The sequence below is a fragment of the Pygocentrus nattereri genome, chromosome 1, assembly GCF_015220715.1.
Source record: "Pygocentrus nattereri isolate fPygNat1 chromosome 1, fPygNat1.pri, whole genome shotgun sequence".
Lineage (NCBI taxonomy): Eukaryota > Metazoa > Chordata > Actinopteri > Characiformes > Serrasalmidae > Pygocentrus > Pygocentrus nattereri.
Genome location: NC_051211.1, coordinates 23,235,344 through 23,307,109, shown reverse-complemented (window position 1 = coordinate 23,307,109; position 71,766 = coordinate 23,235,344). Strand labels below are relative to the sequence as shown.

The 71,766-nt window shown below is 41.5% G+C and overlaps 4 protein-coding genes across 5 annotated transcripts in view; 1 reads left to right on the top strand and 3 right to left on the bottom strand.

The window, feature by feature from the left end:
- The window catches only part of rprd2a (regulation of nuclear pre-mRNA domain containing 2a), a 25,586-nt gene extending 3,117 nt beyond the window's left edge, over positions 1–22,469 (bottom strand). The window contains exons 1-9 of the mRNA XM_017715348.2: positions 22,229–22,469; positions 6,216–6,345; positions 5,060–5,190; positions 4,733–4,785; positions 4,282–4,408; positions 3,946–4,121; positions 3,434–3,758; positions 3,064–3,294; positions 1,717–1,929 (exon numbers count right to left, since the gene is read on the bottom strand). Of these exons, the coding sequence (XP_017570837.1) occupies positions 1,717–1,929; positions 3,064–3,294; positions 3,434–3,758; positions 3,946–4,121; positions 4,282–4,408; positions 4,733–4,785; positions 5,060–5,190; positions 6,216–6,345; positions 22,229–22,421 (1,579 nt within the window). The 5' untranslated portion in view covers positions 22,422–22,469. The remainder of the gene's footprint in view (positions 1–1,716; positions 1,930–3,063; positions 3,295–3,433; positions 3,759–3,945; positions 4,122–4,281; positions 4,409–4,732; positions 4,786–5,059; positions 5,191–6,215; positions 6,346–22,228) is intronic.
- A 6,472-nt stretch (positions 22,470–28,941) lies between these two features.
- ciarta (circadian associated repressor of transcription a) lies at positions 28,942–46,395 on the bottom strand. Of its 2 annotated transcripts, none has more exons than XM_017715353.2 (8): positions 46,015–46,394; positions 43,852–44,195; positions 40,935–41,010; positions 39,915–39,993; positions 39,639–39,792; positions 33,743–33,911; positions 33,466–33,621; positions 28,942–28,964 (listed from the first exon to the last, which is right to left on the bottom strand). In XM_017715353.2, the coding sequence occupies exons 2-8, from the start codon at positions 44,191–44,193 to the stop codon at positions 28,957–28,959; spliced, it is 984 nt and encodes a 327-aa protein (XP_017570842.1). In that variant the 5' UTR covers positions 44,194–44,195; positions 46,015–46,394; the 3' UTR covers positions 28,942–28,956. The 2 variants fall into 2 exon arrangements, with proteins under 2 accessions (XP_017570842.1, XP_017570841.2); XM_017715352.2 differs by lacking the exon at positions 28,942–28,964 and adding an exon at positions 30,415–33,189 and having other exon boundaries at positions 46,015–46,395.
- A 5,852-nt stretch (positions 46,396–52,247) lies between these two features.
- Positions 52,248–56,873, bottom strand: mrps21 (mitochondrial ribosomal protein S21). Its single transcript, XM_017715374.2, has 2 exons — positions 56,717–56,873; positions 52,248–52,751 (listed from the first exon to the last, which is right to left on the bottom strand). The coding sequence occupies exons 1-2, from the start codon at positions 56,797–56,799 to the stop codon at positions 52,571–52,573; spliced, it is 264 nt and encodes an 87-aa protein (XP_017570863.1). The 5' UTR covers positions 56,800–56,873; the 3' UTR covers positions 52,248–52,570.
- A 5,635-nt stretch (positions 56,874–62,508) lies between these two features.
- Positions 62,509–67,724, top strand: crabp2b (cellular retinoic acid binding protein 2, b). The gene is made up of 4 exons (XM_017715375.2): positions 62,509–62,775; positions 64,209–64,387; positions 65,945–66,061; positions 67,348–67,724. Exons 1-4 carry the CDS (start codon positions 62,691–62,693, stop codon positions 67,396–67,398), a joined length of 432 nt encoding a protein of 143 aa, XP_017570864.1. The 5' UTR covers positions 62,509–62,690; the 3' UTR covers positions 67,399–67,724.
- Positions 67,725–71,766: the final 4,042 nt, after the last annotated feature.

Sequence of the window (71,766 nt, the reverse complement as noted above, 5' to 3'; positions counted from 1 at the left end):
TTGTGCTGTGCTTATATTTTATTTTATTGTATTGCACTGTGTATTGTAGTTTACTGGTATTGTATTGTATTGTATTGTATGGCACAGAGTTCTGTGTTCAACTCTGTTCCTTTTTACTTTGTTTCTAGCAGTATCTGAGCTCAGGACTGTCTTTCTCTCTTTTCTTTTCTAACCTATTGGTAACTAGCAAAGATACTTTCTCTACATAGACAAAGCACTTCTTGTAAGTCACTCTGGATAAGAGCGTCTGCTAAATGCTGTAAATGTAAACATGAAGAAGAAAAAAAAAGCTAACTATAACATTCGCAAGGTGGTTGTCTTGGATGGTTGCACTGATACGGTTATTGGTGTGGTGCTTATACTGGGACCCATATAATATCAGGGCATTTTCACACTCGAGTCTGCAACCAGGACATATCCTGGGCTCTGTTTGGGGGAATTGGTGCCCACTGGTGGTTTTCACACAAGAATTTCTTACAAACCATGAATTAATTGCATAATTCCATACATCACTTTTGTGTACACATTTTCTGCAAAATAGTAGACAACTGGTAAATCCTTTAGGTGCTTCTGACAACTAAGGGATGGGAACTGCCAACAGACTCCTACTTTTATTAGCGTCACATTCCTTTGATAGGCAATTGACATTCAAACAGTGTTGAAAAGCGATTATCGGATGGGTGGCACATACTTGTGTGGGAACCCGTAAATGCACAGCTACACCCTCAGCCACAAGACATGCTCCTTCTTGCTATGAGCACAAACTAAATCTCTGGTCTTCTCCAGGCTTCAGGAATGCAGTCTTAAACGTGTGCATTACCAGAAAAGTCAACTGGGCCATAGGACCAATTCAGTCAGTCATTCTTTTTAGCCATAAGAAGGATAATGTGGACTTTCAATGAACTTTAAGAGATTCTGCTTGAGACTCAACTTCAGCAGCATATGCAGTACCTAGTATTCATAGCCAAACACGTGAGATGATGGGAGGAGTTTCCAAAAAACTAAAATGAGATATTTTAGACAAACAAAGAACCATGGAAGTGAGTCGATCTGAAGTGCCCTGTCAACAGCGAAAAGAGGTCAGTTCTCTGGACCGACAAATGTCCTTGAACGTACCAAACTGAACAAACTGCTCCCAGTCTGGAAAGAAACTGAAGTGTGAAAACACCCCTAAAGCAAACAGATGTATAGATTAAAATGAACTATTAGCTATTCAGATTGAATTGAAGTGATCAAGTAACACAATCACTAATTATTTTGTCCTTTGGGCTGGCTGAACACTACTGTATATTTATCTCATTTTAGCATGTAAAAATAGGTGTCTTGAGTACATAAGAAGCCAAAAAACTTAAAACTTAACTTAAGAGATCTAATATCTCAAAGCCAGGTATGATTTAACCATTTGTTGGACTAAGCAAGCTATCAAAACAAGTATTATTCCAGAACCTGCGTTAAAGTCAAGGTTTCAGTGTTGAAACATTTTAAACTATATCAATCCCTGGCTCAGACACACTATTTAGTCTGCATTCTTCCACATTTATTTCTTCCAATTAAAATGTACTATGCTAGCACAGCTACTAAGCTAACAGCACACAGCTGTTTATGTTCTGATTATCTTTTGATAATGCACTAGGGAATACGTCACACCAAACAGAAACCTTGCTTACTAATCCCATAACTCTTTTCCAGTAAACTTTTGAAGTTCTCCCTTCTCACCCTGAAGGCCAGTTCCTTGTGCCTGGGTTTTAGACAAGGCGTTGAGCAGGGTGCTGGGCTTGAGGTCCACCCTGGAGAGCATGCTGGCCAGTGGGCTGGGTGCAGGAGCTGCTGCTGGGGTGGAGGTGGGTGGGGTTGGGGTTTTCAGACATGAACTTGCTGTGGTAGAGGTGCTTGAAGTACTAGCAGATGAGCGGGATGCTGGGCTTACTCCTACAGGAGTGAAAAAGCAGTGAGAAGTAAAGCTGATGATCTTGCTGCAGCGTTCAAAGTCCTTATTTTATTTTCAAATTCTGTAAAACATACAGCATCTCACAAAAGTGATTACATCCCTCACATTTCTGCAAACATTTTATTATATCGTTTCATGGGACAACACTACAGAAATGAAACTTGTATAGCAGTACAGATTTACTGTTCTCTGAAAAGAACTCAACACACAGCCATTAATGTCTAAATAGCTGGCAACACAAGTGAGTCCACCTCACAGTGAACATGGGCAAACTGTGCCCAATTCTGGTGTTGTCCCTCCCTGGTGTCATATGACTCATTAGAGTTACAAGGTTCCAGGTGTGAATGGGGAGCATATCCAGAGCCCTGGTGAAGAGTACCAAGACAACTGTCTCTTGCCTACAGGCAAGCATGGTGGTGGTAGTATCATGGTCTGGAGCTGCACGGGTGCTGCTGGCACTGTGAAGCTGTGGTTCATTGAGGGAAACATGAATTCCAATATGTACTGTGACATTTTGAAGCAGAGAATGATCCCCTTCCTTTGGAAACTGCGCCACATGGCAGTTTTCCAACTCTATAATGACCCCAAACACACCTCCAATATGACAACTGCCTTGCTGAAGGTAAAAGTGATGGGCTGGCCAAGGATGTCTCCAGACCTAAACCCAATTGAGCACCTGTGGGGCATCCACAAGCGGAAGGAGGAGGAGCGCTAGGTGTCCAACATCTACCAGCACAGTGATGTCATCATGGAGAAGTGGAAGAGGATTCCAGTAGCAACCTGTGCAGCTCTGGTGAATTCCATGCCCAAGAGGGTTAAGGCAGTGGTAGATAATAGTGATGGTCACACAAAATACTGACATTTTGAGCACAGTTTGGACATGTTCACTGTGAGGTGTACTCGCTTGTGTTGTCAGCTATTTAGACATTAAGTGTTTAATTATTTCAGAGGACAGTAAATCTGCACTGCTATACAAGCTGGACAATGACTACTTAAGTTATATCCAAGCTTCATTTCTATAGTGTTGTCTCATGAAAAGATTTGCAGAAATGTGAGGAGTGTACTCACTTTTGTGAGATACTGCATGTACATGTGTGAGGGATATATGATCTTACCAGAGTTCTTCATAACATTTGAGAGTGTGCTAAGGATGGAGCTGATTTTGCCTAGATCCACACCAGCAAGGTTAATGGGAAGTGACGTGGTTGTTGGAGTCACTGATGCAGTTGGGGTTGTGACCTGTTTCGCTAGTTCAGCCTGACCTGACTGAGACTGTTCAGCGACACTAAGCCCAGGACTTTCACTGCATTCACTCACAGGATCAGGCTGCTCCACTCGCTCTTCCACTGTAGAGCGGATAAATGAGTAAAAAGAAAGGAAACGTTATAGCAATCCAACAGTGTAACACTTTTCACATACAAGACTCAGCTTTTGTAGTGATTAAGGATGAGAATTTATTATATATGTAACATTTAAGTGACTTACCTATAATGGCCGGCCCTTCCATCTCCTCCACGTCAGAGAGCTCCATGTCCTCTACCTCACGGTTGTCTTTGTCCCCGGGAGATGAGAGGGGACTAGGGGCGTCGCCCAAGGCAATTAGGTCTTCCTCCATAGCTTGGCCATCCAGCTCTGGGTCTGGGGTACCAATACGTGGCAGGTTGTGGAAGGGTGACTCGGAGCCCGTGGGTGAAGGGGCATCTTCAACGGGAGAGGGGACTGGCGAGTCATTGGGGTCAGGTAAAGAGGCTTTGATTGCGTCCAGCTTGCGCTTGAGATGCAATACTCGGTTGGCAAAAGTTTGATAGGCCTGAAAAATGAGAGACAGTTATTAGTAATACGTTATGTAATACAATACTATGCCTAATTCTATACATTCTGAATCATCATTAGTCTAACCCAGCTCATAGATGCCTCATACTTGTATCCTGTAATTACTCAGTTAGGATCTACATGAGTAGAACTACACTAACTCATAGAACTACATTATGACTTACTTTTGTAACAATTTTGACCTCTTTGTACTGCATTTCATAGAAGATGTCTGCATTCTCTAGAGTCTCCATCAAGGAAGGTCCTTTTTTGACCTGTCCATCCAGAAAAGCCACAAAGTCCTGCAGCTTTGTGCTGCCATCTTCAAAATCTTTAGAAAATCGCTTGCCCCCTGCCTTATCTAGGAGATGGCAGAAAGAAAGAATTCAAACATTTAAAAAAATGCTGGCACCAACAGCTATCGAGCATTAGTTTTTCATGAGGTAATTCTAAAATGTAGCAAGGAAAATCTTCACATGTAACAAACAAACAACTAAGCAGTGTGTTTATACGGTGTTCACCTTTGAGTTTCTTTAAAGCTGTTGTGCTGCACACATCCACTCTCATAGCAGTTAGCTGCTTCTCTCTTAGTTCAATCTCATCCATGGAGCTCCTGTACTTAGTCAGTTGCTCAATGAATGCAGAGGGCTGCCCAAAAACAGATTCAGAGAAAAGTAATTAGACATTTTGTAGAAACTGTTACATGAGGCATAATCTAAGGTTTAACATCTGTGAATCTCGTCTTCTTTTTATTCATTTTACTGTGTTTGTAACCCTACAGAAATACATGCTATTGCAGGTGGATTTGGTCAAAGTCTTCTATAATTTTATAAACGTTAATAAACTGGCATCAGCAGTTATGTTCAAGAAAAACATCAGTATCGTTGTCTCACTCTTTCTACATTGTTGTAACCCTAATTTTGAGGTAGGTCCACATAAAACTCATGTTTGCAAAAAAGTACTGCCACTCACCACAAACTCAGCTACTATCTTGGATCTTAGTGCTGCTTTTGGGTTGACAGGAGCTGAAATAAATACATGCAAATTACCCACTACACAAGGAAGAACAACATTCACGCACATACACAAATACATAGATACACACATAAATACAACCCCCCCCGACTCACTCCCACCCACCCTCAAACTCCCACCCCCACGTATCTGAAGGGAAAGAGTAATTTGCATACCATGTCCAAAATAATAAAGGATTGAAATCTTGAGTTAGTCTACATTGACTCTACCAAGACATTATCCAGTATAGCTGATGAGACTGAACAGTGTGGTGAGACTTTTCACCTGGTGGCTCTTCTCTCTGGATCAGACCACTCCTAAGCTGGATAATAAGCTCTTCTGAATAAACATTCCTCTCCTCCCAGATGGACAGGATCCTCTCCACAGATTTGCGCACCTGTGAGTCTTTCACATTACTGCAGAGAGACAGAAAATGCCATTTTTAATAACATATACCACTAAGGGGGAGAGGGAGATTAAAGTTCATAGAATATAGAATACAGGGATATCATGACAGGGGACAAACAGTGAAGATTTCAGGACAAGAAGTATTCTCATTCCAAAATGCTGTACTTCTTTTTGTAACAGTTTTGGATATAACAAGTTTTTCAAAAGTATAACAGCTGACATAATTGAAAACACTTTTCAATTCAAAATATTTCTTTAATAAAGACGGTATTAATCAGAAAATAGCATTAATATTTCTTGTATATCGTTGCTGTCGGAAGAAAACCTTGTATCTCCTTTTTTGGCATTTTTCAGTTTTTGACATTTTTTGTTACTCTTTACATTGTTTGTAAATTTTATGATGAATGGCCTAAAAGAAAGTACCCAAAATACCATTATCCCCAGTTCACCAGAGAGAGCGCAAGAGAGAGAGCGAGAGCAAGAGAGCGAGAGAGAGCAAGAGAGCAAGAGAGCAAGAGAGCGAGAGAGCGAGAGAGCGAGAGAGCGAGAGAGCGAGAGAGAGCAAGAGAGCGAGAGACAGCGAGAGAGCAAGAGAGCGCGAGAGAGAGCAAGAGAGCGCAAGAGAGCGCAAGAGAGAGCAAGAGAGAGCAAGAGAGAGCAAGAGAGAGCAAGAGACAGCGAGAGACAGCGAGAGAGAGCGAGAGAGAGCGAGAGAGAGCGAGAGAGAGCGAGAGAGAGCGAGAGAGAGCGAGAGAGAGCGAGAGAGAGCGAGAGAGAGCGAGAGAGAGCGAGAGAGAGCAAGAGAGCGCGAGAGAGAGAGAGAGAGAGAGAGAGAGCGAGAGAGAGAGAGAGCGAGAGAGAGAGCGAGAGAGAGAGCGAGAGAGAGAGCGAGAGAGAGAGCGAGAGAGAGCGAGAGAGAGCGAGAGAGAGCGAGAGAGAGCGAGAGAGAGCAAGAGAGAGCAAGAGAGAGCAAGAGAGAGCCAGTTCAGGCTTATCAGTTTTAAGTGATGGACGTGGGCAAAAACTGTCTCACTTGACAAGCTTAATCGCCTCCGGAAGAACATCAGTGAAAGTGGTGCGGTAGACAATGGCGTTTTTCCTCTTGCAATTTTGAATGACATCATTAGCCAGGTAGAAGAGATTGAGTCTGTGAGATGCTTCCGCTGAAAAGGAAATAGAAATTCAGTTAATATTATATATTTTATATACATGTTACAGAGAAGTTAATATAATTCCATTAAAGTTGTATGAACATATTGGAAAAATGGTAGATATTTTCAGTATATTTATAGAAAAAAAACAAAACAAAAAAAACATGACTATGCTGTTTTTTTTTTGTCTATAAGATACTTATTGAGTAGTCTATATTCTATATCAAGCCTGAACAAGTTCTGACTTCAGAACTTTCTATAGCAGCAAAAGGCAGGTTGTGCTAACTAAACAAGTTAGTTTATAAGTTTCTAAACAAACACAAGCATTTTTACTCTCTCCAGCTGACGCAGACTTCTCTGTACACTCACTGCAATACATGCTGTGCTAATACTGATTATTAAGGAAACATGCCATGAATTATTCTCAGAACCAAACCAAATGGTTGTCCTTGGATGCAGCTGAATCTGAGCAGTCTTTTTAAATCAGCTACCTTCTCTAGCCTAACTAAATACAACATTTTTCACAGGCTACATCACAAGGTCAACATTTTTAGGCAAGAATATTCAAATGTACATTGCACATCTACACTTTGACAACTTTTTCATCAACCATTTTTGTTACACCAGGAGGACCTTTGGCTCTCTAGAACAGTGGTCCTGAAGGACCTGCTGTACATTTTAGTGTTTGCCCTGCTCCCAGTTCACCTGATCCAACTAACTCACTGATTAACAAACCCTTCCTGTACTGAAATGGGTGTGTTTCGGCAGAAGAACACAAAAAAAAATTCAGGGTAAGGACCTCCAGCACCAGGTTTGGGATCCACTGCTCTATGTCATGATATTGAGAGGATGAGGTTTAACCCCTTTTGCGCAGTCACCATTTCATAGCATAAATCATGAGCAATATTACAATAGCCAAAGCAAATAAGCAATAAAAATAAACCATCTATGGTTTCACTGTGTGCTGAGAATCTGTACCACAGCACTGCACTTCCCTACAGCCAAGAAAACTACACAATTAAAATATACAAATAAAAAAATAGCGTGCGCCCTGGTGCATTCTAGACAGTTCATAAAAATATTCTTTATAGAAATCACGCAGATCCACAACATTACTATATAACAGTGTTTAACGTAGAACCCTTGACTTTGTAAGTAGCCTTTGTTTGGTTACATTCACTTTCCCACAATTTTTTATTTCATGTGCTACAATTTTCCCGTGCTCCTTTAGGTAAATATTTCAACCCATCTCGGAATAATATTGGAGAAGCCCATCAGCTGTTTGCCAAGACGGATGTTAAACAAAAACAAGCAAACAAACAAGCCGAAGCATTTTTACTTTAAGACTCAGAGACCAAAACGGAGTGCACGATTCTCATTTCATCAGCAGCCCAACACAGCATTACCTTATGGCAGGGGTGTCGAACTGGGTTCATTCCAGACCAGAGCTCTGCAGACTTCAGCATTCTGCCTCAGTAAACACAGCAGATTCTGCTCATCAGCTAATGCACAAGGCCTTCTGGAGTTGAATTCAAAGAGTTTGAAAACACTAATGCGTGCAGAGCCATTGCCTGGAAGAAATACAGTTTGACACCTGTCCCTTAAAGAAAAATAGCCACTTACTACACCAGAGTGAGTACGTACTCACACCACAGCTATACTTTTCTCTTCTCCTAGCTGGGCAGCAAGGCGAGTCTAACCGGGCTGCCCAACTATTTAAGGAAACACTGCACTACGACCACCAACTAAACTACACTGGTGACAATGAGCTTGAGTACACAACCAGTTACACAGCAGCTGCCTAGCCAGGTAATCCTAGCTGAACAGGGCCTGAGTTTACCATCAACTTTTACTGTTTATCTACTTATTCAATTTAAAATCTATTGCGAATATTTTATGACAACTGCCTGTCAGCTACTTTAGTTAACAGGTGTCAACCCATAGCCTGCAGTTGATCTAGTTATATTATATTTAGTCACTGTTTTGAAGACTCATGGCCACATACGGCTGTGATGCAGGAAATCTTGTCCGATACTGTTCCTCATAAACTCTGCACAATCGTTTTGTGGCATTGTTTTTTTTAAGCTTACTGGCCTAATCTGATCAGACTGCAGGTGGTAGTTCTTTTGTCACATGCATGCTGTACACAGACTAAGCAGTGCTCACCTCCCATTAATAAAGAGCCGTCAGAGACACCAGGACATCAGATGGAGTTTGCCTAGAACACTGAGACGACTTTTCAGTCTGATTGTGAAAAAAACCTGCAGTTCTGGCTGTATATTTTTTCACTTGGTGATAAAACATCATCAGACTTGACCTCCTTACTCTTTCTCTCTGCCTTTGTGTTTGTATTTAACTGTTCAGCTGTTTAATTTTAACTGTCAAATAAAGGAAAAATCCACTTCTTATTCTATATGAAGCAATCAATATGGTTACCAGAGAAATCTCACAAAGAAAATCACCACTGGATAAACTGGTGTTATAACTAATGATCTGAAGGGTAGAAATGTGTTATATAGGTGTCAGTTAATTTATACAGTTTGAAGGCTGTGAATGTAATGTTTACTGTTTAAAGGGGACAATATAAGCCAACGTTTAAGGAGCTGATGTGCTACAGGGCTGTCAGTAAAACTACTTTAACTGTAATCTACTCATAATTTTGACTCAAACACACAACTTCTTTTAATGCATATGGAAATTAAATTTGAAAAAAGTCTTTCAGGGATTTGGAAACAGACAAGGAAGCCCCATATGATCAACTGACCATGACATGCATGCAGTTTAACATAAACCTTGTTCCTTGTACAGTTCACTAAATAAATGTGTAAATGTGCCCCACCAGGGCAGACCGTGATCAGTCCCAGGACTCAAAAGTGTTTCTCTCCCGAAACGTTTTGCCTTTGTCTGTATAGATTATTTCCGTTGATGTAGTTAAGTCAACTCTCAAACGACTTCAAAAAAGTCACAATTACTCAAGTGGTTTTCTACTTTTCTGCTACTTATTTACTCAAAGAAATTACTAATACCTTTACCTGCACTCAAGTAAATCATCACTACAACAACAGCACTTTTACTGAAGTAGCCATTTTCAGTACTCTTTCCACCCCTGCAGTCAGTTATTTACAGAGTAGATAGTGCTAAAGGCCCACCAGGCAGTACAGTCTCTGCATTCTCAGTCACGTCCTTAACAAACAAGTTTTTTCTCAGTTAAAAAAAATGATGAAAATCTTTGCATCATCTTAGCTGAACGTCATTTTAATGTATTATGGTCCTTTTCTTCATAACAAGCATAGAATTTCCCATTCTACGTTAAATAGTCCAGCTGTTCTGACGCCTAAAGTGCCAGAATGTAACTGCTGCTCCATTTAAGGTGGAATGGGAAAATTCTAACAAGAAGCTGGTGAACAGCTGACTTCAGTCGCATCACCAACGAATCAGCGGTGGGCGATAATGAATAATTGATTCAACCAATAAATGATTTCAACCACTACCCCTTGTAACTCCAAGGGGTTAAGGTGACACTAGAAACAGGGTAGGAGTAAAAAGAAGAAATGGGATTGGGCCTAAAACCCTGGTACATTACCACACTTTGAAAAACTCACATTAAATACTGCAGAACATCAACCAAAGTCAACAACAGCCTTCCTGACACAGGCCTGCATGTGCAGAATGTTTGGTGGAAGATCGCCACCCTGTCTGCAGAAGAAAACTGTTGGAACCTTTCATAGCGACACCTTTAATGTTACTGCACACTCTAACAGAACTGCAATAACACTCATAACCATGATCATCTCGCATACTATAATCATGTTATTACATTTTCATATCGTTTCCCCTCTACTCACCACATTTTACTAAACTGTTGGTCTGTATGTTTTCTTCGTATTTCCTTCATGAATAGTGGAAGCCATTTTAGTACCGACCCCTCGATTATTTGAGTACCTGTATGAATCCCTAATGCAAACGGCATCAGCAGACATAGAGTTCAGTGCACGTTCAGATACCAAGCAGTTTGAGTGTTTAAAAAAAACGTCATGAAACATGATCACCCTGTCGCTGATTTAAAGTTTATATGCCTTAACAGTTATTAAAGAGACTTCAGTGATGGCGCTCACACACACACACACACACACACACACACACACACACACACACACACACACACACACACACACACACACACACACACCCACACACACAGCAGGACATAAACTAGCTTTAATTGGTCATTAGTTTCTCCAGAGTGGGTGATGCAGAAAATCCCAGAGCGCCACGCCTTCTTCTCCAGTGCAATCCATCATGCAAATAACAAAAAAGGAAAACCTCTGACTAACAAAGCACAAACGGGCTATGAGTGTTTGGTAATGATGGAATACATGAAGTAACTATTCTGTTAATATTCTCATTTTTAACTTGATGTTCCAGACTTTACAGGTCAACGCTGAAATACACTGCTGTACTTGCTAGATATGGAGCCAATGCTACACCTACACGTGTTTTTTTGCTTTTTTGACTCGTGTTGCTTTGCTTGACTCTGCATGAATCTGTGTAACTGTAGACCTTTGTGCCAGTATCAGCTAATAATCAAACATAGCTAGGAAGGAAGATGGCTAATCAGCCAATCTGACCACTTTAGGCTTGTAATTGAAGCTGAAATCAATGAGAAAAAAAAAAGACAAAGGGTAACTTGCAATTATTTATATGCCACTTATTTGTGAGCTACAACTTCATGATCGCGATGGCCCTCGTTACAATTAACAGGTAATCAGTGATCCAAATCTGTACCAAAATACATTTTTAAAGTAACCCTCCCAGCCCTGCTTGCCATGTATGGTACGTTATAAATCTCACCCTCACCTTCATTCAAACCTGCCCTGCGTCATAGTGAACTTATCAACACAGTCATATATAGGCGTGACCAGTCATGACTTGATTCAGCTATAAACAATACTGTATTTTAACTTAAATGGCCAACAAAAATGTCATCACCATTCTCAACAACCTTATTTATTTATTTATTTACTTATTTATTCTTTAGTTTTTAAAACAAATTCTGAGCTAAACATTGACAGAGATGCATTATACACAAACCAGCTGACAGCACCCAGCCAAGTTTAGCCATGGTATATTGGCATATCAATATTTTGAACACTGATATACTCTGAAGAGGGTCAATACATTTAAAATAGCACAGTGCGCACATGACAGTTCCAGGTATTCCAGGCACTATAAGTGAGCATCACCAAAGCACTTGTAGGAGTCTGCTCAGCCGGTGGCCACTTCTGCAACAGCACAGGGCAGTTATTTCCAGCCATACAAGTCCAGGCTCCTATCTATTTGAATGGGGATAGACCTAAATACTTAAAACTGAAGGTCAGGTGACCATTTCAAAAACAACACCAAAAACTGGTAAAATCTGAAAAGAAAAGAGAATATATATATATATATATATATATATATATATATATATATATATATATATATATATATATATATATATATATATATATATATATATATAAAAAACGGTTTGTAGTTTTTGCTCAATAGCACAAAGTTTCTGGCCACTGTGCTTGTGCAGACCTTTAGACCAGTTACACTGTCTTGTGGCACCTTTGCTTTTTTTGAAGCACCAAAAGAAACAAACACAGGCTGAAAATACAGAGGAGGAAGCTCAATGGGTTTTGAGGACACAAGAGTAGAGACATCATTTCGCACTGACTTTCACCCCATCTTTAAAGAGCTGTAACACAAAGTACCAATTTATGTGAAGCCTTCTGAGACTCCGTGGACAGCTCCACTCCATTAGGCGGAAAACTGCTAATTTTGTCTGCTTCATGGCACGGCTGATCACACTCAGTTCACCATCACCTGATTAGAGGACAGTCGACCACATTTAGAGAGAAAGTCTCCATTTCTGCACTGCTTCCGAGGTTCCTGGTCATTCTGGCTCAACTTCATTACTGTGCTCTTTCCATAAAGATTAACCAAACATCTGCACCAAATCAAAATAATGAATGCAATTTTTCTAAATACACCAAATGAAGCAAAACCAACAACAGGATTTGAATATTTAAGTCATCATCAGCTAAACAGTTGATCAAAGAAAAACGCCACAATTGACTGTTTGCAAAATAATCAACACACTTTTCAGCCAGTCACGATCATCTCTAAAGGAAACTTCATCAAGCGAATAAAAAACTTAAACAAAACCCCTCAGAACAAATACACAGCATTTACATTGATTAGTCAGAATTAATGCTGTAAAAAAAAAAAAAAGCATTTGCCCCTTAATTTCTTCCAATTTTGCATGTTTGTCGCACTGGAATGTTTCAGATCATCAAACTTCTTTTAATATTAGACCGAAATAACCCAAGTAAACACAAAATGCTGTTTTTAAATGATTTCGTTTACTGAAGGAAAAATGCTGCCCAGGCCTGCCTGGCCCTATGTGAAAAAGTAACCGCCCTCTTAGGTACTAAATCAGCCAGAATTGACTGTTGGGGTCAATTTCACTGCCACACCCAGACATGATTACTGCCAGACCTGTTGAGTCTAAGCATGACTTCAGTAGACCCTGTCTGGCAGTGTGAAGCAGACTAGAAGGTCTCAAAAAGCAGCACGTTCCAAAGGGATTCGAATACAGATGCAAAACAAAGTCGCTGAAGTCTGCCAGTCTGGAAAGGGTTACAGACTCCACAGTGAGAGCCATTATCCACAAGTGGAGAAACCTGAAACAGTGGTAAACCTTCTCAGGGGTGGCTACCCTACCAAAATTTCACTAAAAGCACATCAACAACTCATCCAGGAGGTCACAGGAGGTCCTATTAAGATCCTGTGGCAAGACCTCAAACAGGCAGTTCATGCTTGAAAACCCTCCAAAGTAGGTGAACTAAAACAATTCAGCAAAAAAGAGACACACTGTGTCCTTCACTGTGATGTAAAAGACTCATCACAAGTTACTGCAAATGTTTGACTGCAGTTGTTACTGCCAAGAGTGGCACAACTAGTATTAGACTGGGGCAATTACTTTTTAACATGGGTGAGGTTTAATAAATATAAATGATCATTTAAAAGCAAAAAAATAATTAAAATGTGACAAAATAGCAATAGTTAGTTTTTTCATACTTATTTAATGTATGTGCTCCATGTTCAAAGTATATCAAGATATCATTTTTGCTCTTCCATGATATCCAAACAACAGTCTTGAACCAAAACACACTGCTCTATACTCTGTAGAATGGTCCAGGTTTTTCACCTGTTATTCACTCTAGAGTAGATAGTGTACATAAGTTTCTCCAAGTGTCCCTTTGAAGTCTCCAAAGGTCCACAACCTCTCCAAATTGAAAAAAACTAATTTTCTAACTATTTTTGCAGGAAAAAAAAAGTGTTTATGTATTACCTACTCTTGATGGCAACATCCTATGGTGTATTTCTTTACATTATTTGACAAAATTTTGTTATAACAACAATTTCAACTGTATTATAAAAGCCAAATAATTATGCTCAGCTGTGTTTACCGTGGCATTCTCTATGGCGTTCTCCGTGCCTGCTGCACTCTTGGCGTGCTATCCATGGCTAATCTTCCTGTTTATATCCCACCTCCCCTGTTGTGCGCCCGCCTAACGTGACACCTGGTTGGTCGACAGGTTTGATTGACGTGTCGTTGGAAAGGGGAGAATCTCAGCTTTACGAACATGTGTGTTTGAAAGTGATAGCCCAAGGAGAACATATTTTAATTTGGGTTTAAATTAGACATAAAAGATTTTTGCCTTCTGTTTTTTTCAAGCACTCTGTGCACAAAAAAGAGGATTACTACCGAATGCGTTATCGGAAGTACACGGGTGTGGTGTCATTTTGAAGCCAACAAGGAGAGGTAAGCGAAGCTGTGAGCTGTTTGCGTGTGACGCGTTTCGGCGAGCAGCAGGGGTCATTACGCACCAAGGCTGAGTTTTCGGGGGAAAAAATCTCCTGTTTGAAATGCCACACTCTTTTGGCTCTAATTTGGAAACCCTACGTCGTACAGTAAAACGGATCATCGCGTCGTAATCCGGAGAGCCAGCCGGGTTGAATGATGTATAACATGCCCACATTGGATCAAATATGGATTTATAAAAACCGCAAATATAAAAAATATTAAGCTTATTTTTAAATAAAACTTTTGCTAACAAGGTATATTTCTCCCAAAATGGTTATTTTCTGAAAGGAAATACAGCTAAACTGGCTAGATAGCTGGCAAGCAGAGGTTCTAAGCTTTCATATGACATATTGGGTGTCTATATTGACCCTATAATTATTCATAAACACTGGCAAACATTAATTATGACATTTCTAGCCCGCCGGCGGGCCAAGGCACGTAAAGAGGTTAAAGTAAGTAAGGGCACACTCTTCCATTCCTTCTGGTAAGAAAACAGGCGACACTATTCTCATCATGTAACGCACACAGGGCTGAGCTAAGAAGTGGCACATAGTCTTAGTCATATATCTTCACAATACCGGGTAAGAGCCTGAACCATACTGTGCAAAATATCATATTTCAGTTGCTGTTAAATGTGCTTGAGCCTTGGTACAGTATTCAAACTCAAATTTTATAACCAGCCCTTTGCACAACAAATTAAAGATGATCATAGTTCAATTTCTTCCCAGCTCCAAATGTTTTCCGTGGTTTATGTTAGTGTTATCATTAAAAGCATATTAAGGGTTTTCTTGTGTCCAACTTTGCTCATAACTATACAAAATATCTTGTGAACAGGTTATTCAAATACTATTTGTTGAGACAAGTTATTTAAATGCTTATAATAGTAATAAAACCTTGCAACTTGCACTCACATTGAAAACCTCTTTGTGCCCTCTTAAAACTGCTTTACTCACTTGTTTTACTTATGGGCTCATTTGCTAAGCTGATAAGAAAATTTTCACATTTCAACCGGCAGCTCAGGTTCAGCATGTTCAATCAGCCGAAACATTACTGACAGACATCCAACAGTGCAGAACACGCCACAGACATACAGTCGGCCACAGACGCTCAGCAATAGCCAAGTCAGCTATGATGGGGACGTTAAGTATAATATGAAGGACCTGATCCTGATGGTGCTTTGGCGGCATGTTAGACAAACAAGGACTTCGTTTTTTAATGATTTCTGTTTTAAACCTAAGAGCTGTAAACTGGTGGAGACGGCAGAGGTACAGCCCAGGGCTTGACAGAACCAATGAGTACAGCTAAGCAAGAAATCTCGACTATCTAGGCGTTAGACTGATGAGAACGTTTCCTTTCCACACCACCACAAAGCACGTTTGATTCCGTGCGGTCACTTCAACACGAGTCTCTGTTTCCTCTGAAATTCTTTATCTTCTGAATGGGTGCTATTTGAACATCAGTAACTTAAACTGAGCCTGTATTGCAGGGGGTTTCACCTGTAGCCGACTAACTACGCTAGCATTGGTGTCTCCCAGCAGAGTACAGCTTAAACCACCACAGAACAAGTCTACGTCATATTTTTGTCGCTTCAACACAAGTCATTCCAATTTGTGCTCTTAGTCTTTAACCTCTAAATGGCTGCTTTTTTAAGCATCAGTCAGCGGGACCTGAGTCTGTACAAGTGTGAGAGGCACCACACAGTGATTTTTTTCCCCCCCATCATCGACAGCAGAGCACCGGTAAGTCAAACTGAACTCATAGTGGGCTGTCTGGATCCCTTTAGCTAAGCTAAGGAGAGATGAGCCAGCCAACATTAGCACAGCTAGGACGCTACAGCTCCAAACACCACAGAAGAGGTTTAATCTCAGCTTTCTGTCCCTCCAACACCATCCACTCGACGTCCTTTCCCCAGATTTTAGTCATTATCATCTAAACCTGCTTCAGTAAAGCGTGTAAACTCATGCACTGCTTTCAGTCATTTTGCATCCATGTGAGTAAACTGAACTTACTTTATTATTTTCAGGTTTAAAATTGCACAGCTGGATCTGGGTGGCAGTACACAGACATAAATGTACAGCCAACCAGCAAATAGCTACGTTATTATGTCATCTCACCGCATGTTTCGGTCGCCTGAGTACAGTTAGGCTTTTATGCTCTGCATGTAAAACCATGTCTGTGTAAAAAGCCACTGGTTACCCTGCATGCTCAGAACCATCCAGCCCTGCAGTGGACATGAGGCCACAGTAGAGACTTGCTAAATTTGCCAAGTTAGCAGCCATCAGGTATTTGATGATAACCTTTTAAAACTCTGCTATATACTGCTCAAATATAATGCCTACCAGCATCACTGTTGAGGAAAAACATTTCAAACTTTGTATTTCCAAAAGAGCCACTTCACAGAAGAAGGAAAAAACATTAACGTGTAATGGACATTTCTGTTGGTCCATTCATCGTAACACACCATGCAAAAGGAAGCATACAGTTATCAACTTAAGCCAAATAGTAAAGAGCAACAAACCCAGAGAGGTTTCTGTGCAACAGCAACAACATGAGAGCAACTGCATTCCAGCACAAAGACAATGGTCGTACCATTTACCACCAGAGCTACATCTGCTTTTCACCATATCGGTCAAGTTGCAGTGCAGTCACAATATGCAACAAATACAAACATAAACGATTTACCAACAAACACAGAAGTGCTGTACCAATGCTTTCGGTTAAAATGTTTCAATAATTTCTGATAGCACATTTCTGAGAGCACACCTGCTGTGGCAACCCAACTTAAAGATGCACATCTGAGTGTTTTCTGGAGTTGATGCTGGCTCATCAACTTCATTTTAACTGGTAACACAAGTACCACTTACAAAAGGATATAGCAAGAGTTAAACTAAATCCTTAATGTAGTTCACAGAACTATCCCAACTAGACTATTTAGCCATAGTACTAAGTAGATTGATGTGTTGCAGAAGCAAATAAAACGACAGCATCAGAGTAATCTTTATGTTCCCTGTCTTCACAAAGCTCAGCTCATCAAAACTTGGTATTAACAGATAACCTCGCTTCATCTCTGCTCCTTTAGGATTAATCAGACTGCTGTTACTTTGTCCAACATTACACTTTGTATGCAAATTGCACAAAACTGTTTCCTCACACGCACGGCTTCACTGTTGTTCTGTCTACTGTTATTAGCAGCAGCTCAACAATACGAGCAGCTTTAAAAGGTTAGAAGGTTAGACTGTGCAGACAGTACACTACTGTCACTGCTGCTTGAAGGGGAGGAACACATGCGCTGATGTTGAATTACATTGCCTAATGTCCAGTCACCCAGTTATATCTGTTTACCCCTGCATGACCCCAGATTATATCAGTCCTATGCAAATTGGCATACTGGTATATAATGTTCTGTATAATGGTATATAATACACACACACACACACACACACACACACTTTTGTCGTTCCTCGACACTTGTTTGACCACCAAGCCTACGTATTATTTCTGGTTTGTAAAATAAAACAAATTCAATAATTTGTTGAAAGAAAATAAAAGAATCGAACGAGCTAAGAAATACAAGAAGACTCTTCAAGGTTCAGAAGCGCAGGTCCTTTATTCTTTCTTTAAGCATGGAGAATGTTCTTCCAACGGTCTTCGGACACACACTCATTCATACAGGGAATATTCACATATTTTATACTCTTAGTGCAGGTGGGGTGATCACGCCCCACCTCTTTTTTGATGTCTCCCATTGTCCTGACACTACCCTTATATCCAAATTGTCCTCCACATATCCATCATATGGGGTTTTTGTGGAAACCATTATTTCCAGGCCTAGCTTGATTTTTTTTTTTTTTTTTAAAAACCTTTGTGCCAGGTACCTCCTAACGCTCGCTAGTACTTTTCCACTCTGGCCGTTTGGCCTTGAGCAGTACACAAGTTCACTCACTCCCTACAAAAGGGCCTATCTTCTCTCTTACGCTCTACTAAGGAAGCCTGTTTTAGGGCACTTGCTCCAATGTGCTAGACCATACTGTGCTTTATTTATGATTTATCTACATAATACAAGAGATTTTAGTTTTGGGAATCTTTAATTTACATCACTTTCTAAGCCAGTGGTATATAATATATATAATGTTCTGTCATGTCCTGAGGAAATGAGTTTTCATGCTTTTCCTTAAGTATGGGGGGGGGGGAGAGCCCATAAGTGGCAGCCTAACTTAAGCGTACTACCTGTAGAATGACAGGAAAAAAGTTTGACTTCAGGTGATGAAATTAATAACTGGCTGTAAACAATTTAGGTAATGACACATTCACTAACGTTCCTTTGCAGACACAGGCCTGGGACTAGGGCTGCACCGACCACCACAGCAAACACCCATCACCATACAAGCTTCATATAATATGATGCAATTATAAAACACATTAGATATACAAAGCACATTTTTGGTCAATGTTTACCTTACAATGTGTTCTAAAAACAGAACAGAAATGATGAACAAACAAATAAGCACAGGAAGAATGAAAATTAAAACATTTTAATTAGGTTTACAGTTAACACAGAAAGATGAATTAACAGTGTTGGGGAGCATCTAAGAACAATATTAAAGGTGTGATTTGCTCAGACATGCTGGTCAGAAGACAGAAGCAGAGGAGTGATCTTTGCTCCTGTAATAACAGAAGCAGCCATCATTTCATGGGCACATATCAAAGTGAAACTAGCTCTCATATATGACCAACATCAAAGATGCCATAACAGTGAAAGATGCTCACTTCATTCACATACACACAAATGAACAACTAATGTCACTCCAAGCCTGGCGTCAGATGGTCATTTAGGAGGACACTGCCCAACCAACAACCCAAGTTCCACTGAACTCAGATTTTAACACAGACTTCTGTAGCAGTAGATAAAAAAAACAAAGTGAAACTAAACTTTGTGCATGCTGCTGCTGCCCTGTGCACGCCTTCAATATAAAAGGTTCACCCTAACAGTCAACACAGAAGGATTTATATGCATTACTTTGTACTGGCTTCATTGTAAGGACACGCTGTCTGGTGTGACAGTAAATCAGCAGACGGCTTTCCTATATTAGCAGACCTGTACTGATGCACTGTTTGTGTCTCGTCTGTTGGGTTTTTTTTTTTGGCTACTGGATACCGTACCAAGGGACTGGAGTGAACCATTTATAGCGTTATATACAAATAATAAAAGAGTTTAACCCCAGCACGTTTGCCCCAAGCTGGATGGAGTAAGCATCGCACTCTCAGACATGAACACAGTAGTGGTTTCAATCATTGATGCAGCAATGACTGAATTGCATCAGGCTTATCCCTGATATAGTGCCGTATCAACATTTTAACACAGCCTTAGTGGACTGGTACAAAGTCTCTGCCACAGCCGCAAATACTCCCTTTGTTTTCCAATGCCAGCACATTTAAGTGAAGCACATTTTAAACCAAATATGGAAACTACACATCCATACCACTGCCGCTTGCATTCCAGTCCTGTGTTATCAATGTGCCGTTTTATTCTGGGCATGCCCAGCAAGCAGCAGAAGCAGCCACAGGCACAAGTTTCAAAATTTCGTTCTGTTTTTGGTCACCTCTAAAAGTATGTGTAAAACACTTGCAAGGGTAAGGCACCAACTACATGAGCTAATGAACTAAACCCTAGTAAAAGTTTGCCGAACACTCCCACTTTCTGTTGAGGTGGATTCTTTTTCACTGGTTAAGCAACAGGCAACCCTTTCTGACCTGCCACTGCTTGATTTTTATAGGTTCTGTGAATGATGTACGTCACTGTGCAACAACATCTGTTCAACAATGACACATCAAACACAAGCAGGGTAGGAAAACAGCCCACTTATGATATATCAGACGATGTTCTCCAACCACTACCGAAGTCAGCCAAACATAACAGCTTTCTTGGCCTACTTTACAATAAGAGAGACACCAATGGACAGAAAAGTCGGTTGCCATTCACGGTCAAGATTAGCTACACTTATACCAACTCTGCAAAAGTTCACCACATACATAACGTTCTGTAAAAGGCCTGCGAATCACAAGAAAAAAGGCAAAATAAAGTTAGATGTTGTGGATAAAACTGGTAAAAGAAGACAATTTTCTGGACTTACTCATCCTAAATGCCAAGTTATCCTAAGTGCAGAAATGCCTAATAACCACTAACAAAAACTCAAAACCACCTTCAGAATGTTCAGCCCAGATTTAGTATTACCGCTCTTCCTGCTGCTTTCACAAGTAAAAAGCAGAACTAGTCTGATAAAGGCTACCTGTCCTGTAGTTCACAGGGACCAATTTTCCATGGAAACCCTTTGTGCCAATCACAAACTTGTCAACATCAAGCCTAAATATGGTTGTGTGCATGAGCAGTAATACAGACTATAACAAACCATCATCATTAAAATTTTCCTTCAACTCATTAACTGTAGGACATATATACATAAATACATCTGCACAACGCTCTCCAGGGCACTAAGACCCACATAACTACCCTGCAGTCCGTTGAACCTTCACGAAAGGGGAATTTATCTGGAAACAGCCAAATGACACACACCTGTACAACCGAAGCGCAACCAAAAGTTAATGATAAAATGCCCCGTAACTGAAAACTGCTGAAAACTAAATAGGTAGAGCTCAAAGATCTGTACCAACTTTTACACTGAAAGGTTTTGTGGGGAGTCCTCTGAACTGCGCCGTGCTTTAACTCTGGACTTGCCCATTTAGAGTCTGTGTAATTCAGCGGATGAGGTATAAGCAAAGTCAGTCAGAGCGGTTTGATGCGAAATGGTTAATTGGCAGATAAACGTATCGACTCGGACTTCTCTACAGTGGTGCTGATAGGAACCAGGAGTCACCATGCCTACAACACAAACTTAGCCGCCGTCCTAAACTACCAGTAAACCAACACGCGTGCTCTGAGGTTTTCAATGCAGTGTTAATGACGGTGCAATAGAGGAAAACCTAGGAAAAAACCTGCTTGTGGACCGATTTGCCGTAGAACACATTTCATGCGTACATTTAACGAACGGATTAGATTAAATTGATTAAAATACGTTTTAGGCCACAAACCAAAGCTTCAGACCCCAGGCTGAGCGATCATAAACCCCATGCAGTAACCATCTGTATGGGAGCTTTCAGTCGCCTTCAAGTTTCTCTAGAACGGAGCTTTCAACACCAAACAAACCAGAACGACTGTGTTTACGTCTTAGTCGTTTAATTATGCAGATTTTATTGTAAAAACTGTGGAGTTGCCCTTTAAGAAAAACTTCACCAAGCTTCAAATAATCAAAAGCAATGTCATATAATAACCAGAGCCGGTCTACAGCGTCCGCCTGCGTGTTCTCAATGCAGCCCGCAGCTTTAGCGTAGTTTGCTCAGCCACGTCTGAGGCGCACTCGACCGTATTAGCCAGCATCAAGTATCGGTCATGAGAAAACATCGCTGGCTGCGAGACAAACGAAGCTTCCCGTCAGCCAGCGACTAACAGCACTCTCCTCCAGACTTCATCGGCCCGGCCAGCTGCCCCATGCGGCACTGCTAAACTGCCCAACATGTTAAGGAACGTTCTAGACAACCGCACTGGTTCTACACGCGGGCTGAAACCATCAGCCGCGGCGAGCTAGCCGAGCTAGCGTAGCCCCCGAGCATAACCGGGCAGAAGCCTCACTGCGTTAGCCAGCTGGCTAAGCTAACCCGCAAGCGGAGTTGTCCGACTGCGATCGGACGCTATTCCGACGAGTTTACACGAGTCTCTCGGCCCGCCAGACACCCCACATCCCGCTGGATCAACGTTAAAACGTCTCTAAGCTAGTTTAACGGCTCTAAGTTACCCATCTACCGACCCCGGCCGAATGAAGTCACTGCGCTACCCGCGGCGCGCTAGCAGGCTGCGCCGCCGAGCTCCCGGTAGCTGAGCACGGGCTGTTAGCTGTTAGCCGTTAGCGCCGTGTCGGTACTCACACTTTCGCAGCCACTTTATCCAGTAGCGCACGATAACGCTGTGGTGTTTCTTGTTCTCGATACACCAGGTCGACAGTCCTTGAATGGACTCCATTGTGTTTGTTACTCCTTGAAAACGGCGGTCCAAGGTCGACTCCAGAACAGCGGTCGAGCCGCGGCTGTTGCCGCTCACGGCTTCACCTCCAGCCGCCATTTTCAGGCCCTCTGCGCTCACCCACTGTCTCTTGTGTTCGCGGAGCTGCTGAGGACAGAAGCCCGTTTCCGCCACCGGACAGAAGTGTGCAGGCCCTTAGTAAGTCATAATCACGAGAAAACTGTCCGGAGTTATGACTTTCCATCTCGTAATAACGAGAGAATTTTCTCATAAACACGAGAAAGTCGAAACGATTAAATGCTAACTCATAATAATGAGATTTTAACTCATAATAATGAGATTTTAACTTATAATAATGAGATTTTAACTCATAATAATGAGGCTTAACTCATAAGAATGAGATTTTAGCTCATAATAATGAGATTTTAACTCATAAGAATGAGATTTTACTTCATAATAATGAGATTTTAAGTCTTAATAATGAGATTTTAACTCATAAGAGTGAGATTTTAACTCGTAAGAATATGATTTTAAGTCATAATACTGAGATTTCACCTCATAATAATGAGATTTTAACTTATAATAATGAGGTTTAACTCATAATAATGAGATTTTAAGTCATAATGAGATTGTACCTCATAATAATGCGATTTTAAGTCATAATAATGCGATTTTAACTTATAAGAATGAGATTTTAACTCATAATAATGAGATTTTAAGTCTTAATAATGAGATTGTACCTCATAATAATGCGATTTTAACTCATAAGAATGAGATTTTAACTCATAAGAATGTGATTTTAAGTCATAATACTGAGATTTCACCTCATAATAATGTGATTTTAACTCATAATAATGCGATTTTAAGTCATAATAATGAGATTTTACCCCGTAATAATGCGATTTTAACTCATAGTAATGAGATTTTAACTCATAATAATGAAAGTCATAGTTGGTAAGTCATAGTTATTAGATAGGATCTCATTAATATGACAGTCAAAATTATGAGATACTAGGTCATAAATATAAGATAGACTTTCATTATCATGAGATATTAAGTCATAATTATGGGTAAGTCATTATTACGAGGCAAAAAGTAGTAGATACTAGGCCATAATAATGGGATCTCATTATTATGAGATATTAAAGACATAATGATGAGATGCCAAGTAAAAATTATGGAAAACCTTCTCATTATTATGAATTACTAAGTGGCTGTATATTTTTTTCTGGTGGCGGAAACAGGCTTTCATAAATGAGGCATCCTGGAACTAAAGGTGAAGCTCGCTCTGGAGTGTTTCTCTGGAAACTGTATGGGTGATTACATGACTGGGATGCCACTAAGTCCTTGTAACTTTATTTACATTATTTATTCAACATTAATCTGAGAAAAAAAACACTTAACTATTCAAATGTATTAACCCAACTCGAGCACAATCTTTTTTTTTTGTTTGTTGGACGATGGATTAAATGAGTGACTGGGTGTAGTTTTGTGCATAAAATTAGCAAATACTGATAAATAAATGTGGTTAACTGCACCTACACTAAAGTCACAAAGACATTAGTGACATTCTAACACTTTACATAAAATTAATCTTTTACTTTTAATCTATAATTTGAGTAATGCTGGGTTCAAAGTGGCCTCAATAGTCAATTTCACTAAAATATATAGAAAATAAAGGGAAAATAAGGAGAGAATGTTTCCTTCTTCTTTTGATCTTCCAGAAATAGAGAATATTCCAGATACATGAACAGGTTCAGGTGAAAGTCCTGAGTTTTGAATGTAGTGGGATGGTAAGTTGTGCATTTTCTTAATCTATATTGTCTGATTCATGAGAAAGGATGTTTGAAACATTAAATGTTAAATGGATTCACACATTAATCCAATAATAAGAATTTCAAAGTTTGTTAATGAGTGTATTTTAAGGGATATTAAAGTGTAGTTATAGTTGGCCAGGATGGACAAAAGTCTAGAGGTTTTATTAGTGTTTTAAGTCACTGAGGCGCCAACCTCATTATTTCTGCTCTTAGGAACCGAGGTTGAAGGAATAGTTTGGAATTTAAGAAAGTACTTTTGTCCATTTTCATTGTCAACAGTATGCCATACAGTGTCAGACACCACATAAAGTCTATCAGAGGTTACACTTTTAATTTCTTTGACAAGCAGCTTGATGTGTTTCCAGAATGCACCATTTTCTGACAACAATTTGCTGTATTTAAGGAATACAGTGTATATATATATATATATATATATATATATATATATATATATAATTCTATAGAGAATCTATAGAAATAAGTTTGAGGCAAATGTGTGATGATTTATGCAAAGTAATTGGTGGTCATAAGGTTTCATTACTTGTTAGCTACATTAGTTTTTGCACTTAAACTCTGGTTAAAGAAGCAAAATTCAGGCATCAAACATACTTTACCATCAGCTCCTCCAGAGTAAGGGGAAAATGATCTCTGCAGAACTCTCTAAAGGACTAGACTAAGACCAATCTCAGCTTAAGCTCCGACAGAGTCTGTGGCACAAAGGTGTGAATGTAATTTTAAGGAGAAATGAACCAATTATATTTAGACACTGTAGTGAGAGAGAGGCTGTTTGAGGAACAGAGTGGGTAATTTGGGCATGTGTCAGCAATTACTACCATCCAACAGGAGCAACATTGTCTTAAACGTTAGCTCAGATTACTGTCACTACAATGAAAGACAGTAAATATGTAATGGCTCTGGGTTGTTTACATATTCCCAACACACTTACATGCTCCCAAGACACTTGATCCAACAAATCAACTCATTAACGACCCCTTGCTGAGCCGAAGTGGCAGATCCAGAGCTATTCAGGACACTTGGACTTTAGTAGTCATGGGCAATATAGTAAAAAATTTCAATTACAGTGCAATTAAAATTTCTGCCCATTTCAGCATATATCATTGCATATACATATCTTTACAAGTAAAACCTTTTACTTTTGGTCACATTCATAAGGCCTACTTACAAGCCGTTCATAACAACTGACATAAAGCTATAAAAGCATTTATAAAGGCTTATTTATTCCAATAGGTGGCTGTTGCTATAAAGACTGCTTTTGTCTACTTAATTGTCACAGTGAGTGCTTGTGAGTTCTTAGGACTTCTGGCTCGTACGTGAAGGCAGGTGTGGTTTGCCCAATCTCCACTTTCAGACCACACTGCACTAACATGAGGTCCTTGCTTCTGGTACCTGGCCAACCTTTCGGCCCTGCAGTGAAAGAGGCCTTAGGACGGCATCTGACACATGCCACAAGTAGCCAAGATAAGGTCCGACAGCCACCTCACCAGTGCCTCCTCAATTCCACCCCCAGTATAATTTTTCGTCTTTTTTTCATCTCATTTTTCGTCTTTCTCGCTCTGCTACAGCTGGTTTGTCACAAGTTGCATATTCCACTGAACATACTAGTGTTCACATGCCAGCATTTCATCAGTCTGTAAAAGTCCATCAAGGTCTGCAACATCACATCAGGTGAGTGTTTGGGCCATGCTGATTCCTGATCCAGGGATGGCCCTGGGTTTAGAAACTATGATGGTCTCTCCAACACCCTCCAGAGCACAGGCAATTCTGCCCAGACTGACACCGGCCATAAATAACGAAAGCCTACACTATGTTGACTGCAGCCGTGCCAGTAATTCCAATTGGTCAGCTGTTACTGCGGCCATTCCAATGGATTATACACCTTTCGACTCCACCCAGTTCAACACTGACACACTGCTCAGAATTACCTGTGAATGTTTACGAGGCTGGAGAAATCTGGATGTTCTAACCAATGGTGTACATCTGGGCATGAACCCATCACGCAGTGTAGTGATCACCACAGATGCTTCCTTCATAGGTCGAGGTGTCCGGAACAGGCGGGACATAAGCAGGAGGTGGGCCAGCGATTACTATTTCGATTATACCAACGAGCTTCAGTTAAAATGACTCCTTTTGACCTTGGAATGTGTCAAACCTATCATGCAAACATGTTCTCACTCAAACAGACAGTAACCACAATAATCCACATCAACAATGAAGGAGGCAAATGGTCGATGACATCCCTCTGGCTGACCCACCAGCAGTCAACTTGGTCATATTTCCCAGGTTAGCTTTGCTTCATCCGCTTCACTTGCCTGGCCACTGCAATCAAGTAGCCAATGCACGTTCCAGTCATCCGATTTTTCAGGGAAATTGGAGATCAGAGGTAGTTCAGATTATAGGAGACATGCATGGCTGAGCCAAGATGGACCTGTTTGCAGATGCTCATTCAACACGCTGCCCTCTCTGGTTTGTGATGCGTAGTTGAAAATAAGTAGACACCGAAATTACACGTTTTCACTTCGTCACAGGTGTTCGTATAAATTTAGCTATTATTATTATTACTATTATTATTATTATTGACTGTCAGAATTTCCTTCCTTAATTATATATCTATGCTGTAGTCATAACTTTCTATTCTTTGCACTTAAAACTCATCTTTCAGTCATATTTTATTACATTTTAATGTCATTTTCAAAAGGCAGTAAAGCACTAATTACAGTTGTAATGTCTGACATTTTATAGAACTGAAATACCACAGCTCAAAGGTAATTGGTTTGTACTGCCATATTTTTTCTTTAATTAAAGGATGTCGGTCATAAAAAAGGAAGCTAGCCTATGCAGGATTATGCCCCCTGAGAGCAGCTGATGGTCATACACTATATTGCTGAAAGTATTTGCTCGTCTGCCTGCACATGCATATGAAATTGAGCGACATCCCATTCTTAATCCATAGGGTTTGATATGATGTCGGCCCACCCTTTGCAGCTATAACAGCTTCAACTCTTCTGGGAAGGCTTTCCACAAGGGTTAGGAGTGTGTTCATGGGAATTGTTGACCATTCTTCCAGAAGCACATTTGTGAGGTCAGACACTGATGTTGGTCGAGAAGGCCTGGCTCACAGTCTCCGCTCTAATTAATCCCAAAGGTGAATTTCAAAGATGTTCTCATAAATTTAGTCTACAAATTGTTGCAGGAGGATGGTAGTTGTGTTGAAACAAGCACCTGTTGATTAACTTTCCAAGACAGTTACTCAACAGGATGCCCAGCATGAGATTAGAATTGCGCTATAATGACTCGAATCTCTGATCGTTGGCTTAGACCAGTACAATATGCAGCTACGTGTCAACAGTAATGTAAAGTCAGGTTTATTACACTCATTTTTTCTGTAATCCTGCAGAGCCTTTTTGCATCTAAGGGATCCTTAATTTCTGCCATGCAACATGCTGCTCTGAGAAGCTTGGGGCTTTGTCAGCGCTCTCAGGAGCCACCACCCTCCCAGTGTAAAAGAGAGATATTTGTTGTATTGTTGTGTGGCTGCTAGTGTAGTTGGTTTATTTGTAGTCAAATGCATCTGTGGAGGGCAGGCTTTGGTACGAGTTTGTCCAGTGGTTTCATGTCGAGATGGGCGATGAGCTGGGCATTTCTTGCTGTCTGTTACAGTGCCTTTTTGAAAATGAAAGAGCATTTCCAAGTCACGCCATGTTGTCCGTGTCTTCGTATGTTTATGTTTAAGCCATAACAATTCTCTTCTTGGATTTGCATTTTGTAAACATCGTGTGAAAAGCATATGTAAAAACATTTCACGCATAACAAAGGTTTTTTTTCTGAATGTGGTGAGAAAAACCAATTACATTAAATTACGTTTACCATTTAGTACCACTGTAATGACTCTCACATTACACTAGGGGGCTTTTTATCTCACTCCCACATGCCACCGTCATGAAAGCCAAGCCAGTGACTTGAAAATCTCACAGTATGTTACACATGCGACTTTAACAGCTGCTCCTCAGGGGTTACATCCACATCTATTAGCTAATGTTCAAGGACAGCAGCAGGCCCACCACAAAAAAATGACACTATTATTTCAGTTATTTTGATTCTTAATCTTTTTTCTTCTTTTTTTTTTTTCAAACCAAAAGTACACTTAATTATAGTGTAACAAACCCTGTAGAGCCTTTCAGAGATTCTAAATGACTTTACTGAAAACAGATACACGGGGAGGCCTTATATAATCCTCTGACCACAAAAAGCATGTAGTTTAATGCAAACCTTGTGCCTTACCACAGTACACAAAAATACACATAAATGTGCACCAGCAGAACAAACTGATCAGTCCCAGTTATTGTCTTATGTACCACCATGTTTGGCTTTAGTTTTTATTAAATTTCTTTACTTGTGCAGACTGTTTCCAATGATGTAGCCAAGCCTGAGAAATATTTTCAGAGTGTGACTGCAGATGTAGAAAATACACTCAAGTAGTTTTGCAGTAAACAAGTTATTTGCTCTTATTTATACATTTAGTTGAACCCCACATTAACCATTACGACAGTAACTGTACTTTTACATAAGTATGAATTTGTAGTACTCTAACACGAATGGCTAAAATGCAACTGAGAAAAAAACTGATTCCATTACTTGAGTAGAAGTAAAAGTAATAATTTGAATATACTCGAGAGCAAAACCATCAACATTTTACTTCAGTAAATGTAACTACTTACTACCCACCTTTGGAACCAACACGGGACATGAACTCTAAAAGAATCCTGCAGAAGAGGAAGGAGAGACCTGGTTCACTGACATCACAGCACTGTAATTGGAAGCACGCCACACAAGCCTCAGAAACAAGTAAACATTTAATCATATGAAAACAGTCTTTCATAAAACTTTTAACCACCATCAAAAACAATATCAGTACAATGAAAGGAATAACTTACAGGGGAAGACAGAACATTAAGATATAAAAGATTACAATGAGAAAGTACTGTACATGACAATTTACTGTACAATGATTTTTCAACAAATGAAAGAAACAGGGAAGCAATATATGCCTAGCACAATACCTCACACTAATGTGTAGCAGATAAACACTCCTCCAAAGCAGTTAATCCCATAAGCCACCTGCAGAGGCATTAAATGCCTCACACGTTCCAACTTGTGTAGACCCTCATCCTCAAAGAGGCCATTCCAAAATTGTTAATGTCACATTCTCAAGGGCTGGAGGTCAGGGAACCGGCCCTGTGACCGGAAGGTCGCCAGTTCGATCCCCAGAGCTGACTGAGGTGTCCTTGAGCAAGACACCTAACCCCCAACTGCTCCCCGGGTGCTGTGGATAGGGCTGCCCACCGCTCTGGGCAAGTGTGCTCATTGCCCCCTAGTGTGTCTGTGCGCTCACTAGTGTGTATGTGGTGTTTCACTTCGCGGAGCTGAAATTTCCCCATTGTGGGACTAATAAGGGTCACTTAATATTAATATTGCTACACCCAGCACTGTTTATGTGCTATTTTAGTTTCATTCAAACTAACAATGTAATGCTCACATAAAGGCAACGTTCAGGATCTACATGACACATTCTCCAGTAACATATCCTCTGTTACCTATACATGTTAAAAATGTATCCTACTGTAAAGTTTTATCCTTAAATGTTTAATCCTGAGTGGGCGTGAGCTCACAAAGCATATTCCTGACCAAGTTTCAGCTTCACAGAACAAACGCAGCCATGTGTGGATTGATTGAGGGCAGTGCCACCAATTTTTTGAAATCTTTGTATAATTCAATCAATAAGACGGAAACAAAGTCATTCAGAGTGGTTCGGCATGAAACGCTCCATTCTAGAGAAACCGACTGAATTTTTCACAGTCATGGTAATAGGAACCAGACGTCCGAAGCATTTAATGCGTCTAAAAACTCCCTTGCATAAAAGATGTTACATGAAAGGATAAATACATGATGCCCGAGAAATTGTTTGTTTTGCCTAGAATTTTTTTCATACACTATATAACGCTAAACAGTTTCCCCAGATTTACCACTACTTACATGATGTAAGTTTCACAGTCATTCTGAGATAAGATTTTCACTTGTAGTTTGACAACAATTTCATGGGGGAGACAAACATGTGGACCATTGTACAGTAGGATAGTGCCCAAAAAAGATAAAACTCCCCTGGTTTCTATCAGCATTCTGTTTCTCTACAATGCACCATTTCACATCAAACCACCCTAAATTACAAACCCAGTTCCAAAAAAGTTAGGACACTATGAGAAATGCAAATTTGACCTGTATTTGAATGAAAACAGTACAGTTGAAATATGGATTGGAACACGTTCCAACAAAGTTAAGACAGGGCCAATTTAAGAAGATTTAAGACAAAAAATAAAACAATCTAGAACATGTCATGCTTGTGTTTAAAAGAAAAAGTGCTTTAAGAGAGAGAGAGAAAAAAAAAAAGTGTCAAGGCTCATCATTCTGATTAAAATGTCTCAGAAAAAAAAAACCCAACAGTTTAACAAGAACGCTCCTCAGCAAGTGACAAGGATTTTAGGTATTTCAACCTCTTCAGTGCATAACACTAAAAAATTTGAGGAATTCAGATAAAGCTCTTACACAGTGTGTAAGAATGTATAGAACCCTTGATCCCCCAGATGGCACTGCTTTAAAAACCAACATGTTTCTTTGATGGATATCAACATAGAGGCTCGGAAAAACTTTGACAAATCATTGTGGTTAAATACTGACTGTTGCTGCATCCACAAATGCAAGTTAGAACTGGAATATGTACAGCAGGAGTCATTTGTGAACAGAGTCCAGAAACGCTGCCAACTTCTCTGGGCTTGAGCTCATCTGAAATGCACAGTGGAAATGTCTATTGTGATCTGATGAGTTAATCTTTCAGACTGTTTATGGAAATAATATGTCGTGTTCTCTAGACTGAAGAAGGAAAGAACCATCCAGATTGCTACCAGTACAGAGTTAAAAAGTCAGGGTCTGTCATGTATGGGTAGAAGGTATTAGTCGGTAATCTGCAAATGTACCATTAATGCTGAGCACATTCTGGACCAACATATGCTGTCTTTTCAGGGATGTCCATGCTTATTTCAAGATGTCAACACCATGGCACATTCTGCACATTACAACAGCAGGGCTGCGTAATCAGATGCAATCATCAATCCGATCATGGAATCAGTGCAGGTGCTAGACTGGCCTGCCTGCAGTCCTGAATCGCCTCCCATTGGAAATGTGTGCAAAATACAAAATGAATGCCCCATATGGTTGCACAGCTGAAGGAAATTACAATTTCACACAGTGTCTCTTCAGTCCCCAAAAGATTATTAAGTGCTGTTAAAAGGTGATGCAAAAGTAGAAAAAGCCTCCTGTTCCAACTTTTTAAAAACATGTTGCCATCATCAAATTTGATAATGAATGTTGTTTTTTTGTAAATACACAAAGTATTTTTTGTACCATTTTCAACTTTATATCAATTGAATTGACTAATTACTGCTTTCTGTTGTCATTGGCATGTCACATACTGTCCCAACTATTTTGGAACTGGGTTTGTATGTTAGTTACATCTTAATTAAAATATGTACACATTTTGAAAAATCCACTTTAACACCTTCTGTTAACCCTCGTTTAGAGACACAAGCTAGGATTAATCCTGCACGTGTATGTACGTGATGTTGGTGAGTGGATTGTTTCTCAAAGAAGAAAAAATAAATCTCAAGCAGACGTAAAAGTTATTTCTAAAAGGAAAAAGCAATACTGTTGCCACTGCCCACATTTGCTTATTAGGTTTATGTTGTTGATATCTATGTATTATGATTTGCTTCCTACATTTTCAGCGTGATTTATGCCACAAATGTTTCAAAGGGGCCCGACTCCGTCAGAAAGCCGTCCCTGATTGGTCAGAAGCTCAGCCTTGATTGGTCCAAGAGCTGTTTATGACCTGAACTCCCAAACTTAACATGCCCTGGAGCAGGTTAGGAGTGCAGCATAACAGGCTATGGTGAGAGCAGTGTTATAAAAGTGACTCCAGAGACAGAAAATCTACGGTTAGATTAAGTTAAGCAAATTAGCTGGCTAAGCCATAAATTTTGCATCATGAGACAGACCCCTGGTTTCACATTTAAACAGTGTGGAGTTCTGGATGGATCTCGACTCCTACTGAAATTCTTAAAGCCGTGCTCTTTGGCCAGAGCTTGCTTACAAACGTAAAATCGGTCCATTAGCATGGTCCTGCATGAAGAAAAAGAGTTCAATGTGTATCAAGTTGAATGTGTGCTCTAATTTAAAAAAAATGTACATACATACACACATACATACAGATAAATTGTAGTTTGCACAGGGCAGCTAAACAAACTAGCTTTTTCCAGCACAATGGTTTAAAATTTTTGCAAATAAAAACACAATGAACTTTTCTTAAATGAGCAAATAAATACTGAACCCTCCTATTAAAAAAAAAAACACCAAGATGTGCAGTACACTATACATGTGCAAGTTGTATTAACTGTATTTGGTAATGAAAGTTGTCTCACTCCAATGTCCTCTGTATTTCATATTACACTAAAACATTATACAACAGCCACTTGTCACACCTTTTAAAATAACCAAAATGACGTTCTTGCCACTGAATAAATACACATCAAGTTATGGTGAAGGAATCTGCTCAGCAACGATGTACTAGCTCTAGGGATTAAGGCTTTCAGTGAGTCCAGTGTCTTCAAGTCAGAATTCAATTTTAAAAACCTGCTGTTGCATCAACTTTTAGTTGTTTTTTTCCTTTAAAAACAAAATCTACACTTTCATCGGTCACTTGGTTTTGCACTCAGTGTGGTGGTTTACAATTCCAGCTGAAGGTGGTTAAGGTGGTTTGTGCTATTCCTTAGATTGACCAGTTTGTCATGGCAGCAAATGGGTGAAGTCTATAGCATGTAAAGCATATAATGGCAGAATGTTCCAGTATCTTTTTCCATGCGTTTCAGCGACTCCTTTTGCTGCTCAAGATGTTGAAGTACAATTACAGAAGTTCAGCCACTTCCCTGGAAACCGTAAAAGGCATTAATCACAGCCTTTCAGGGACGTTCAGCTCAGGACTTTCATAGAAACATCCTATTCTACTACATATGGCAGAACAGTAGGATCATAATGACCTTGGTGCTTTGAACACCTTTTACTGTGTCATTTGTCATTTCAGCTCACTTTGTGAATTGTGACGAGTTTCCCAACATCAGGGGACTGAAAAATTCCTTCCTTTAATCAAAAAGGATCTGCTTAATGCTACGTGCTTGGCTTTTCTGACATAAGAGATTTCCTACCAGCTCTCCTTTTTGTCTCCACCACATTCACACCTTGAACCTGATCGTGGCTGTGCAGGGGAACTGCTGCCTCTTGTCTTCCAGTTGACTGGCATGGGTCTGAAGTAGTGGTGGTGGAAGAAACGGAACAATCCTGCGTGTCTGAGCAGCTCCCACCTGTGGAGGTATAAGGTATTACAAGTGAGGATATACTACCTATTCTAGCTGACTCAGGCATACGTGTGGAAAAACTCATTCTCTGATTGGCTGCTGCTGCTTGTTTCTGGGTTAAGAATACCTTCTGAATCTGAAATCACTGGTCCTCGGCTTCTAGAAACCGTGTCTTCTGGGTGTGTGCTAGAGGTGGTCAGACTGGGACTCTGCTCTGGCTCTTTGTCTCGAGAGAGTTTGCAGTTTGGTGGGGCCGGGCTTTGAGACTCTGAGTCAGACCAACTTAATCGACGTTTCTGAAAAAGAAAAAAAACGATGGCATGGTTCAGGAGGAAATGTGGCCAAAAATGTTAAACAATGGAAAGCACCTACCCTTTAACCTTAGGGGACATGGTGAGTGTCTTTAGTTCGTCTTCATTAAAAACATGTTCTGGGTTTGACGATGTTTGTATGATCTTACGTAATGACGTGCGGTTGTTTACTTACAAGGATGATTATCGTCATTTAAAGCTATACTATGCATGTTTGGGGGATTTGGAGTCCTTTCTGGTAGAAATGTGTAACTGCATGCAGGAAAACATCAGACTCCTTTCTCTAGCAGATGAGTCCAATGATTGCAAGAGTGTTGAAAGAGTCATCCTCATCAGAATAATGTTGATTTGGCATTTGAGACCTAAACATCAAGTCTATTAATATTAATATCTTAATATTTTTATTCCCTTTCACAGCGTAACTCACAGCTCTGCACGAATGCCACATAAACACCTAGAAGACTCTATGAGTAGGTTATATTAAGCAGGATTATAATTTCATTTAAAAGTCAAAATTCTCGCCTTCCTGTAATATTTGATCAAAATGTAATGACTTTTGCTGTCTGCAAAACATGTTCTGAGGTCGGATTATATCAGCGTGCTCCAGCTTGTGGGGAACAACATTAAGCAATAATAGGTTTAATTTCTCTCGCTTACCACTCCCACCAACCATAGTGCAAAAAAATGCAGAACTGGGAGAGACCTTTCCTAATAACGTTTCACTTGTGTCATGTGGAATGTGTCATGAAACAAAAATGCATTGTGATTTCTGATTCACATTTTCACATATTATTATACCAGGTAAAAATGACAATTAATTTGGTGATTTTATGACTCAATAACAGAAATCAATACACAAGTTGGGACAAATTGGGATATTCAATTGAATACACTACAAAGACGAGATATTTAATGTTCAAATGGATGAACTTTATTGTTTTTTGCAAATATTCACTCATTTTGTATTTGATGCCTGCAACACGTTCCAAAGAAGTTGGGACAGGGGCAACAAAAGACTGGGAAAGTTGAGGAATGCTCAAAAAACACCTGTTTGGAACATTCCACAGGAGAACAGGTTAATTAGAAATTAGGTTAATTAGGTGAGTTTCATAATTGGGTATAAAGGGAGCATTCCTGAATGGCTCAGTCGTTCACAAGCAAGGATGGGGTGAGGTTCACCACTTTGTGAACAACTGCGTGTTCAAATAGTCCAACAGTTTAAGAACAACGTTTCTCAACGTGCAATTGCAAGGAATTTAGGGATTTCATCATCTACAGTCCATAATATCATCAAATGAGAAATCTCTGCAAGGCAGAAAACCCAACATTGAATGCCCGTGACCTTCGATCCCTCAGGCGGCACTGCATTAAAAACCGACATCATTCTGTAACGGATATTCCCACATGGGCTCAGGAACACTTCAGAAAACCACTGTCAGTGAACACAGATCGTCGCTCCATCTACAAGTGCAAGTTAAAACTCTGCCATGCAAAGCGAAAGCCATATATCAACAAGACCCAATCAACGAGCTCATCTGGGATGGACTGACACAAAGTGGAAAAGTGTCCTGTGGTCTGACGAGTCCACATTTCAAATTGTTTTTGGAAATCATGGACGTCGTGTCCTCCGGGCCAAAGAGGAAAAGGACTGTCCGGATTGTTATCAGCACAAAGTTCACAAGCCAGCATCTCTGATGGTGTGGGGGTGTGTTAGGGCCCATGGCGTGGGTAACTTGCACATCTGTGAAGGAACTGGACTGTTGAGCAACTGAAGTTGTACATCAAGCAAGAATGGGAAAGAATTCCACCTACAAAGCTTCAGCAATTAGTGTCCTCAGTTCCCAAACGCTCATTGAGTGTTGTTAAAAGGAAAGGCGATGTAACAGTGGTAAACATGCCCCTGTCCCAACTTCTTTGGAACGTGTTGCAGGCATCAAATTCAAAATAAGTGAATATTTGCAAAAAACAATAAAGTTTATCAATTTGAACATTAAATATCTCGTCTTTGTAGTGTATTCAATTGAATATAGGTTGAAAAGAATTTGCAAATCATCGTCTTCTGTTTTTATTTATGTTTTACACAACGTCCCAACTTCATTGGAATTGGGGTTTATTGGTTTAAACTAAACAGCCTTGGCATACAGGACCGCTTGTTGGCAAGTCTGTGGAAAAATTGGATCGGCCACTGTGAGCTTGCAACCAGATACAAACATTCTGTGCCACTGAAAATTGTGTTTTATTATCAGAACACAAGTACATAATGTTACATTAATTTGTACTTGTGTAATATTGTACACAAGTACATTAAGCACTCCTTGTAAGTCGCTCTGGATAAGAGCGTCTGCTAAATGCTGTAAATGTACATTTTATAACACTAACCAAAACATCACTATAAATAAGTACCAAGGGTCAATATTGTATTGCAAAACAACAGCCTGTAAGAATAACCAAATGTGTAATATGCAACTTCGTTGCCCATTTATCTCCTCTGTATAAGTTTTATGGTGTTATTCATCCAGTAACAAAAATCTGGGATAGTCAATGCAGGTATTCATTTCCTTAGAAATACACGAAACCCTAAACATAACTTTTCAAACTGCTGCTCACTTACATTCAGCTGCCCTACAATATTGTTTGGTATAATGTCGCAACTGCAAAACTGTGTGTACGTGACATGGCACACACCCATGACTGGCCAGCACCAGTCTGATCAACAGAAGAGAGTACATAAACCACCCCACCGACCCAGAGAGCGGGGCTAATTGTGCTCTTTTGGACTCTGGGGCTTTGTATATAGATATTTGACCAAAACAAGCTAAGCAGGTATGGCAGTGCGTAACAAGCACAACAGAACTATGTCTAAAGATACTAAAACTCAAAAAGTAGGAAAAAAGCCTGTTAGGTAGCATCTTACAATGCTTCAAAGCTGAGAGGGTGAAGGAACTTGAAGCTACAGATGTTCTAAATGACTTCTAAATAGAAGCGTCCCATCGCACGAATCCCATAAACTGCTTTCTTCTAAGCTACAGAAACAGCAGAGCCTTCAGACAGTCAGACTGGCAGGCATTTAAGATGCGACTAACACAGACGAAAACCTGTTATAAAAGGTCTGCGGACGGGAGCGGGACAAACCGTTGTTTTCCCAAATGTTTTTCATGTATTTCACTTGCAAGGGCCTCTCATTGTAATTGCAGATTCTCCTAGCATCTCTTAGTAAATCACTGTTGTCAGAAGAATGCATCTCCAAAATGGTAACTTTACAAGAAACAAAAAACTACTCCAAGTCCATTAAACCAACCTCCCATTCATCTTAAAGTCTAAATGTCAGATGTGTCAAGTATGTCATTTACCTTCACTAATCACGATGGATTTGTGAATTGGTGTACATTAGCTTCAGAGGCCCCAAGATCAGAATGAGCGTTTCCTAAAACCATAAGTGAGGACTCACTGGAGCTTAAGTCTGGTGCCAGCAGCCGCAGTAATTCCAGCTCCAAAAGCATATATTAAAGTTGCTGCAGTTAAAAAGTTTGTAGTTGGATCTTGGAAGTGGGCTGACAGATGCCCTTAGCTGGGCGTCTATACCCGGGATCTGGAACATTTACTTAGAAAATGCTACAGTGTTCAAAGACCGCCATCTTCACGCCTGAATAACTGAGCTAGGAATTATGGAACAGGACCCATAATGGAATTGGACCCGCAGGTGGGGACCCTTTGGAGGGCAAGCCTGGTGCCAGCAGCCGTGGCAATTCCAGCGCCAGCAGCATATATTAAAGTAAGTTACTGCAGTTTGTAGCTTGTGGTTGGACTGCCCTTGGCTGGATGTCCATGTCCAGGGTCTACATTAGCCTCCTAGCTCCAGTGTAAAACTAAAGCTGCACAAAACAGGTCTTGGTTTACTGACTACATATGTGGTAAGAAGACAACGTGTGGACTTTATACATGTGGAGCAAGAGTAGACAATGCCTCAGTAAGTTTAAGCTAAGCTAAGCACACTTGCAAGAAGTGGCCTAATTGCAATAATGCTGTGCACAAAATCGGCCTAAACTGCCTCAATTTTCTAAGAAGACATTTTTGCTGAAAAACAAACTAGCTTTCCTATCCCAGCTAAAAGTCAAAGCAGACTCCTTCTAGACCAAGATTACATTCCAAGCATGTCCAAGTAAATCATTTACCCTGCAGACAGCTGAAAAACCACATCATTAACTAGACATTCTTCTCCGTGTGAGTCCAGCATGGGAGATCTACTGGCTGCCGTCAGTGAAGCAATTCACATCCAAATAGGTCTAGTATAAAATGACATGTATTACATGTTGTAATCCAAACATTATGTTAAAGCACATCTTTCCAGATGTTTCTGCACTGCTGGCCTTTGTGCAACCATAGATGTACTAAAAAGGCATTTCTAGAATTGTAGTGTTATGCTTCGTTTAATTAAGCAATAGTGCTATCAAATGCTAATTAAAATGTAAGTTACCTTATATTCATGTGTACTTAATATAACAGGTGAAAGTCTATGGAAATGAAAATGCAGTCTGGTCAAATGTATTTTCAGTGGCATTGAGTGCAGTATATGCAATTGTCTCTGTCTCTTTCATGCAATTTCAAATGTTTTATTAGACAAGGTAAATGCATATAAGGTAATGTACATCTTAATTATCATTTAATATCACTATTCCATGATTACATGAAGCATAACACTGCAAGTCTACAAATGCATTTTAATTTAAATCAAGCTATTTATAAACATATATGTGAATGAATGATCAACAATAGTATACCTAAGGGTACCTAAATTAAAATGGCCATGCTGTCACCTACACAACATATTACATACAGAAAATGAATCAGCAACTGAAGAGTAAAGACTAAAATGCACACAGACTAATACAATACACACCGTTTTTAGGCACCCAAGTACATAGTTTAAACCATTTATCTCAGCAATGTGTTTTCGCCAGTAAAAACACTACAAATCAATACAAAAGATGCAACTTGACGCAAACACAGTTAATGTCTTGGTTTCAAGAAAGAAGCTGATATCCTGTGAACTATTTTGAAGAACAAAGCTTGATTCCTTAGATGTCCCCAGCCATCACATGGATTTGTTCAATCCCATCAAGAGCACTCTGGATTCTATGAGGAGAGACACACTGGCATACAGAAAATCCTTCCTTTTGTATTAAAATTATCTGTATTTATTGTAATGTGTTTTTCTGAGCAAATAATCACTTACCACCCAGAAAAATTGCCTCCACAGGCTCCCTGAGAGCCCTGTGAAGCACCACTGCATCTTTTCAAACTCCCACTAATGCAATATCATTGGACAGCTGAACACACTCCGAGGAAAGTGCCAACTGCCAGTTCTGTTAGCTGTTCTGCCTGCGCTGGCTAGCATCAAGCTGGGTCATGAGAGGAGAGGGAGGCCATCCTACCCCCATCAGAGAGCGAGGTCAATTGTGCGCTCTTGGACTCCTGTCCACTAATGGCTGTAGCATCATCAGGGAGATCAACTGCCTTTTAATTGTACTTTTCTCAGATGCCTAAACATTTGCAAAGTACTTTCATTAATTCAAAGCATCTTCTCAAAGTACAAACCTATCAAAACTCAACCACATATAACTGAATAAACTAGTTACTTCTCAACTGTAACCTTTGAATTAACACTCAATTGTCAATATCTCCAGTGTCTGAATGGTTATGACTATGTTTTACCTTCACGGGCAGCTGGTTCTGATGCCAGCGTGGTTGTGTGCTGGCAGTGGAGCTTTGGGACAGTGGGGTGGAATTTGGGTTGCAGGATACCACCTGAGGAAACCAAACCTTTAACATCATCTCCAGCTGCAGAAGGGTGCGCAGATACTTCTCCCTGTGTGTGTATGAAGGGGGATTGGAGATTAGGTACAACAGCTACTCCATACCCTTGTTCGAAGCTTCTTTTCTTTAAAAGATTTTCGCTAAAATGCTGCAGCAAAAAATAAGGAATCATACCCTAGATGAGGTTTTTGCAGAATCCCAGCAATCCTTTGCAATCTGTCCATGGCAACGCTTTGCTGGAATGTGCTCAGACCTGTCAATGAGACGGATGTCATCATTCTAAGGAAATAATTAGAAGTTAATTTTTTCAAATAGCTTCATTTACAATGAAAATATATTTGTCCCCTCCTGATTTCTTCCGTATTGGCAAATTTGTCAGACTTGAAGCACAGCAGTGACTTGTTCGGGAAGAACCCAGACGAATATTTATGGAAATTCAAGCCCGACTTGCCTCAGATAAAGTCACCATTAGAAAGAAACTGACCAAAAATTTTATTCATGGGAGAGTTGTAAGGCAACAACTACTGACCAAGACGAACATCGCATTCTACAATAAGAACACCACACCAACAATTAAACATGGTGGTGGTAGTGTGATGTTCTGGGGCTGCTTTGCTGATTCTGGGCCTGGATGACCTGCCATAACTAAAAGAGCCATGACTACTGCTCTGTACCAGAAAATTCTACAGGAGAACATCCCGTCCTCAGTTTGTGATCTGCAGCTGAAGCACAATTGGGTTATGCAGCAAGACAATGATTTAAAAGAACAAGAGCAAGTCCACCTCCGAAAGACTGAAGTGAAATAAAAAAATTCTGGAGTGGCCTAGTCAAAGTCCTGATTTGAAATCCAATGAGAAAAAGACAGATCTACAGTTGTAGGAAGCATTTGTTTGCAGGTGTTGCTGCTAAAGATGGCACATTTTCAATCAAGTTATTACGTTTTGGGGCACTTTTTCATTTGCATGACGCAGGTGTTTCAAAACTTTTTTCTTCAATGAGTGAAATGATCATTTAAAAACTTTTGTTTCCCTTCATGTTTAATATTTCCTTGTGTTTCCTCTTACACTACATTTTGTATGAAAATCTGAAACCAGTCAATGTAACATATAGGTTAAATAATAGGATATCAGGAGGAGCAAATACTTTTTCACAACACTGTCATTTCCATAGATCCTGTTAAACACAGGCACTTACCTTTGTCATATCTCCCCGTTTTCAATCCATTCAGGAGATCCAGGAGTGGCCTAACATAACCACTTAGCTCTGCACACTGAAAGCAAGAGAGATAACTAGCATGATGAGCTGCCATTAAGAGAGAGATCAAAGCCTTTCAGAATCTATCGTGTGCACCAAAATCGCACAAACCTTTACTTTAGACTTGTGGAAGGTGTGGGAAATTATTCTAATGTAAACATATGCTATCGACATATATTGAACATCAACAACTATTTTTGAAGATCACAATTTTTGTAGTAGTGGTGTCTTCCTTGGCACTGGTTGTGGTGTCGCATAAGAACAGGCCTCATTCACCAATATTTTCCTAAGTTTTTCTTACATTTATTCTTGAGAAAGGTCTTCAAAAAAATCTGTCAGATTCATGACGTGTTTTTCAGTGACAGAACTGTTCACAACCTTTGTGCTCCTGAAAGTGTGTAGATTCTGTTCTTAAGAACAAATCCCAAATGAGAAAACATGGGCGATTGTCAGGATCTTCGTGAAAGAGGCCCATTGATTTATAGCTTTAGCAGTTTTGATGAAGAACAAAACCTTTCTTAACTGTAATGTACAGTCGTGGCCAAAACATTTGAGAATGGCACAAATTTTGGTTTTCACAAAGTTTGCTGCCTCAGTTTTTTAGAACCTTTATATAATAAAGTATAATGAAGTACAATTATAGGCATTTCATACGTGGGTTAACTTTTTATTGACAAATACATCCAGTTTAAGCAAAGACTTGATATTTACAGTGTTGACCCTTCTTCTTTAAGACTTCTGCAGTTCGCCTCGGTCAGCTGGATATCAGCTTCTGGCCAAAATCTTGAATGATGGCGACCCATTCTTGCCTAATCAGTGCTTGGAGTTGATCACAGTTTCTGGGTTTTTGTTTGTCCACCCTGTTTTTGAGGCTTGACCACAGGTTCTCAACGGGATTGAGATTCTGGGAGTTTCCTGGCCACGGACCCAAAATTTCAATGTTTTCTTCACCAAGCCACTTTTGCTTTGTGATATGGTGCTCAATCATACTGGAAAAAGCATTGTTCATCTCCAAATTGCTCCTGGATCATTGGGAAAAGGTGCTCTTGGAGGATGTGTCTCATGGCAGTGTTCTTAGGCAAAATTGAGCATTCCTACTCCCCCGGATGAGAAGCAACCCCACACATGAATGGTCTCAGGATGCTTCACCATTGGCATGACACAGGACTCATGTTAGCTCTCACCTTTTCTTCTCTGGACAATCATTTTTCCAGATGTCCCAAACAGTCTGAAGGGAGCTTCATCACAGAAAATAACTTTACTCCAGTCCTCCGCAGTCCAATCCCTGTACTTCCTGCAGAATGTCAGTCTGTCCTTGATGTTTTTCTGAAATGGCTTCTTTGCTGTGCTTTTTGACACCAAGCCATCCTCCAAAAGCCTTCATCTCACTGCACGTTCAGATGCACCCACACCTGCCCTCTGCCATTCCTGAGCAAGCTCTGCACTGGTGATGACCCGATCTTGCTGAATGAGGAATAATATCAAAAAAACATCCTCCGAGAGCAGCTTCTCCCAGCGACCCAGGAGCAATTTGGAGATGAACAATGCTTTTTCCAGCATGATTGAGCACCATGTCACAAAGCAAAAGTGGCTTGGTGAACAAAACATGGACATTTTGGGTCCGTGACCAGGAAACTCCTCAGATCTCAATCCCATTGAGAACCTGTGGTCAAGCCTCAAAAAGAGGGTGGACAAACAAAAACCCAGAAACTGATCAACTCCAAGCACTGATTAGGTAAGAGTGGGTCACCATTGTTCAAGATTTTGGCCAGAAGCTGATATCCAGCAGGCCGAGGCGAACTGCAGAAGTCTTAAAGAAGAAGGGTCAACACTGTAAATATCAAGTCTTTGCTTAAACTGGATGTATTTGTCAATAAAAAGTTAAAACACATTTGAAATGCTTATAACTGTACTTCATTATACCATATAAACATCTGACAAAAGGTTCTAAAAAATCTGAGGCAGCAAACTTTGTGAAAACCAAAATTTGTGCCATTCTTAAAACTTTTGGCCACGACTGTATGTTATTTGCTTGGTGCTTCATATTGTTTTAGAAGAACAGTGATATAAAAGATAAATAAACAGTAGATTTCCATCACAGAAATGTGCCTTCTTGTCTAGTTAAAGGGGAATTCCACTCATTTTTCCAAGGTCATCTAAAAGACCTCAAAAGTACTTAAGCTCCCTGACTGATGGTTATTACCTGAAAATGCTATAATTATGTGGCCTCATGTCAAAGATATTGCTTTATGATAGTTGAGATGCCATTTTGGCCAAAGACAATTTAAAATAAATAAATAAATAAATAAATCGTGGCAGGGAGGCACAAGCAGGGTGTTGTAAAGCAAAATATTCCCCAAAACAAACTTATTTTATAAGATTTACCCCCACGTTACCATTATCAACGTTACATATTAAAACTCAGAAGTCACATACAGGCATAGGGGTGGTTTTGGACCAGAAATAAAATGGCTATATTTGTGTTGTAGACACTGCAAACTGATTCTGAGCACCACCACTGTAAAGAAATCAGTCGGCTTCTCTACAATGAATCATTTCACAAACCACTCTGAATGACTGTTTACATTTCAACAACTTGGCTATGCAGAACGTTTGAAGAATCATGTGGAATTTCCCTTTCATGTATACTCTAAACAAAGCAAGTTATGTCAGACCTGTAAGATATATTAGAGTAGAACAGCAGTAGAACAGCAGTACTCAGGAAGCGCTTGCTCATTAACTTTACTAACGCAAACTTAAACATCACCTAATATCATGATAATCTTCAAAAGAAACCCTGGTATTGAATTATATCAAGACTGCTCAGTACTAATGGAAGGGTGACTTGATGACTCACTTTGCGAGAAAAGGCCAAGTCTCCCTCTGTCGGAGCCCTAGGAGCCGATACTGAGGTCAGACCAGCATATGCTGGGGATCTGTGGCAGAGCCCCGTCTGGTCGCTCTCAACTGTGGAACCTCGCTGATCTCCACAGCCTGAACGTGGCTCAGGACTCTGTGGGAGCTCTGTGGTGAAGGGTGCAGGGCTGGGCTTGCCCAAACCAGCCTCAACCACTCCCTCTGAAGAGGCCTCGGATGAGGAGTCGTCCTCCGTCTGGTCACTCTCACTGAACACCAAGCGTGTGGTGGAAGAGAGGGCGGCTTTCGATGGCCATTCGGAGGAACTGCCAAGTGACTGCATCACTGAAGACACAGGAGTGCACATAGAAAGGTGATAAGATGGAGTTAGTCACATGTTGACAGAGGCATATTGATTCAAGCAAAAGAAGCGAGATTAGACAGGAAACAGGCTGGAATAACAGAAGTGTGAGTGTGGAGCATAGCATAAGCAGTGACAAGGAATATGTTCAGATTTTCCTGGAAAAAAGGAGGAAACACCATGAGAACGCAAAAGGACATCAATGCACAGTTTAGAAAACAAGGGGAGCACAAAAGCGCCCGAGACTGGGATTAGCAGGAAGACAGAGCTACCTGAACGCTGTTTTTTCTCTCTTTGCGCGACTCCATTCAGACACAATGAGAAAAGTGCACTCATGTTTCTCAGTAAACTCATATTTCAGGCAGCTTATAAGAGCAGCACAGTGCACACCACACAAAAGGACTAAGGAATACAGTTGTCTGACCTTCAGGGCTTTGAGATCAGCACTTCGTATTTATGCCCATCGCCAATCTATGACACCAGACTTGGCAGTGTTCTACGGTTCAGGAGGTGGAACTGGGATTTTCCATCGTGGAATAACTGGGTGAAATGGGATCATTCGGTAATCTGCAAGGCCATAAGGCTGAGAGCGAAACTGCAGATGTCACTAGGAAGCGCTTGAGAGACACTACCTGAATCTCACCGACGACACAGTGCTCAGGTTTGTTTCTGAGCTCATCCAAATTTGCATTAGTTCTGATTAGTAACGATGAATTAGCAATCATATGTAAACTAATTTACATATGATTTGCATATAACTGCTTTGGCCGAGTCTTGGTTAGAGGGGGGAGACACTCGCAGGTTCTCTCACCCCACCATTCTCTCTCTGTCTCACTCTCTCCAGACCTTTAGCCTGCTCGTTTTCTGTAAGCTTTTCTCTTCACTAGGCCTTTAGACGTTAGATTACACGTTTGTGACCTGTTAAGATGATTTTTCTCTGTTTTTAAACATTTTTGAGTATTTTTTTCCTGTTTTATGTTCCTTTAAACCTAATAAAGCACGTTTCTATTCACATTTATAATCTTTTCTGCCCTTTAAAGTCGTTATATGGTTCTCTATGTTCAGCGTTTGGGGCATGCCACGTCCTAAACGTGCACGGGTGCTTCTCATGTGTGTCTGTGTGTTCATCACAGTCCTGCTGCGGTAAACCAGCCAACAAAACACCGCGGTAAGCGTGCGAACTCGTCTCAGACGCACTGGGTCAAAAGGTCACACCAGCAGCGACATAAACCACACTGCCCAGTCCCGAAGAGCCGCCCGACGGAAACTACTGAACCAGCGCTTTCACCTCTAAACCGAGCAGGGAGCTGAAACTGCCGCTCAGAGCTCAGACTCAGCGGTCACGAGTGAAACAAGCCACGCTAAAGCTAAAAACATAAGGAGCGCGTCTGTTTCTGGAAGACTGACCTAACCAGACCAGACAGACCGACTGAGCTCGCTGCTCCAGGCTGCACGACCCAGCAGGCACGGCTGGCTCCCACAGCCCCGTGTTTGTGTTGGTTGGTGCCCGTATTTCACAGGCGACAGTCAAACAACACTTCGGCTGAAACATGGAACTAAAACGGGCCGCGAAGAAGCGGCTTCCTCTCCACACTGACCGAGTGCGTGAACCGCCCGAGAGGCAAGAGCGGTGGGGCGGCTCGGAGCGGCCAGCGGTGTTTGTCTAAGATTCAGGCGCTCTTACAGACGAGGCTTGGCGACACCAGGTTAGCCCGCCCGGCCGGTGGGGTGCGGAGACTCGCTGTCACTGTGGAGGTGAACGTGGTTTTCCAGGGGTGGTGCTGCTGAGGCGGTTTTCCTCACCTTGTGTTTTTCTCGCGGTGAAGACCCTCCGGCTGAACAACTGAAGCTCCGCGGTCGTTTCCTCCGTTCGAGTCGCAGCTCCTCTGTCGCTTTTACCGATCGGAGAGCTCACCGCCCCGTCTCCGAAGTCCAGTCGCTTCTGTTTCTCTGGTGCTGATTTGAGCTTCCTCCTCTCCTTCCCTTTTTTCTCCAAGCGCTTCACTTTCCAGCGAGGGACGGCATGTGCGTCTCTACACGTGCCCCGCTTGTGTGAGAGCCACGACGAGCGCCCATTGGCTGCGCTGCGCGGGCGAGCGCGCTCATTTGACTCTGATCCGACCAATCAGCGTCCGACCGGCCCAGGATAGGTCGGTGACATGTGTTTGTAAGCCACAGTCCTCGCACGTGGCACTCGTGTGGAAGGACGACTACTACAGCATGGAGGGAATGGACTCTCTCTGCCCCCTCTCTCTCTCTCTCTCTCTCTCTCTCTCTCTCTCTTTTAGTGTAATCTATCTGTCTCTCTCTCTCTCTCTCTCTCTCTCTCTCTATCTCTCTCTCTCTCTCACCCTCCCCTCTCTCTCGCCGTATTATCTTCCATTTTCCTACACGAGGATCAGAGCGTGTAGGGTCATGTAAGAAAACATTTGTCCTTTTCAGTCACCAGTGAAACATTAGACTAAATAACATGTTGATGTTCAGGTTTTAACGCTGGGAATGTTTAACAGGACGTGAAATCACAGCTTTCACAGCAAAGGTACCAACAACTGTAATAATTCCCTTTTTCCATAACCAATTTCCATCCCCTCTTTATTCCTCAGTACAGGCTTTAAAGCTGAGATATGTAAACCTCTGTCCTGATTGGCTGCCCTGCTTGGACGCAGGAAGTAGGGGGTGCTGAGGGGGTTGCAGCAACCCCAGGTTTCAGGACTGCAAACACAGCAAAACTAATGCAGAGATCTGACCTTTGTAGTAATTTGTGCACAGCCAAGACTCGTGTGTGCTTGTTTTGGAGAAGTTAGTATTTTTCTGTTTTTATTTAAAACCTGCAGTAGCTGCACTGTTTAATGTAAATGTTCATTACAGTGAGCTGAATGGCTTCCTGCAATAACAGGCGCTTGGGGCCATGCTGCGAAAACACGCCAGTTTGAGGTTTAATTAGAGAAAGTATAACGATAGAGGCCGGTTCGGACCCTCAAAACGGCCTAATGCTCTTTTTAAACTTTTAAGAAATCATCAAATGTAATACTGACGTTTTATAAGCTAACATGGGTTCTCTCCCACTCACAGTGTGACTGTGGGCGTGACACACCACATGTCAACAATCAAAGTGTGTCCAGAATGAGAGAGCAGTGGGATGATGAACGGCAGCAGTCTGATGTATCAGTCATATATACGTTGTTGTCTCTCGCCTCAAAATAGTGCAGTATGCCACATTATGTTTGATTATACAGAAATTTAACTGGAATAAGGCAAATAATTTTACACGAGGTCATCGTTCATGTTCTGTAAAAGCTGCTTAAAATTTCAGTGACCCAATCTAAAAAACACCTTCCCTCATACCTGCTGCCCTGTGCTCAACACAGTCTTGGCTGAATCATCTGATGCTTTCAAATGATCTTGCTTTTTTCATAAAAAATAAGTTTTCCATCAGGAGGCACCGCATGAACGCCCTTCAAAGCTCGATGATGAAGTCGGGCGTACTTACTTTTTTGGTGCACCACGAATTGGCTGAGTTGTGACGTCAACGCTGTTTTCGTCATTAAGATTAAGTGACCCTTATTAGTCCCACAACAGGGAAATTTCACCTCCACATTTAACCCATCCGTGAAGTGAAACACCACATACACGCTAGTGAGCGCACACACACTAGGGGGCAGTGAGCACACTTGCCCAGAGTGGTGGGCAGCCCAATCCGCAGCACCCGTGGAGCAGTTGGGGGTTAGGTGTCTTGCTCAAGGACACCTCAGTCACGCGCTGTCGGCTCTGGGGATCAAACCGGCGACCTTCCGGTCACGAGGCTGGGTCCCTAACCTCCAGCCCATGACTGCCCCAACATGGTTAAGAATAGAAGCAAACAGCCCGATAAAGAAAAGCCGTCAGATAAATGCTAAAGTACATTCTAAACACAGTTAACCCACATTTTATTTCTGCTTTGTGTGTGCTCAGTGTGTACGATTTCACCCCATGAAAGTGAAATGTTTGGTGAACAAGTTCCTCCTGGAACAAAATGTCTGGCCCACTTGCACCTGAAAGCAGTAACTCCTTGTACCTTTGGTGGGAATGAGCAGATCGATGTAAATGCTAGATATGGTCACACCACTAATACAGGTTTAATGTCAAATTCTCACACAAGACATTTATTTTACATTTACAGCATTTGGCTGACGCTCTTATCCAGAGCGATTTACAATTTGATTATTTTACACAAGTAGGCGTAGGCAGTGTTAGGAATCTTGCCCAAGGACTCTTATTGGTATAGTGTAGGGTGCTTACCCAGGTGGGGGATTGAACCCTAGTCTACAGCGTAGAAGGCAGAGGTGTTACCCACTACACTACACCAACCACCAACCAATACGTTAGTAGTCACTCATTTGTTTTGCACAAATCTGTCTTAAAACGTCTCGCAACCCACAGCATTCAGCTACACAGTGAAATTTTAAAGTCTGAATGGTCTCAATGAAGATGTGGATGCGGTTTTGAGTGGTTTGAGGGTTTTGAGGATGCCCTTTTTTGGGTGACTGATGACTTCTAGTGGTTGTTGTTAGTGTTAGTTCCCAGTTCTAAATTAAACAGTTTTTCACCAAATCATTCCTCTAAGCCTAAATGGAGGGCTGCCCATGAGGACTCTTCCTTACCTCTTCTCTTATTATCTTATTACTAGCTTATTATCTGGTTAACAAAACACCCCTGTGAACAGAGACTCTGATAGTTGATAATTGTTTTCAGGCCATGAGAGCAGGCAATGAGCTAAATGGCTGCTGAACTGGTTGGACAATAAACATCAAGGCTGCATAGGATTTCTATGGTGGAACTGCTTGTTATTCATTTAGGAGTGTGAATCTGAAACGAGTAACAATGCTCTCAGTGTTAATTATGCAGTTTACAAATGACTCTCAATGTTTTAGCACATTTACTCCAATAACATTGTAGTAATTCAGAAAAACCCGACCTACTGTTTCGCCAGACATCCGCGGAGTGGGGACTATGCAAGTGTGAAGGCCGCGGTGCTGCAGCTCATTCAAACCGAGCAAAGTCTGGAGTGACTTGGTCATTCAAGGCCATTGGATCTGACTTCCGTCTTCTGTCCACATGCTCCACTGACTTAAAGCATCAGTCATGCGGCAGCCGTGCCCTACAATTCCCCACACTTATTCTGCATCTTCCATGCAGACACGACATCCTGTAGATGACCTGGCAACATCTGTAGGAGGTCCTGTCTGTATATGAATCACTGAATCTAAGGACTAAAGTATTAAGGTCCCCATGGTGTTTATTTATCTGTGAATGAAAAGCTTCTCTAGGTCACTCCGGTGGGCCCAAATGGGCATGATGGGGGGGCTCCTCCACTTGACCTGACGGCAAAACGTGCTGCCCTGCTGCAGAGTCAGTGTTCATGGATGCACATGGGCTGTTTTAATTTATCAATGTCTTAGTTTTTTAGTAAATGTATGCTTCAGAAATTCATGCCTGCTGCACATTCAGAAAAGTTAGGACAGGGCATTTAAGACACAAATTACAATCAACATTTCTGAACGAGCAATTGCTATCTTCGGTATTTCATGCTACAGTAATGGAGATCACCACATGGCCTCGAAAATACTTTGACAAACATCATTTGTAAAGACTGTACTATGCACAGTGGAAGTTATATGTAAACAATATCAAGAAGCGCCGCTACGGAATACATGTGTGTGAATGAGAGGGAGGCAGGTGGAAAGGTGAAGATGCAAGGAGTAGAGGTCGTAAAGGTGGATGACTTTGAATATCTTGGGTCAACCATCCAGAGCAATGGACAGTGTAGAAAAGAGGTGAAGAAGAGGGTGCAGGCAGGATGGAGTGGGTGGAGACGGGTGTCAGGGCTGATGTGTGACAGAAGGATTGCAGCAAGAGTGAAAGGGAAGGTTTACAGACAGTAGTGCGTCCTGCTATGATGTTTGGTTTGGAGACTGTGGCTCTGTCTAAAAGACAGGAGGCTGAGCTGGAGGTGGTGGAGATGAAGATACTGAGATTTTCGTTGGGAGTGACAAGGATGGGCAAGTTTAGAAATGAACAGATCAGAGGGACAGTGAAGGTGGAGCAGTTTGGAGATAAAGACAGAGAGGCCAGGTTGAGATGGTTTGGACATGTGTTGAGGAGGAATAGTGGATATATTGGGCAAAGAATGTTGGAGATGGAGCTGCCGGGTAGAAGGAGAAGAGGTAGACCTCAGAGAAGGTTTATGGATGTAGTGAAGGTGGACATGGAGATGGTTGGTGTAAAAGTAGAGGAGGCAGTGGATAGGGCAAGATGGCGGCAGATGATCGGTTGTGGCGACCCCTAAAGGGAGCAGCCGAAAGAAGAAGAAGATCAAGAAGCGCCGCTGACTTCTTCTCTTGGCCCAAGCTCCTCTGAAATGGACTGATGCACAGTGGAAATGTGTATGATGGTCTGATGAGTCAGCTACTTAGTTTAATGAAATAATATAACATCATGTTCTCCATGTCCGCCTTGCCCGTTGCATACAGGGATTTCTCCAGAATCTCTAAACCTTCTGATGTTGTTACGTACTGTAGATGGTGGGATGTCCAAAGTCTTCGCAATTTTACGTTGAGGGACATTTTTCAGTTTTTCGCAGATTGGTGAACCTCTGCCCATCTTTGCTTCTGAGAGACTCTGCCTCTCTAAAATGAAAACTAAAATAAAATGAAACAAAAATACAACCTACCCTAAACCAGTGCTTCTCAATATTAATTCTACTGACCCTTAAACATGTACACACACGTTTGAAGGCATGGAAGTCTTAACCATCAGACTTCCCTTTATAAGAAGCACTGGGACAACAGATTACTGGGATCACTTTAGAATGAGACTACCCTTATAAAACATGTATAAATGGTTTTACATGATTTATTAGTGGTTATTACTTAGGTCATAAACATCTTTCATTCATTAATAAGCAAAAAGGGCAACAGTGATCTGTTGTTTGCCTAATAGTGAACCCACATTCATTTAATTAAACCTCAGGTCTTGCTGGTTACTGATCTTACTTTGTCTTCTTCACCCGTCAGCATTAAACCAGTCAGCTTTATCAGGTATTCATAGTTATCCTTTTATATGAATGTGTTCTAATAGATTATTGATGATTTTAAGGTATTTATGAGCTAATTAATAACCATAAAGGTGTTTCTGTCTGCAGAACTGCCACTCACCAAAATGTTTTTTCTTTATTGCACCATTCTCTGTTGGGAGACTTGACCAGCCCATCTGGCACCATCATTCAATGGCCAGATCACCTTTTCCCCCCATTCTGACAGTTGTAAACATTACCTGAAGCTGCTGACCTGTATCTGAATGGTTATGCGCACATACATGATTGGCTGATTAGATAAACAACAAGTAGGTGTACATTTTAATAAAGTGCTTGTTGTGGATGTGCAGTGTCCAAGACTTGTTTGACATACAAAGGAAAATATTTTTTTCAGTAATGGAGGTTTTTTTTTTTAAATACTTTTACCACTTGAATGGTTTGGTGACCACAAAATTGGCCAGCATCAGTCACTTTGAGTTTTCTGTAACTCTTTACTTAAAACAGTTTAAAACTTAAAACAGCGCATTGTGTTTACAGTGTACACACCTTTACTCTTTATACCCATTACTTGTCCCCATGGGGGTAAGCTTTTCACCTCAGATCGAAGACAGCTAACCCAGAGAAACCGTAGAGAGAGTTTTCACTTTATTTTTTTTGGATATGTTGTTTTTGTTATTTTACCCATGGGGAAGTTTTGTGTTCACACTCACCGGTTCAGCCTGTAGTGCTCTCATAGTTATCATCGGAAGATTTTAAGCTCAAATCCCAGAGTTTCCATGACCCACATAAAAAAGTGGCAATTATTGGCAACATTCATAAAACTGTGTGCTGCCAATATCTGCCGATATTATCGGCCAAACAATATATTGGGCTGGCTCTAGTAAGTACAGTAAAACAGTTCTAAAGAACCTACTTGATACATGAGCAGATTAAAAAATCTATATATTAAATAAATAACCAAGAATTTACACCATCTTATCTTGTGATAAGATTATGGAGACATTTAATGGTCTTGCCCTGGCATCAACAAACATACTGGATGTGGTCAGTTTCACACCATGTGTACAGTAACACAGAAAGGCAAGAGATGAGCTTAAAATAATCAAAAGCTCAACACATTCTCTACTAGGATGGGATTCCAATGAACTATCAACAGGAGCAGAACTTGGACACGACCAGAGTGGTGCTGTTCCCATAATTCAGTCCGTGGGTCTCCTTTCTTTACCAGGTTACAGTGAATTGTTCCAAAGCAACACACGGTCTGTCTGCGCTAAAAGTCATCTGTGACTAACAGCCGAGCCATGGGTCTTGTCTGTTTGCCCTGGATATAAAGGAGATCTTGCGGGCCATCTCTGTGTGGTAGATTCTCTTGCAGTTTTCATAGTTCTCCCTCTGTCTGCGTCTGCAGGGCTTCTCATAATAGCGTCCGCGCTTTACAGTCTCAATGATTCCATCCGTCGACAGCACCCTGGAGTGAAAAGAGACGGACAGAAGATGAGATGCGTGGGTCACTCAAACCTCAGAAGAAAACAGCCATAAGAGAACAAAATCACACCTTCTCTGCCAAATCAACGGAGCATCAGTGTGCTGATTAAAGACTGATGAGATTTAATGCCCCTGGATTTTTGCCCAGTTTCCTCTGCAGTGTTAGCTGCTGTATGAATCCCCCAAGACTAGACGTTCTACAGGTTTATGAATATATCTACAACAATAGTCATACTGCATCTACACTAAGGTGTTCAGACGTTGCAGGTTTGGTTTGATGTAAACAGACCCTGGTGCGACTGCCCTGGTTCATTAGACCAAGCGAGAAAACCGACATCCCAACTCTGGCAAACACCAAATGAATGAACAAATGAATAAAAACAAAGAAATAAATAAGTGGTTCACCTCAAAATGAACTCTTGCGCAGTTCGTTTCAAGTATAACGATTCAGACCAAAGACATCTGAACAGACCAAAGACAGAATTAAGTGTTGTCTCCTCTCTGCAGAACTTCTTTAGCATGTGGAAAACACAATTTTCTGAAGCTGTTTTGATGCACGCATGCGTTTTATCATCTTTTCATACTCTCTGAACGGGCTATTACAGATAATTTCAGTTTTAAAATGGAGCTGAATTCACTATAAAATACTCAGTATACACGTCTGACTGCACACGAATTATATTATGCATCACAGAACCAAGGTTTCTCTGATTTGTAAAAGCAGTTCGCCATTTGAGGCTGTTACAAACGTTTCATTCTACTGTGCGTTTCGCAAAACCTATGTAACAAAGACAGTCGTGTCTTATTGATCTAATATCACAAGAAACAAAACAATACATGAATAAAGACAAACAGTTGTGATCTTTTACCCGTCAGTGTGAACATGGTCAGGGCAAACCAGAACTAAAATGCAGCAAGGAATAATTTTCTACTTGGGTCTGGACCAAGGGAACCGAACCAAGGGAACCGAACTATAGAGGCTGCTATAATATAGTGGATAATGCCTCTGCCTTCCATACTGCAGAATAGAGTTGGATCCCCCACCTGGGAAAGCACCTTACGCTATAAAAATAAGAGTCCTTGGGCTAGACTCCTAACACAGTTACTCAGGATATGAGCATCTGCCAAATGCCATAAACAAAAATGTAAACAGGTCTCTGACGTGGCATGCATTGTTTTGTGTCCATTATTAGCTTTTAAAGACCTTAAACTCTTTAGATGTCTGGTTTCGATCAGAACCGCTGTGAACAATTCTGAATCAGCAAATTTCTCTAAAACAGAGCATCTCACATCAAACCCCTCTGAGTGACTGTTTACATCTCAACCATTAAACTATCCAGAAGTTTTGAAAAATTGATGGACTTCCCCTTTAAATATGATTCCATGTACATCTCCATTCAAATGTTGGAAGAGGGACACAAATTGAAACGACAACAATATTTAAAATATACCTGCGTGTTTTCATTTATCAGGATAACTTATGTTGAGTTGAGGCAAAACAGGACGGTTGCAACAGAAATCATTGTCATAACTGTAAACACGTCACTCAAGCCTAGAGACAGGCTTGGTGTGCCTTGCTGACCATATGACTTGCTGTAATACAGTAAAAAGAAACAAGTTTTTCTCGTTCTCAAAAAGGTGGTTCTAGTATCTTGTGAGCTGGTTTGAAGAGCAAAGGTTGGTCCCATATTCCTCCTCGACGCCCTCAGCCACCACACGGATTTCTTCAGGTCCATCAGCAGCACAACTGATTTAATTTAATGACGTATGAATTAACCAAACCAGGCATTGGACGGTAACTACAAATAATACTGGGCTGCCACGAGGAGATGTTTGGAGTTTGGAAACTGTTAAACACATTAACATACATCACTAGAACATTAACAGATTCACCACTTACTGTATTAACATTACTTGCATTTACTGACATGTTTTATTCATGAGCAATTAAACACTTACTGCCCACGTAAATGGCCCTTTAAATAAAAAAATTCAAGGTGCCTTAAACTTTTGTCTAAAAAGTGCATCAGTGGAGAACTTCCTAAAGATTACTTCCCATAAATCTGGACAAAAAGCATCAAATCGTTTGACGTAAAGAGAGATCCTTCCTTTAAATCAAATCGCTCCATATTCCCTATATAGTGCACTGCATAGGTCATGAAGCGGTAGCTTCACCCAAATAGTACATTAAAGGTCAGAGGAACACATACTGGATTCAGCCATAGGCTGCTTGTCTCCATACTGGAGATTTACTATTGGATTGTAAAAGAAATACAGGGAACAGCGGGCCAAATGAGATTCATCCAGCGTTTTCAAAAAAACAAAACAAAACAAAACAAACAAAAAAATCCCATTGTTGTATTTTTTTTTAAACCTAAAGGTACTGACCAGTGGTGGACAGTAACTAAGTAAATGTAATTAGTTTCTGTACTTAAGTAGTTTTTTTGTGTATCTGTACTTTACTTAAGTTTTCCCATTCTGGGCGACTTTTTACTTTCACTCCACTACATTTCAGAGTCTAATATCTGACTTTTTACTCTGCTACATTTTGAGAAATCTGTCGTTCCTTTCGGTTTTTGTGTGTATAAAAACGTAACATGTCAAAACGAAAGAAGCGCAAAGCCAGAGCACCAATCAGGGCACAGCGGTCACTTTGTTCTGAGCTTGTTTTGACCTGTTGGTCATACCAACCCAGTGCAGCACACGGTTCAACATCAGTGCAGCAGCGTAAAACTTTGGGAGAACATACGTCACCTAAATGATGAACTAACCTAACTTTGTGTAAATAGACCACAGTATAGAAATATGTCCACATATGCAGTCGTGACTGGCAGGTTTCTTTTTTTCTGAATTCATACAAACACTTTCATTTTATAGTAAATTAGTTTGGGTTAGTTTATGTTTATGAACAGAGGCCTACAGATCAACACAGTAAAGGAAAACTTATTTGTGATCCTGAGTTTAAAGCCAGTTTTTATTCAACTTGTAACTAATTTACAAAGTAATCTTAAACTGAAACTTTGCTTGTGTGTAAAAAGTGATTTCAGAGCCACTCGGTTCTCCCTGATGGAAACTGTTTACCTTCAGTGTTTTGTGCTTATGATCATATTAATAGACGTCAGCGTCACTAATTAATGACGTTCTATTAAAAGACTGGTTTACCAAGAGAGACGCTGGAGGATTTTCACCTGAAATGAGTTCACGAAGCGAGTCTTGTTATAAAAATGATAACAGGACATCAGAGCCACAATTACTCTTTTAGTACTTTTACTTAAGTATCGAAAGTAAATTTGAAAGCAAATACTTTAGTACTTTTACTTTTGATACTTAAGTACATTTGAAGGTAAATACTTTAGTACTTTTACTCAAATGGAGGTCTAAAGGGAGGAACTTTTACTGGAGTGATGTTTTACTACTGACAGCCGTTACACCCTCAGACATAAAGTCGCGTGTACTAAAGAGAAGCGTCTCGTCCAAGACGGTCTGCGTTTTTCTGACCTGTCCACTGGATTTATATGAATGTTATTTGATGATCTAAAGCTGCTGTACTATGGAAATGACATCTATAGGAGCGAAACGTGTAAAGCGACGGTTATCGCGGCGCTCGTCGTCCTTCGCCGGTCAGCCGGGTTAAACCAACACTGTCATTAACCGCCTCAGGGCGCCACACCAGCACCGCGGCGGCCTCGCTGCGCTCACGACGGACGCCAGACTGCAGCCAGCACGCCGGCCGACCGACACCTCAGCAGGCGAGGGCTCGGCAGTGCACTGCAGACACATTAACCCTGATTTACACGGCTAAGCGTCTTTAACCCGGCGCCGCTGAGCTGAGCTAGCTCTGTTAGCCGAGGCTAACGGGGAGCTCATTCCCGACACACCGAGCCCCCGGAACCAGCTCGGCAGCCAACACCACTGCGATTAACACACTAAACACCGGGCATGAAATACCTGTTCAGAGCTTTATACGCAGCCTCAATGTTTCCATCCTGAACCATCACCGTCCGCGCAACGAAGCGAAGGTGGTTCGCCATGTCTGCTGTACTCCTGAAATCGGGGTCCGGGCGAAAACGGCGAGCATCAAACAAATGTTCCCCTGTGAAACGACGTCAACATCAGGCTCTGCTGTGAAAAGGCGATTCGAAAAATCTGCATAACTAAGTTAAATATATAATTTAGACTGGTCTGAGGCTCCATTCTAGAGGAAATGACCAGGTCAGACCTGTCCACCGTGGTGGTGGTGGTGGTGCAGTGTGCAGGAAGGCAAAGCAGGGCCTAAATAAAAACTATTGTGGCGTCAGCATAGCAAGACAACTGGAAGAGAACTGGGAGAGAACTGGAAGAGAACTGGGAGAGAATTGGAAGAGAATTGGGAGAGAATTGGAAGAGAACTGGGAGAGAACTGGAAGAGAACTGGGAGAGAATTGGAAGAGAACTGGGAGAGAACTGGGATAGAACTGGAAGAGAACTGGGAGAGGCCTCTGTTTCTGCTGTGAGAAACAGCACAAATATTTGGCACATTTGGTGAGAGTAGAGAGCAGGTGGAAGAGAATCTGGAGAGGTGGAGGTTTGCACTGGAGAGGAGAGGAATGAAGGTCAGTAGAGACAAGACGGAATACATGTGTGTGAATGAGAGGGAGGCAAGTGGAAAGGTGAAGATGCAAGGAGTAGAGGTCATAAAGGTGGATGACTTCAAATATCTTGGGTCAACCATCCAGAGCAATGGATGAAGAAGAGGGTGCAGGCAGGATGGAGTGGGTGGAGATGGGTGTCAGGGCTGATGTGAGACAGAAGGATAGCAGCAAGAGTGAAAGGGAAGGTTTACAAGACAGTAGTGCGTCCTGCTATGATGTATGGTTTGGAGACTGTGGCTCTGTCTAAAAGACAGGAGGCTGAGCTGGAGGTGGCGGAGATGAAGATGCTGAGATTTTCGTTGGGAGTGACAAGGCTGGACAAGATTAGAAATGAGCAGATCAGAGGGACAGTGAAGGTGGAGCAGTTTGGAGATAAAGCCAGAGAGGCCAGGTTGAGATGGTTTGGACATGTGTTGAGGAGGAATAGTGGATATGTTGGGCAAAGAATGTTGGAGATGGAGCTGCCGGGTAGAAGGAGAAGAGGTAGACCTCAGAGAAGGTTTATGGATGTAGTGTAGGTGGACATGGAGATGGTTGGTGTGAAAGTAGAGGAGGCAGTGGATAGGGCAAGATGGAGGCAGATGATTCGCTGTGGCGACCCCTAAAGGGAGCAGCCGAAAGAAGAAGAAGAGACACACCTAGACCGTAGAAGTCTCCTTTCACCGCGGAACAGAAATTGTTTTAGTAGATCTCTCTCTCTCTGTTCTCCAGGAGGGTAAGTCAGACAGTAAGGTCAGTGCTGAGTGACCGTGGGGGTTTTATTTAAACTCAGCTGACTCTTTTTGACTTATTTATTATTGAGTCTTATTGACTCTTTTTGACTCTTATTGACTCCTATGATCTGGTCACTTTGTAGAGAGGCTCACTGATGTCAATGGTAAATGTTCACAGAGTTTATGAAAACAGACTGAACTGCTGCCACAGACTTCAGTTTGACTACACATACCCTGCGCCCTCGTCTCTCCCTCTCTCCGTCTGTCCTTTCCCTGTGTTCATTTTCCAGGAGTATCAGTTGTGCCAGACATGCTGAAATTGAGCTGCTGAAATGCACTGGAGGAGAGAGAGAGAGAGAGGTGGGGTTGGGACGGGACAAGAGAGGGAGAAAGAGAATGGGAGGTCAGAAAGGAAAGAGGAAAAAAGGGAAAAGTTTTGGAGCGGGGATGCAGTCTCCATTTACACCTATGAGGGGCCGTTTAGGGTGAAAAACTATGGGGGGGCCATTTAGGATGAAATACACTGAAGCACTCACACATACATACACGCTACTTGTACACAGCTATGAAACACTTGTACGTGTTTGTGTGTGGATGATTGTACACAGACTGCAGTCCTGGTGTGTGTGTGATGTCATTTCACTGTAACAGGAAGAGAGAGTTTTACAAAATAAGTGGTTTGTGCAAGTGTTTGTGAATTTTACCCTGAACAGCCCCCCTTGTAAACAGCCCTCCATACTCCATAGCCCCCATACTTTACGGTCCCCCTCCTCTCTCTCTCTCTCTCTCTCTCCCTCTACCTTCTCTTTTTTTAATCTTTGTCCACTCACACTCTTCATTCATCTTTCATCTCAGTCAGGGGCTTTGAGCTCAAACACCCTCCTCCTTTATTGACCACCTTTATGATCTCTTACACACTTACGAATTTCCTTTCACTTACCACCAAACATCTCACACTCTTTCCACCACCCTTCATTCTCTCAGTCCCCTCTCTTTTTTGCCCCCCTCTCCAGTTTAAAGATAATGAGAAACCCCTTCTGTTGTTGCATCTTGAGGGTGAGAGGTATGTCTGAGAACTGCAGGCCGTCTGAGGCGGACAGAAGGGAGCAGGCTGCTTTTGTTTTTTTAGCTAACAGTACTGCTAGGAAGCTGAATATTATGTCTGTATTTATTCGCCCCACATCATTACATCTGCTTTTACCATGGTAGGGATTTCCGGTGGTCCCAACACATTTGTACATTGCCAGCTGGGAACTGTAGAACAGTGAGAGAAAATAAATGGATGACAAAAGATATAAAATCATGAATTCTGTAAAACTGATGGGAGGGTGAGGGATGTGATGCTGCATTACACAATACATAACATGACAAATAACATATTAAATGTTCGTTTTAGGTCAGAAAATTCCAATATGGCAGCTGAAGACTTTCTGCAACTGCAAGACATCGCAGATCTGAACTGGACAACAAGGAAAGTCTCTTTTTCAAATACTTAGATTTGTGGATTTGTGTCCACTTCAACTTTAGGCCAATAGCTAGATTTCACTGTGGCTCCCATCATGATCTACACTATATTTCCAAAAGTATATTTCCCATTCTAAATCCATAGGGTTTAATATGATGCCGGCCCACCCTTTGCAGCTATAACAGCTTCAATTCTTCTGGGAAGGCTTTCCACAAGTGTTAGGAGTGTGTTTATGGGAATTTTTGACCATTCTTCCAGAAGCGCATTTGTGAGGTCAGACACTGATGTTGGACGAGAAGGCCTGGCTCACAGTCTCCGCTCTAATTCATCCCAAAGGTGTTCTGTCGGGTTGAGGTCAGGACTCTGTGCAGGCCAGTCAAGTTCTTCCACACCAAACTCGCTCATCCATGTCTTTCTGGACTTTGCTTTGTGCACTGGTGTGCAGTCATGTTGGAACAGGAAAGGGCTGTCGCCAAACTGTTCCCACAAAGTTGGGAGCATGAAATTGTCCAAAATCTCTTGGTGCGGAAGCTTTAAGAGTTCCTTTCAGTGGAACTAAGGGGCCGAGCCCAACTCCTGAAGAACAACCCCACACCATAATCCCCCCTCCACCAAACTTTACACTTGGCACAATGCAGTCAGACAAGTACCGTTCTCCTGGCAACCCCCAAACCCAGACTCGTCCATCGGATTGCCAGATGGAGAAGCGTGATTAATCACTCCAGAGAACACGTCTCCACTGCTCCTAAGCTCCAGTGGCGGCGCTTTACACCACTGCATTCAACACTTTGAATTGCGCTTGGTGATGTAAGGCTTGGATGCAGCTGCTTGGCCATGGAAACCCATTCCATGAAGATCTCTACACTGTTCTTGAGCTGATCTGAAGGCCACATGAAGTTTGGAGGTCTGTAGTGATTGACTCTGCAGAAATGGCTGAGTTGCTGTGGTTCACAATCACCTCCACTTTGTTATAATCCCACTGACAGTTGACTGTGGAATATTTAATTGTGAGGAAATTTCACAACTGGACTTGTGGCGTCCGATCATGGTACCATGCTGGAATTCACTGAGCTCCTGAGAGAGACCCATTCTTTCACTAATGTCTGTAGAAGCAGTCTGCAGGCATAGGGGCTTGGTTTTACACACATTTGGCCATGGAAGAGATTGGAACACCTGAATTCAATGGTTTGGAGGGGTGAGTGAATACTTCTGGAAATACAGTGAATGTCTGAGTATTTGATCTGTCTGTGCAGAAGTGAAGGCTCTTGTTGTTCTGCTCTGGGTCTGATTTTGGTGAGGCTCTGAGTTATAACACTGAAAAAATAACCGTGAGCTCTGAAGATTTGGTGGAGTTGCCCTTTTAAACACTAGCTGGCCGAATAACTCAGCACTGCCCTGGAGTCTCCATTTGTCCTCCTCGTTCACAGCGGAGTGCGGAGTCGTCTTTAGCTCAGCTCATTAGCGCACTTTTCTATTGTGCGTCAGCTGCAGTGTGTTTACACCATGGACACACAATGTCGGGAGAGGAAAGAGTGACTGTGGGTTTGTCAGGGAACAGACTCTTCACTGTGATGTCCTCTGGCCGAGGTGACCGCTCATCTCAGGCACTGACGTCTATTCAGGGATCCTGAGAGGTCATTAAATCAAGCACCACTGGCAGCGTGTGGTTTCCATTACTCCCTGCGCTGCTCTTCTCCTCAGCTCCTCAGAGGCCCGAGGCAGATGGGTTCTGACCTGCGGCCGCAATCGGCCAAACACAGTCTTTGTTTAAAGGGGTCTCAAACAAAGACGTCTACATAAGTTAATACCTGAGATATGAAGTAACTCGGGTGGTTTGATGTGATGTGGTTCCTTGTAGAGAAAATTATTGACTTTGCGTTGTATCTGTAATGTTAATGTAAATCTGATAGACCTACAGCACCTTCCTTCTACTCCTCCACCAAGAGCGGAGTGTTTGAGGCCTAAATCTCTGGCTGAGGTGAAACAGCGTATCAGGCGTGTTCGCAGCCGTTTTGTTGAAGTTTTCTGTGCCGTAGTTTTATTGCTTCAGACGTCTGGTTCCTATCACCGCCACTGGGAACAATTCAGCGTCTCACTCCAACCCCCCGAATGCCTGTTCATATCTCCACTGCATGGCGTGTGGCTGCGCAGAGCCTCTGGGATAAAAACGTCTGTAAAGCTTGCCGTTAAAAGCGCAGAGCAGAGTTCCAGTTTCAGTTTTATGGAGGTTTTAATGGGTGCCCAACATTTCTTTTCTGGCCAAGCTGAGTGTTGGGTCAACTCCAGAAGGGCTAAAACAGCAGCCAAGCCGTGAGGAGACATTTATCTCCCTCTCGGCGGAGAGAGCAGACTTCAGTACAGAGACACGGAGGTGACACTCCGAGGTTAGGTCACTGTCACTGCGCCTGGTCTGGACTGAATACTAACAGGCCTTAACATGTAACTCTACAGTGAGAGAGAGAGAGAGAGAGAGAGAGGGAGGAGAGAGAGAGAGGCAGACAGACAGAGAGAGAGAGAGAGGCAGACAGAGAGAGAGAGAGGCAGACAGAGAGAGAGAGAGAGGCAGACAGAGAGAGAGACAGAGAAAGAGGGAGAGAGAGCGAGAGAGAGGGCAGGCAGAGAGAGAGACAGAGAAAGAGGGAGAGAGAGCGAGAGAGAGGGGGGGCAGACAGAGAGAGAGAGAGAGGAGGGTAGAGTGATTTAACGGCTGAGAAGCTCTTTCACTCGTTGTTAATATTCCTCGGTTATGATAAAAGAAAGACTGAAAACGGCGAAGCACATGGCGCGCGGAGCACTAACCCCGCCCACCAAACAAAACCTGCGAGCCGCCTGGAGGAGCGAGCGACAGTGAGAGAGAGAGAGAGAGAGAGAGAGAGACCTACATACACACAAAGATACAGAGAGAGAGAGAGAGAGAAAGATAGAGAGAGAGAGAGAGAGACAAAGATAGATAGAGAGAGAGAGAAAGATAGAGAGAGAGAGAGAGAGAGAGAGAGAGAAAGATAGAGAGAGAGAAAGAGAGAGAGAAAGAGAGAGTGGATGTATGAAAGTTGCTGAAGGACGGTTGAAAGTCATCGTGTGACGCTCCGACGCGGGACCTCTGTGAGAGAGAGATGGAGGGCAGCGTGGCGGCGGATTTCTCCGGAACCTGGAAAATGAAAAGCTCCGAGAATTTCGAGGAGCTGCTGAAAGCGCTCGGTGAGTTTGCTGTTACTGGCCGCCCCGCCTCACCGCGCTACTGCGAACCGACTCGTCTTCGGGCGGTTTTCTTTCTCTCTTTCCTCTTAACCTCTATACTCAGGAGATACACGTACAGAAGAAAAAGACGCCGGGCGCTTTTATTCAGTCTTGCACTCCTTTCAAGAGGAAAATCACAGCTTTTTCCCCCAGAAAATATCTGAATAATTTAGTGGTTGAGGTGTTAACAGAGCCACTCAGAGCGGTCTGGTATGAAACTGTTCGTTGCAGAGAAACTTCACAGTGGTGCTGATAGGAACCAGAAGTCACCATGTCTGCAGCTCGAACTTAGCCACTGTCCAAACCCCCGCTGGCCCTGCACACCACACGCCTTCTGAGATTTATATGTGGTGCTGATGGTGGTAAAGTAGCTGTAAATCAGCAAAACATTGTATTTGTAACCATTTCATGTAGCACCGTTCTGTGAGGGAATTTCAGAGGCAGTAAACTCTTCAGACGTCTGGTTCCTATCACCACTGCTGTGAACAGTTCGGACTCTGTACTGTCCTGGAATGGAGCATCTCACATCAAACCACCTCTGAACGGCACTGTGTACATTTTCTTATTAACTGTTAAACTATGCAGAACTTTTGAAAGAGATCCCCTTTCAGTGGTCACTTTAGTCTGTTCTTACTGCTTCTCCTCCGAGTGCAGTCTGTATTCAAAGTAATAGCAAATGGGCTAAATTAGATTCAGTGCAGCTCAAAAGAGGCCCTGTTTTCTTAGGCTGTATCAGTTTATCAGTTTAAAAGGCTTTCAGGGCTGTTGTGGGGCTGTAGCCTCTTCATTGTAATTTAGATCACAGCTCACTAAACCTGGGGGATTAGGGTGGGGGAAGGGGTTCGGGGGGTAGCTAGACCATTAAAAGAGCAAGTAGAGGTTGATGAGCTTCAGGTAAATGCCTCATTAGGAACCCCTGCAATAAAGAATTCAGGACTGATTTGTTTCAGTGCTTATGGGTCAAGCTTTGGCCACCGACAGGACAGGACAAATGACTCCTTTCTGGAGAAATTCTGCATTTCTGGAAAATGAGTTCCTCACTACACAGTACACTGAGCCCCCCACCCCCAGCTCCTTTCTTCTGGATCTCCACTTACTCGCTTTGTAGTCTCCATTTTACTAAGCAATGTCCCGTGAAATAAGCTCTGCAGTGGAAACCCAGGCATGGCTAAATATTTATGAGTGGATCAACATTTCTTTGAGTTGGCTTGGAGAAAGGCTTAGAGTATCTGAATAAGATTACTTCCAGAGAGATTCTGTGGAAATGCTTTCTGTCATAATTCAAATGGGTGGGCTCATTAAGGTCAGGAAACCTACAACAGGAAAGAGTCTTTTGATCCATCTGTGGATAAATGACCCCTCGTTCCTCCCTCTGGGGGGGTTGTGTTCTGTAGGCGTGAATGTCTTCTTGAGGAAGATTGCAGTGGCGGCAGCGTCTAAGCCCTCAGTGGAGATCACACAGCAAGGAGAGACGCTCTCCATCCAGACCTCCACCAGTGTGCGCACCACCCATGTGTCCTTCACCGTGGGTCAGTCCTTCAATGAGACCACGGTGGATGGACGGCCATGCACGGTAACATTACGCCTCTTTACACAAATGCACTACCAGCCAAAAGTTTGTATACATCTACTTGTATAATGATTGTTCTTACTTTTGTTCGTTTCCATATCTGTGAATTATAATGCATGGATCAAAACTATGAAATAACACACATGGATTTAGACAGAGACCAACAAGGTGTTAAAACCAATCAAAATATATTCTATTTTAGATTCTTTAAGAAATCAGATGTAGTTTGACGCAGCTTGGATTCATTTTATCAAGCAGCTTCATGAAGAGCAAGCTGAGATGTTGTATACATTCATGCATATATATATATAACTTTTTTGCTAACATTTACTTTATATTATATAATATAATACTATATACTATGTAATATTACATTTAACCTTTTTTATTCTTGGAGTTTAAATGGGACATTTTGCCTTGGAAATAATTCCGTATAAAAGTACTAACTTAACTAATCGTGTTTGTTATAGAAATGAAATTCATTCACATTTTAGCAGGTCAAAATGTTTGTAAATATGTAAACAATGCATATCAGTTAAGTATGTCCAAACTTTTGAATGTGCATGTATGACAAATACGATAACGTCTACATGATAAAACAGTAAACAGAATAAAACGTTCAGGAGCAACACTTACTTTACAAAAATAAATATGAACGTTTTATTTTTGAAGGGATAAAATGCAATAATATGTTTATTAACACAGACAACTGATTCTGACAGTCGACGTGAATCTCGCTGAGAGGTGGGAGTGGAAGTGATATTGGTTAAGATTATTTTTGATGTAATTGAAACTCCCAAAACTGTCAAAAGAAATGGATAAAAAGAAATGCATAAAAAGAAATGGATAAAAGAAATGCATTAAAAGAAATGCATAAAAAGAAATGGATAAAGAGAAATGCATTAAAAGAAATGGATAAAGAGAAATGCATTAAAAGAAATGGATAAAAAGAAATGGATAAAGAGAAATGCATTAAAAGAAATGGATAAAGAGAAATGCATTAAAAGAAATGGATAAAGAGAAATGCATTAAAAGAAATGGATAAAAGACACTAGATTTTGATGGAAGATTGGAGGAAAACAGGAATTGTGACCTTTAAATGATATGATATCCTGCTTAATATCATCAGGAACATTAACTAACAAGGCAAAAAAAGAAGGTCAGATTTGATCTCAGGTTGACGTTACTTTGTTGTGCACCTCCTGCAGAGTTTCATTGCTGCTCTAATTACATCCACCTGATACTCACAGTTAGATGCTCCTGGATGCTTCATTAGTTCAAGCATGTCTTAAAATAGGAGTTTGCAAATGATTGTAAACTAAGCAATGTAAGAGACAGTTAATAACAAAATCTGGGAAGGCTTTTTTCTATTTAATACATTTAAAGTACAGTATATTCAAAGGAATATTTTGGGAAAAAAATACCAAAATGAACCTGTAGTATGTGTGTAATACTGCACTGCACTACATCTAACCTGCTTCTCATTTAGCCTGTACGAAAAGAAGGTGTTGGGCTTTCAGTGAACTCTGCTGTGTATTTTCTATCTGTCCTTTCCCCCAGAGCTTCCCTAAATGGGAGACAGACAGGAAAATCACCTGTGAGCAGACGCTGCAGAAGGGGGAGGGGCCTAAGACATCCTGGACACGTGAGCTGACCAATGATGGAGAGCTCATTCTGGTAAGCAAAATGCTTCAGTTGGTCACATGAGCGGAATTCACTAAATATTATTAGGATCTTTGAGCCCCAGAAAACAGTTCATGGGTCCCCCATGTGAAAAAACGTTGGTCAATAAAGCCAAATGAGATTGTGAAGCTATAATATGATTTAATCTTGTTTGAAAACCAAAACCCAATAAGGAAACTTATCTTATCTAAGAACTTACCATTCATCACACGACACCATCTAAACCTAGGAGTCCTCTATCACCTTAAATTCTGTCTATCCACTGAGAAGATCTAGTCGTGCACCTTAAAATTGGTTAGTCAAGTTTTCTTCTGTGGTTCATGGAAACAGTTGATTATATGCAACTAAGCTGTGCTTCCTTCATTTAGTTACTATTGTATACAACTCCGAAAGTACATCCACAAAAACTGTAAATAGGGGTCATTTGATTGGGTAGGATTTACTGCCTTATTCTCTATGGACTCTCAGTTTCACAATCAAATGCAGAATCCTGGCATTATTGACTCATCACAGCTGGTTTAGCTGGAATATGTAACATGGAAATATTCCCATATGTATGTATATCGTTGCTGTTAGATCAAATCTGTGTTTTATTTATTTATTTTGCATACTTTGGGCTGCTGTTCACGTTGCGGTAAAATGTCTTGAAAAACCGACCAGTATTAATGCCCCAAAACTGGGGAAAAGTCTTGTTAAGTTAAATTGAAAGTTGAGAACATTTTTGCTTCCTTGTGAAAAGTTCCTGTTTTGGAGATTCAAGTTTTCTGACATTACAACATGCTTGTTAAGGTGTTGTGGTGTCATCAAGGGCTGAATGCTAGATAATCTTACCTTAATTTAATTGTAGTGAACAATGTAGTGCTGTAAAAGGTACACATATGTACATCTCCCCTGGGAAAAACTTAGTTATGACATACAGCTGGACAGTAAAATCGTTGCTGTACTTTTGAGGGTACATTTACATTGTTTCTACCTGGATGAGTGAAAAATGTCTTAGCCATCAGTTTTCTGACAGCGCAAAAACATTGAAAATATTATCAGAATGCAAACGAATGGCCGCTGATTCATTGAGATGGTTCATTTTATTTTTGTAATTTTAGGTTAAATTTCGGTAATTGTGAAGGCTCTAATGTGCACCTTCCTTTATACTCATGAAGGAAAGCAGGTGAAGGAGGTGTTGTGGTGCCGTTAGTTTGTATGCCGAATAATTTCATTCAGCATTTCATTTGGTTTTAATGCTGGTCGTTTACTAGCCTCTTTCTTTTCCATCTATCTTTCAGACCATGAGTGCCGGAGATGTTGTCTGCACCCGTGTGTATGAGCGTGAGTGAGGGGTCAGTCACACTTCTGGTGGTCAGCTGGCTCTTCTGGTTATCCCCCAGCCTTCATGTTGTGTCAATGTGTCCATGCGACAGCAAATATCTGCCATTTATGTGTCTTCCTGTCGTGCATGAGGTGACAAAAGTGTGTGTGTGTGTGTGTGTGTGTGTGTGTGTGTGTGTGTGTGTGTGTGCGTGCTTCATACTTGGATTTCAACCCCAAACTGTATTTATTGTGAAGCGTTCGACAGTTTCTAGCAGCTCACAAGCGTATAAATCTGCATGCATTGATGTAACCGGGTCTTATGACCAATAAAACATGTTAATATTCACACAGACATGCACAGTCAAGTTTTTTCTTCTTGTAAAACTGTTGGCAGCACTGATGGTGAAGATTCCGTGCCTGCTCATACTGACCTCACCAAATGACATGCAGATGTTTCTGCATGCTAAGTCAGTGCTTATGTAACAAAAAGATGGTCTTTTCTTTTCTGCCCTGTTTTCTTCTCTATTTTTCCCTCTGTTTTCCTTTCTGTGCATCTGCAACCATCGGTGCTGAGTGAACTCTTACACTCCGAAAATTAAATCATTTTAAAGGGGGAATTCTGCCATTTTTTCCTCATTGTACCATTGAACCATTAACCTCTTATTGCCCAGGGTATATTTTGGTTTTTCCATCTGAACTTGCATGACCAAATCATAAGGCAAATTATTCAGTAACTGCATGAAATAAATTTACATTTTTTATTTTATTTATTCATTAATTCTTTTGTAAAAGCCCTCAAATTGACAGAAAATGTGTTAATGATCACACATATCGCTACATGCTTACAATTTAATGCTGAAAGCCAAAAATTGTAGATGTATTATTTCATAAAAATAATTTTTACACAATAAATCATTGTAGAGACACCGTCTGTTTATAGTTTATAGCCCAGATTTGTGGAAAAATGGGTCGACTTTCAGTAGAGAAAAAACTTGTGAGTTCAGCTTCTTCTATTATAAGGGTTTAAAATGACATCACCATCTGTTTGACTGGAAAGAAGACCCTCATACGTTAAACCCTCATACGACGCCCAGCTTTTTTAATGTAGCTTATGAAATATGAACTTTATGAAGAATATGATGAAGTGCATTTTGGAGCCACCGGTGGTCTCAAGGAGTTGAAGACGTTCAGAGTGGTTCGGTGTGAAATGCTCTGTATTCAAATTTGCCTCTTCGGTGTTACTTTGACTGCGATGGACTGGCGACCTGTCCAGGGTGTATCCTGCCTTCCGCCCGAAGACTGCTGGGATAGGCTCCAGCACCCCCCCTGCGACCCTGACGGAGAAGCGGCTTAGAAAATGGATGGGTGGATGGATGGGTGTTACTTTGAATATCGGGTACAGTCTAGAAAGAATAAGAACAGGCTAAAGACTTATTTACGGACTAAATGAGAACAGACTTACATAATGAACTGGTTAAGATGCAGTCATTCAGAGTGGTTTGATGTTACATCCTCCATTGTAGAGAATCTAGCTGAGTCAGAATTGTTCACAGTTGCGGTGATAGGAACCAGACGTCGGACGCGTTTAATGTCTCCAAAAGCTCCCTCGCAGAAAACTATTACATGGAATGATTGTGAATGTGCTGTCTGATGCCTGAGACACTGTTCAATTGAAGTTTTGGGATAAGCTTTTTGCGTGAAATATATGTTTTTAAAATAAGTAGGTGGTTGGCATAGTGTAGTGGATAACACCTTTGCCTTCTACACTGTAGACTGGGGTTCAATCCCCCACCTGGGTAAGCACCCTACACTATACCAACAAGAATCCTTGGGCAAGACTCCTAACACCACCTTCGTCTACCTGTGTAAAACAATCAAATTGTAAGTCGCTCTGGATAAGAGCGTCAGCCAAATGCCATAAATGTAAATGTAAGTAAATGAATGGCGGAGAGGTAGATGCGGGACATTCCAAAGCGTAATATTACCCAAAGAAAACATATTTCAATTTACCGCTAGTTTGCAGTGAACGACATTACATATCCAAACTAAAGAAGACCCATGTAGGTGTCTCAGCTTCTGAGTTACACAGACATTTTAAAAAGTCAGTGGATTTCCACTTTAATCATGCCTCTCATTTCCATTCAGTCAGTCAGAGAATGTACAGAGCATTTTTTACCTCCACATCCTTTTACATTGTGTAAGTCAGTTCAATAATTGCAGCACTGTTAGCTGCTCATTTGCCACGTAGGAATGAACTGAACTCCTTCTGACTTTTTCACATCATTGCCAACAACTTTTCTGTTGTGTTCGTTCTCTTTCTCTGAGGTAACCGTCATCCGCCTGCCTTCCTTCGTTCATTCCCTGAGCATTCTCCAGTTCAGACTGTACATAATAAATCCATATTTCTCAAACACACCCTGCTTTTTCCTGAAGAGTCTTGGCACTGAGGTCCAGGAAAAACATGGGAGTGGTCAGTGGGAAAGAATGAACAAACGAAGGACAGAAAAATTATTTAATCGTTTTGAGCATTTATATTCCCTCATCTGCCCATCTGTACCTACTTACATCGCTTTGAGGTCAAACGGGACGCCTCTCATCATCATCATCATCATCTCTCTCTCTCTCTCACTCTCTCATTCTCTTTCTCTCTCTACCTCTCTACCCCATCACTTGTCTTTCACTCTGTCTCACTCTCTCAATTCTTTTTTCTTCATTCTCTCTATCTTTTCATTTTTTTCATTCTCTCGCTGATCTCTCTCTCTTTTTCTTTCTCTCTCTGATCTCTTTCTCTCTGTCTCTTTCTCTCTCTCTCTCTCTCTCTGTCTCTCTCTCTCTGATCAATCTCTCTGTCTCTCTCGCTGTCTCTCTCTCACTCTCTCTCTGTCTCTCTCTCTCTCTCTGTCTCTCTTTCTCTCTCTCTCTCTCTCTGTCTCTCTGTCTTTCTATCTCTCTCTCCCTATCTCTCTCTCTCTGTCTCACTCTCTCTCTCTCTCTCTCTCTCTCTCTCTCTCTCTTTCTCACTGTATAACATTCCCAGTGCAGTGTTTGTGTAAGAGGGCTCTGGGTTGAGCTGCTCCTTTCATTCTGCTCCATTCCGAGAAATGATTAATGATTCTGCTACACAATGAAGTTTTAATAAGAATCTCCAGAGCCAGTGTGGTTTCACCATTTTCTTCCTTCTCTCCTACAATCTTACCATCTTTCTCTTTTTCCCTCCGTCATTCTTTCACAGACACACATTATTTATTATACAGTGTCAGAACACAGGATCATACACACGTCTCAGATCTCTATTTTAGCTTTTTTTCTACTTTAAAATTGTTTGAAAATGTCAGATTCCATCTTCATTGATAAATGGACCACTAAAACAGTCAAGATTTAGCTACAAGTAGATGCATGTAAAAATAATATGGAAATTATGTATGTTTCAGACTTTATATGTAATAATAATGTTGCATATATTAAGTCTGGAGTTGCCCATGGTGAGAGGCGGCGGGCCGGTGTGGGGCTCTCTCATAGCCCCTCGACTCGGCGCCTGTATGTTGGGGTTTTCCCCGGTGGACGAGAGGGTAGCTTCCCTATGCCTTCGGGTTGGGGAACGGGTCCTGACTGTTGTCTGTGCACCGAACAGCAGTTCAGAATACCCAGCCTTCATAGAGTCCTTGGGAGGGGTGCTTGAAAGTGCTCCTCCTGGAGACTCGATTGTCCTACTGGGGGACTTCAACGCTCACGTGGGCAATGACAGTAAGACCTGGAGGGGTGTGATTGGGAGGAATGGCCTCTCTGATCTGAACCCAAGTGGTGTTCAGTTTTTGGACTTCTGTGCAAACCACAGTTTGTCCATAACGAACACCATGTTTGAACACAAGGATGTCCATAAGTGCACATGGCACCAGGACACTCTAGGCCGCAGTTCAATGATTGACTTTGTAGTCATGTCATCGGACTTGCGGCCATGTGTATTGGACACTCGGGTAAAGAGAGAAGCTGAGCTGTCAACTGATCACCACCTGGTTGTGAGTTGGATCAGGTGGTGGGGGAAGATGCCGGTCAGACCAGGAGAACCCAAACGTATAGTGAGGGTTTGCTGGGAACGTCTGGCAGAAGAACCTGTCAGATTGATCTTCAACTCACACCTCCGTCAGAACTTTGACCAGATATCGGGGGAGGTGGGGGACATTGACTGAGAGTGGGCCATGTTCCGCTCCTCCATTGTTGAAGCGGCTGACTGTAGCTGTGGCCGTAAGGTAGTTGGTGCCTGTCGGGGCGGTAATCCTCGAATCCGGTGGTGGACACCCCAGGTGAGAGATGCCGTCAAGCTGAAGAAGGAGTCTTACCGGACATGGTTGGCCTATAGGACACCAGAGGCAGCTGGCAGGTATCGACAGGCCAAG

Coding starts and splice junctions, on each gene's coding strand:
- ciarta (XM_017715352.2), bottom strand. CDS start 44,193: ATGCAGTCACTTGGCAGTTCCTCCGAATGGCCATCGAAAGCCGCCCTC. Junction 33,912..39,638: donor AGAACCAGCTGCCCGTGAAG/GTAAAACATAGT, acceptor TTTCTTTTTCAG/AAACGTCGATTAAGTTGGTC. Junction 33,622..33,742: donor AGTGATTTCAGATTCAGAAG/GTATTCTTAACC, acceptor ATACCTCCACAG/GTGGGAGCTGCTCAGACACG.
- mrps21 (XM_017715374.2), bottom strand. CDS start 56,799: ATGGCGAACCACCTTCGCTTCGTTGCGCGGACGGTGATGGTTCAGGAT. Junction 52,752..56,716: donor GCGTATAAAGCTCTGAACAG/GTATTTCATGCC, acceptor TTTTCACTCCAG/GGTGCTGTCGACGGATGGAA.
- crabp2b (XM_017715375.2), top strand. CDS start 62,691: ATGGAGGGCAGCGTGGCGGCGGATTTCTCCGGAACCTGGAAAATGAAA. Junction 64,388..65,944: donor TGGATGGACGGCCATGCACG/GTAACATTACGC, acceptor CCTTTCCCCCAG/AGCTTCCCTAAATGGGAGAC. Junction 66,062..67,347: donor ATGATGGAGAGCTCATTCTG/GTAAGCAAAATG, acceptor TCTATCTTTCAG/ACCATGAGTGCCGGAGATGT.